The sequence below is a fragment of the Pimephales promelas genome, chromosome 10, assembly GCF_988280905.1.
Source record: "Pimephales promelas chromosome 10, fPimPro1.hap1.1, whole genome shotgun sequence".
In the NCBI taxonomy this organism is placed as follows: Eukaryota; Metazoa; Chordata; class Actinopteri; order Cypriniformes; family Leuciscidae; genus Pimephales; species Pimephales promelas.
The window spans coordinates 31,983,647-32,052,319 of record NC_142778.1 but is presented as its reverse complement, the minus strand read 5'-3'; the positions used below and the strand labels follow the sequence as shown (position 1 = coordinate 32,052,319).

The 68,673-nt window shown below is 37.1% G+C and overlaps 1 protein-coding gene and 1 long non-coding RNA gene across 3 annotated transcripts; one reads left to right on the top strand and one right to left on the bottom strand.

Moving 5' to 3' along the window:
* Positions 1 to 18,449: 18,449 nt before the first annotated feature.
* Positions 18,450 to 25,446, bottom strand: nr2f2 (nuclear receptor subfamily 2, group F, member 2). Of its 2 annotated transcripts, none has more exons than XM_039669005.2 (3): positions 24,215 to 25,446; positions 22,668 to 23,213; positions 18,450 to 20,966 (listed from the first exon to the last, which is right to left on the bottom strand). In XM_039669005.2, exons 1-3 carry the CDS (start codon positions 24,666 to 24,668, stop codon positions 20,692 to 20,694), a joined length of 1,275 nt encoding a protein of 424 aa, XP_039524939.1. In that variant the 5' UTR covers positions 24,669 to 25,446; the 3' UTR covers positions 18,450 to 20,691. The 2 variants fall into 2 exon arrangements, with proteins under 2 accessions (XP_039524939.1, XP_039524940.1); XM_039669006.2 differs by having other exon boundaries at positions 22,668 to 23,195; positions 24,215 to 25,444.
* A 1,534-nt stretch (positions 25,447 to 26,980) lies between these two features.
* Positions 26,981 to 33,325, top strand: LOC120477419 (uncharacterized). The gene is made up of 2 exons (XR_005622394.2): positions 26,981 to 27,581; positions 32,857 to 33,325. It is a non-coding gene; the product is annotated as an uncharacterized LOC120477419 (long non-coding RNA).
* Positions 33,326 to 68,673: the final 35,348 nt, after the last annotated feature.

Here is a 68,673-nt window from a genome sequence, read left to right as displayed (position 1 = left end):
TTTGCGCCAATGTCGCTGATGAAATTGCTGTTAAAGGTCGTGCCCTGGTGAAACTGGTGAAAACTGTTAAACGAGTTTTTTATTATTTTTTTAAATGCTATAGGCCAGTTTTTGAACTAATTTCCTTTCCCTTCTTAGCTTTTGTATCCCAACATCCCGTTTTTTAAATGAGCAAGAGAAGCCATGAAGAACAGTGAGATGGAGAGTGCACTCAGTCATGCTGGCAGAGGTTGAGGGCAGTCTGAATTGTTGGCAGAGATAAGGGAAGCATTAGTGTTCCTCTCTTGTACTTAAAGGTGCTGTAAGTGTCCCTGAACAGCTGTTAGCCACAGTGTTACACCTGTGAAGTTTGCTCATGTGAAAGCTGCTGGAAGGAGGGCGGCAAGCAGCCTGAAGTCAGAACACTGACCCCTTCAAATTTTAATTAACTGCGAGCAGATGCACTGAAGACAAAGGTTCAATAAAGGACAAATTGGGAAGCATGAAGAAAGGAGAGAGGGAGGTAAAGAGGTGGGAAAACATACATGCAGCCAATCTGATCATTTTGCCCTTTAAACTTCGTCCGACGGCTTCACGAGCCACCCACAAATATAAATCATGTGTTTGGGCTTTAATTTGAGAGCTGGTTTTTAGAGAGACAGAATGCTTAAATTGCATATTTTAAAAGAAATGTTCACATAAATAACTAGAGAACCGATAAATCCTATGAAATTTGATGAGGGAAGGAGGAAAGGTCCCAATTGGAACCAAAAATAAATATCAATCAGACGTCATGAGAACATTTTTGAGTGTCTAGTGAACTTTTTAATTGTATTTTTCTCTATTTTTGTGTAGGGCCTTTTATTATTATTATTAATAATAATAATATAATAATTTAGAAAACTAGCCTATGTAGCCTATAGGCTAAAGAACCTGAAAAACGGATCCGATTAACTTTTTAATTCCCCAAAAAATCAATAGGCCAAAAATGTTCGAAAATATGTTCGAGTTTTCTTGAAGAAGATACAGATTTTTAAGGGCGTTGCATGGATGGGAAACGAAAGCTCGAATGCATGAAATCAAAACAATACATTTTAAACATCGACGATCATACAAGTATATTTTAGATCGAAAATGTAATGTAAATATCGGAGTGAATTCTTCTACAGGTAATGTGTCCCGTTTGGTCCACATACAGTGCCCTGTCAGAGGATATCCACCTGTCACTGTGCAAATGACCATTACGCTGCGATGATCAAGTGATGCACATGTGAAATAAACGCACGTTCAAGTCAAATGAATGATGCACTCATTCTGACTCTATGGAAATGGTAGAGTAAGATTTTGTTCGCTGAGGTAAAACATAATGTCTTACGGTATCAAACTGAGGGAGAAACAATAGGCTATAGGCTATTTCATCGTGTGTAATGGAATTTGTTTACTGCATGCCAATAATTGTAGTAGCAATGGTAAACAATAATTATTACCAAGGCTACATGTTAAAATGCATATTTATTTATATCCTATTATTTTGTATCACTCTAATCTGTTATTATTGTCATATAAGTGTAACTGAATTGTGTCCTTTTTACGAAGAAATATAGCACCGGTAAATGAAATGTGACTATAAATTATTGTGACTCAACAATTAGGCCTTTGGTAATGTGTCTGTAATTACTTCTCAAAACGGACTTTGACTATAACGTTCGGTGCCCCCTATTGACTTCGTTTTCATAATTGCGTTTGAAATGAATAATAAACAATACGCCATAGCCACTGTGAGCATAAAATATTCACCTGGGATATCTCATTTTTGATCGATATAAGAATGAGGAGTGATGGGCTTCTAAAATCGAGTTCCAGCTCATGTATAGGGGCCCCAACATCTCCCAATCTGCGCCTCAAGATTGTGATGATGGAAAGCCCTTGGACTTAGAGAACTGATTACATCAAAGAATCCCACGCTTATAGCTATCATTTGAAGTAATCTCCAGCCCTCTCCGGTCTCCCTCCTAAACATCCAGCGTTTCTCATTCCACTTGTCATTTTCCCAATGCTCCTGTCTCTCGTCTTCTCGTCATAGCCTGTAATAAACTGCCCTTTTTGTACGGAGTTAAAGTCCAAAGGGCATCAGATTTATTTCCAAATGACAGAAGAGGGGACAAGGGACAACCTCATATCAGTCCTTCTCTTTCTCCCTTCTTCCATTTCTCCTCACAGACAAAATCCTCACACATTGCCTTTGCTTCCACATTAGAAGCGGTTAACAATATTTGCTATAGGCCTACATAAAATAATAATCTGTACAGATGCATAATTTTACTTTTCAAAAAGAGCTTATGCCCTAACCTGTAGTTTTATTGGCTTACATTAGTTTTACGATTATCATCCTCTTCACATATTGCCCATGTCTTTCAAAGATGTGTGTGTACTGTGTGAATTATTTTTTATATAAAAATACACACATGTGCATGTATATATTTAAGATTTTTTTTTACATATTTCATATACTATAAATTATGTATATATATATATATATATATATATATATATATATATATATATATATATATATATATTTAAATGCAGTATATACATGCAAATATTTCTTAAATATATACATTTATTTGTGTACTTATATTTTAAAAAATAATTATACACAGTAAACACAAACACACTTTATGTAAACATGCGATTATTCGCGATTACTCGTTGCCCGGTATACTAATATAGCCTACATTATTTACTAACGTTCTGGTTAGAAATAGAAGAATAAGCTTGATCCTATAGGCTTCAAACAATCATTGGCACTTCTCGCACCTAATCCTTTTTCTTACCCCAGCACACACACACGTTTTGATATGTCTGTATCACAACGCTGTAAAACATCTGTGCATGTGTTTCTGCGTGGGCAGGACTTCCACCCACCGACCGTCCATGACCTGCAGTGATTCCTCCTGGACCCGCGCCACACAGAGGCTGTAAAACATGGGCCCTGGCTTCTTCAATCGGCTGCTCTGTGTTCTTTTCCTTGACTCTGCCATTCCAATACAACCACATCTCCTTTAGATCGAACCTCCCCCCCACTGCACTTGACCACTACACAGGCAAAGTACTGTCGAGACACAAGCTGTGACACAAATCCAGATCAACGTGTTTGCTACAGTGCTTTTCCTCGGTAGCATTTCCTCTTATCCCACTGCAATGTAAAACCAAAATATTGCTTGTCGTCGTTAAAGAGGGTCAAGATGATGGTGAGTACAATAACTCAGGTTGTGTCCCCTAATTAAGTATTTATGTGGCGGCAACTGGAGAAAGAGATATACTTTTACAACACCAACCGCTCAGCCGGTCTTTTCTTCCCTTCCCCCTCCACGTATTGCTCTGCTTTTCCCAACGGCAGTGAGGCCATCATTTCGTGCACTTCCAGCAATGATATCAAAAGGTTTTTTGGTCAAGCCAAAGAGAGGTCATTCTAATAATACCCAAGGTCATTGGTGGGAGCCAATGAGTCTCCCAGTCATTTTTCATTTGTTCGTAGAGTTAACGACAGTTGCAGGGGGACGGGAACTTGGAGCCAGTAGCCATGTGATGTCACCGACACATGCCAGGGGATTATAAGGGCAGGCAGGGGACAAGGCCTGTGGATTTAAACAAGCAAATATAGGCTTTTTTAATTCTTCTTACCATATAAATAAATCAATCAAAATAACAATGTGATTCACTATTAAAAAGGCAGACAGTTGAAAATAAGAACTTTTTCAAAGTGTTACAGTATCTTGCACCATTTTCGTAAAAGTTTCTGTTCATTTAACTGGAAGCAGGATTTTTACAAAATGAAATACAAAATGCATTTACTAACCTTAGTTCATCTCTTCTGTGAAGACTGGGTTATTGAAAACACAACAGCTATTTGAAGTGAAAGAAACACCAACCTTGAAATGTGCCGGACCTTGAAAGGTTTTCCTTTTCATGTGAAACTTAATATCTTGGCTGATACAATACTTATGTGTAGGTTTGGTTTGGATGTCAGGCGCACCTTGAAATGTATTAAAACTAATGCTGCCTTCACCTGCTATCGGATTTATCATAAGTGTCCTTGTTAAAATTGGACATAAATGCCCTTTCAATTCGTATTGAGGATCAGTTCCTGTGTGGGGCGGGCCACAAACTTGCCATTTACATTTGAAGCGTATTATATGTTTTATACACAGCGAAAATAGTTTTTGTTTGACCGAAATTCCAGAATTGTCAGCAAGGTGAATGTTGTCAACGAATGGGATGCTGAATATCATTTTGGCTGATTTTCCCAATAATCAGGCAAGAATAAACCTGGTGTCCTCAATGACTCCAGTTCCTTCCAAGCTTTCGACGTAATCGCAACTTCCGATTACATGTGAAGGAAGCATAAAGCAAACTGGTGAAATGATCTCTGTTAGCTCGAAAAGAAATGTAAAGACATACACTAATAAACACACAAGCCTCTCAAGAACAAACTTGAAAACAGATTTCCATTCTTCACTTTTACTTTTGGCCGTCAGTTAATGTTTGTTGGAGTTGCGGTTGAAGTCCATGTTATCCTGGTGTTCAAGACGGTCTGTCAGTTCCTTTCGCTGCCACTGTAATGACAGCATTGACCTAATTGTTAGCAACCCCGGCCCATCAGTCACGGCCCTTGTGCATAACTTCAGCTCGTGGTAATGATAAGGAAAGGAACATTTTGTCAAATTTCTTCTGAGGAATGATCTGCACTCCGCTCCATTGGTCTGCATGTAGATAGCTCTGTTCCTCTAGCACAAGGTCATAGAGTGTAAATATGAATTGCATTTTGCATTACTTTCAGATGAGTGAAGCTGTCGGACAAATAATACCAGCTTTCAGTCTTGCATTCTGCCACTTCTCCCCCATTTTTTGGCCAGAGGTCACAGGCAAATTGAAAGTGGCAGCTCGGCCAGCATGTTTGACAGACTAATATTGTTAGAGTACCCTGTCATAGCCCAGATCAGAGCTCCGCAACACATACTGTCTGCAAGGGGTCTCCGTGTTTGGGCTGATGGAGCCACTCCAGGCAGTCCCGAGAAAGGCCGAGGCGTCTCATTCCAGTACAGAGTAAATCCCTAATTAAATGGTTGCAAAGTTCTTTCTATACAATTTCATCCTGCAAGTTACTTTTCTGAATGTATCAGTCTATATATATATATATATATATATATATATATATATATATTGTTGCATTGTTTCATTAGACCTTAAAGAGATAAAAAAAAATGAAAATTCTGACTTGTTAGAATGTAAAAAAAGATACTTTGCAGAATGTTTCAACTGTTTGTATATGTTTTTGGTCCAATAATACATTGAACCCCTTCAAGTTTCATTGTATGGATAAGGAAAAACAGATTTTTTAAAGAAAATATATTTTGTGTTCACAGGATAAAGAAAGTCATAAGTAACTTTAGTGTGTTATATAGTGCTCAATCATTGCGAATGGCATATGAATTGGCAGTCTTTCGGATTTAATTTCTTATTTTTTTAAGTATTCTTCTAGTTGATTATCACAGTGAGGAGCACATGATAAAGGGATAGTTCCCCCAAAAATGAAAATATTGTCATCATTTATTCACCCTCTTGTTGTTCCAAACCTTTGTGAGTTTCTTTCTTCCATTGAACACAAAAGAAGATGTTTTGAAGAATGTTGGTAACCAGACAGTTGACGTGCCATTGACTTCCATACTACTATGAAAGTCAATGGTTACCAACATTATTCAAAATAAATATTTTTGGTGTTCAACAGAAGAAAGGAATGAATTTTGGGTGAACTATCCCTTAAAAGATTTAAAATGAAAATTGTTACTAAATGACAGTATTTTAAATATGTATTTAGCATTTACAATATGTCTATTAGCAACGTTTTGATAGAATTTGATGTTAACATAATTTAAGGACATCCCCAGACAACATGTTTTTTTTTTTTATGTTTGCCTAATGTCATTTTGTCACATCTTACTCCATACCAGCTATCTGTCAATTTCAGCTGCTGTCCACCTGCTTTGCTTATAAATAATGTCTCCAGGTAACTATTATTTTATAAAAGCAAGAAAAAGTATAGCCATGAAAAACAATAACTTATACTTTAGTCTTTTCTTCTTGTCAAGGGCCCTTGATAAAAAAAAAAGTGAAGCAGTAAGCATGAATATGTGGATGTCCAAAGACCATAATGATTATAAATATGTGGGGATTTACATGTTCCACGCCTCCAACCAGCCACAGGACAGATAAAAAAAATGCAAAACATAAAAATAATGGCACCTGTCACTGGTTTAATAAGAGATATGCTGCTTGAGGCTGAAAAGGGGGAGGTTATGTGGGAAAATGAAAAGAAAGAAATTCCAACTCGGGAGTGAATATTCATATCAGTATTGTCATCTACAATAACAAGAGGTGTCCATTTCACATCATTCAAAGTATCTGATGTGTGTTAGAAGTGATCTGGACGACATCTTAAAGAACACTGGAACATAGCCACCCATTCAACATGGGCACAAAAGATGTAGACATGCTCAGGCTGGCCCTGCAGAAGCCTCTCTGATGTTATCAAAATATCAAAAGTAAGTCGTGCACAAGAGCTTTGACAGGGGTCAAGGTCTATGTCTACATCTTCACATGTGTCAGTATAGGTCTGGGTAGGAGACCTATGGTGTAAATGGGCTTCTACGCCTGTCATCCCCTTAATAGACTTGTCAACCAATGGCACAGCCCGAGGAGCAAAGCTAGTGGCATGTTGTGCAACGAACATATGCGAGAAGGTGTCACGAAGTCATTGAGGACTTAACGTTGTCCATAAAAAAATAAGAGCATGGCGTCAACGGATCCTTTTTTCGTTCTTACCCTGTTTATCATGTAGGCTTTTCACACGGGAGAAAGAAAAACATTTTCTAAAATCAATGTTAAAGGATAAAACCAACGAACTGCATGCGTTAAAAGTTGAATTCACAGCACACTCTAAAAATCGCTGGGTTGTTTAACCCAACTTTGGGTCAAATATGGACAAACCGTTGGGTTAAAAATTGTAATAAAAAGTAAACCCAATGACTGGTTTTGTCCATATTTGACCCAAAGTTGGGTTAAAACAACCCAGCGATTTTTAGAGTGTACTCGGCTAAAAATGACACTTGCGCAAGTTGCTATTTTCCCCGCACTTTTTAGAAATATTTAATATCTAACAATTTCAGGTGTTTTTATTGGTTTTGCGAAATAAATCAGGCAATTTAAATCAATAAATTAATTATTATTAATCATATTATTTTTATATTTATCAAGTCCACCATACTTTCAATTTGATTTTCTTTTTTTTGTTGTCTCTCTCTCTCTCTCTCTCTCTCTCTCTCTCTCTCTCTCTCTCTCTCTGCAGATTGCAAAATGGCTTATATACAAGCAGAAGAGGTTCATAAATCAAACCTTGGGGGTTAATTCGTTTCTTTGGCTTTCTTGGTCTGAATTTTCACTTACTATATGAGCGATATAGAGTTATAAATGGCAGCTCTGCTCTGCTCTGTTCCTTCGGTGCTATGTAATTCCGGTATAATGATAGTCAAAATATACCTCCATGTAATCTGTAAGCCAGTTATCAATCATAACCAGACTATATTTGATTTCCATGTAAATTACGGCTCAAATTACAGCACATCTTTTTTTCTTCTTTTTTTTTTCTTTTTGACGGCTGCCCTTTATTTGATTGTCCTATTGGGCAAACAATAACTGATCCAGATTTATATATTAAAAAAAAAAAAAAACATCAGGCAAGTATGCACTTTTTGGAAGGGGTGTGCACAAATTCACTGTCCAGTGTTGCGTATAAGTGCATGTGATAAATCATTTCGTCATTTTAGTTAATTAGATAGCATTCAGAGCTTATTTTTGTGCTCTATACTTTTTCACACTCTTCAAACACCCACACAGACTCACTGAGGCTCAGCATAATTAACCAGCTCTCCTTTAATTGTGTTATAGGCACATTGCTTGTAATATTAAAAATGATCATCTCTGTTCTCTACTGAGCAAAACACAGATTCTCTCTCGTCTCCCAGAATGTCTCTTTCCAGACCAATCCTCTGTTCATCATGAATTCTTTAGCGGATATCTGTCTTATTCTCTCACTCTGCCTCTCTCTCTCTCCCCCTCTCTTTTTCTCTCCTTTATTTCACTGATCTGAGCTTGAAATGCGAAGGCAGCACAGCACTAAGCCTTCAAACGTGTGATTTTTTCAAAGGATCTCTGGAAGCAATCTCAGCTCGACTGACCCCTGACAGCTGCACATCTCTTTATTTCTCTCTCTGCCGCCACTTCATTTGGTAGAAAAGCTCTAAGATTCACACCTCTGTTGGTCAGCACAAGCGTTTAAATGTGCATACACAGAAAATACCATATAGAGATCTAAATTATAATTATTTACGATCAAACTAATAATAATTACTTCTTGCTTTGTTTTCAATACCGAATGAAGAAATTAGGTTGAGTTCAAGTAAATACGTAACTTTAAAAAAAAAAGTCCACTGAGCATTGTCGTCTAAGCAGTATTGCGTAATATAGTAAATTAAGTGGAATTAAAAAGGTTTCTCTTAAAAAAGAAAAAAAAAAAAAAGAGCTGATGAACAAAGTGGACAAAGGTGCTGATGTATTTTGATTATTGCCAAACAAAGTTGGAGAAATTTAGCATTAGAACGATCCTTCCAAGGTCTGAGTTCCAAAACAGAATTATCTTAAAGGCACACTTTGATAAATGCAGCTAAATAAATACAATAAACGTAGGCTTAAAATATTACGGTCTCACAAAAAAGTGATAAAGTTTCATTTTAAATAAATACAAATTGACAAGCCAACATGAACGCCTCCGACCGTTTCTTGTCTTTTTCGTCCAATGGCAAATTCAAATCTGCCAGTCACATATTGCATGTTGCATAAAAAAGAAGAAAAGTAGCTATTTTACAATGCTTAGACCTCAACCCATGGTCCACAAATGCAACAATTGTTTGGAGAAGCCTACACTCTAAAAATGCTGTTTTTTTAACCCAATTTTAGGTTAATATGGACAAACTCAAACATTGGGTTAAAAATGTAACACAGTGGCTGGCTTTGTCCATATTTGACCCAAAATTGGGTTAAAACAATCCAGCATTTTTTAGAGTGTAGTCATTAGTGAGGATTCGCATGCAGAAGTCCTTATAATAATCTACACTGCATCAACTTTTACAACTTTTAACTTTGGCTATTTTCATTCATCAATTCATAATTAGTCTATTTTTTTTTATTACAATTAGTCTTTGGCGTCTCGACTTTCATCAGCAAGAGAAGTATTTCCAGGTATGTCCGTGTTGGTAAGAAGAAATGCTAACGAAACTTAGTTCAGCACCCTTGGGTCTGACAGCTCCCATAATGACACGTCACTTCTGCTTCATGACGTATTTCTGAGACAGGAGCTTCCTATTTTCATGATAACCCAACGCAAATAGGTCATGTTAGAATTGTGGTTTCGTTGATGTTGTCTCGGAAGTGCTGAAAGGGAAACTTTATTTTTTAGATTTTGCTATGTAGGCTAGTGGTACTTTTAATTTGACAGTAAAATATTATAAGATTTAAGACTTTTGCAACTGACAGTAAGCAATTTGCCAGCCTTCTGTTTTTTTGTTTTGTTTTTGGTGTGTTAAATGTTTTGTGTTTCTGTTAAATAATTTCAAATAATATGTTTTTCGTTTATTCTATTGTTGCCATATAATGAAACCGTTTCATTTCTACGTTCATATAAACGAGGTATACACAATGACTTGAGTATTGCTGTTAGTTTGTAGTATACCTTTAGTTATCCTCCCTGTTTTTAAGTGTGAATATGTTGTGGGACCCTCCCTCTTTTGAAATGAGACTGTAGTCCCTATCATTAGATCGGATGGCAAGTCTTTATACAAAGTGTTTTGCATAATTATATACCAAAGCCAGAATAGCCACCCTCAAATTTTATGGGTCACATAGCATCCACAATTGCCACATTATTGTCCTCCGAAGTCTGGCCCAACGAGTGACAAGGACTGAAAAAAAAAATCTCATCTGCCTAATCTAAGCTTGTGAGATTGAATTTTCATTCTTATAAAAAAAGTAAAGAAGATTATTTCCAAACTGACAACTTGTTTACATTTAGTGATAAAGTTCAGAGAACTGGCCAAGACATGGGACGTGATTGAAGACTGCACATTCAGGACACAATTCGCAAGACAGACCCAGATCCTCTGGCTCAACTATTGTGTTATTGTGTGTAATGGCAGCATAATAAAGCTGGTCTGATATAGGCTATGGGTGTACAATACAAAAAAAAAATGTTCTTAAGTTATTCCATAGGCTAATACTTTCTGAAATAATTAATTTCTGAAGTAACACCCGGTATAGGCTTTAATTTTGTACAACACTAAAAAAGGACGACATATTTTTAAAATGGCTCAGTTAGCCCTCATTAATATAGGCTAATACTGCTAATAATAATTATTGTTATTATTATATTTCAACTCCGGAAACATTTTAGGATTGTTATCGACAATGACAATTAAAATAGGCCTATATATATTAACAATTAAAATGGGCCTATATAAGTTGCTAATAAAAAAAAGTATAATAAAAATTCGCTAATAAAAATGCATTCGTTTTTGCATTCTTTCTCAAATTTGATGAGAATTGGATGTTGCCAGTGGACATGAATGGAGAATAGAAGGCAGCTAGAGGAGAAAAAAAAAAGTTCAGTGGGTCGATAGTAGAGGTTAATCATATTTAGAAATCTGCTTTTCTTGTACCTAAAACAAACCGCGCGGACGAGATGTGGGTATTCAGGAAATAAACTGAAATTGACTTGGGATTTATTTTACTTATAAATTTACATTACTGAATTTATAGACAAGGAAAAACAAAACAAAAATGCGAAACGTAGGCTATTAGAAAAGCTTGGAAATTAAAATACTGAAACCATTTTTTTTAAACTTATAACAAAGTATTACCAGATATACCATACAAATACTACTACTACTACTACTACTATTAATCATAATAAAACATTTATTATAGAGCATTATTATAGGGAATCAACCGTACATTTATAACACTTTCAATTTATGTATCAAAACGTTATATTTATTTATTCGTCAGTCTTTTTTTATTATTATCTAGTGTAAGAAATGCTTCTACCAGGGAAAAAAAATGTTTTTTGTTTTTTTTTACCAAATTCCCAATAAAATCGGAGTAATCCAATTGTCACTTATGACTCTGGTTGTTATATCACTATAATAAACAACATGCATTTCATCTCCTAAATCCCACAAATCATTGTATTTTTAAAAAGCAAAAAGATTATTTTGATTATTTTAAGTTATTTGAATTTCCGAACACGGGAAACTGCAAGAAGCATAACGAACAACGTCAAGAAAAATATAATTCGCATTTGTAGTAAACTAAAAAAATAAATAAAAGTAGCCATGAAGTGGAAAGGGAGGAGTATGAACGAAGCATGTTTACAGCATTTCATACTTTTACATACAGTGCATTTTTATATCTAAAATTAAATAATCAGATAACACATTACAGAATATCTAAAAAAATACAGTTTTTTTTAATTTATGGAACACATGATCTTAGTTTTCAAACTCAAAGTTAAACGAATGCTCACAAAAAGGACAACAAGGAAAACTACAAAAATAAAAAGAATAGGCCTAATTCATGAAATTTTACTTGATATTAAGAAACAGTTTGATAACGTTTTGATAAATTGTGTAATATATCAACACAAACCAATTAAAAAGACAACGTCTGATAACTTCGACATGTCTGAAGAAGCATGGGCAGCCTATCATCTGACAGATGAACAAAATAGCGCCATCTTGCTTTTAAATGTAAAACTGCAGCCTCAGTGGGGAAAAAAAGATTTCGAAATAAATGAGAGATGTCTGTTGCTTGTGCTATACAATTTTCAAACGCAGTTCTAATGCCACTTTTCCTATTTTGCTCTCTAAATGAATACATATTAGTATTTGCTTATTTTTCCTTATGTGCACTTATATTTCCCTACACTATAATAGAGCTGTGTTTTCTTTCTTACAGCATCCCCATTCTGAAGTCGACAACATGCTTACCTCTCTCAGCATGACTGGCAGCAGTGCTTGAGAATTTAATGCACCCGTGTCTTATTGTTCAATCCATGCAAGGATTGTAGCTGGAGGGGGCCGCTAATGATCTTGAAAAAAGAAACAGGGAGCATGTGTCTCCAGAACTGACATCGCCCGCTATCATGAAAGCGATGGCGCGGGTGTCTTTCTAAGTAGGCTATCAGTGTGCACTCAGTGTTCAGATGTTTAGGTGTACATCTCAAACTCATGCCGCACACAAATCCACATATACAGGGGAATGTTTGTCTGGCCTACATGTAATGCATGTGTATCAACTATTCAAAGGTGAGTTCACAATCACGGCAAATGTCTTGAATGAAAAATGTCTTAAAAATAAGTAAATAATAATAACAATCAAGTGATAATAACCAACTTTTCGGGCTGACTGTAGAGTGTGTTTAATTTTCAAACTGTACTTATTTTAGAAAAAGAGTGTCATTTTTTTTCGTGACGGAGAGATCGAAAAGAAAGAATACCAGGCAGGAGTCGAGGACAAAGATATCCAAGGCCTTCGTCGCTCGGTGTGTTTACACTGCTGCGTTGGGAGGATTTGATATTTGCAAGGCGTTAGAACACGTATTTTAGAAATTAATTTGAACGGTTGCGTTACCGTGTGTTACTCATATCTATAAGATTTTTTTCAAAAATAAATAAACACGCTTTGTCTGATCACAAACGCCTTTCATTTTTTTTAAAGAGAAAATTTGTTGTCAGAAACTAGGGGAGAAATATTTTTTGTAACAGACTGGTGTTAGTTCAGTGGATGCAAAGATCTTATAGCCTATTATAGGCGACAATTATTTACACTTGTTATTCGTGTGTTCAGAGGGTTAATAATACTGAAATCATTTACATCAAAAGTAACATACTCTGAAATATAATAAAACAATTCCCATAACATCAAACACACCACCACCAATAATAATAATTTGTATTATTCGCTATTATTAGGCTATCATTATTAGCTATTACTATTGTCATTGCTGTTTTGTTACCCTTCAAACGCTTTAAAAACCATAGCCCTAATGACTATGTTAAGACAGTTCTTATAAACTGACCCTATTCAAAGATTTCATAAATCATAAAACAATTATCGAACGCTCCAACAAAAGCAAATGAGATTTTTCAGAAGGTGTGGTTAAACATAGAAAATACGAAATGCGTTTATCAATTAGCGTTCAAAAACAATACATTTGACTAACTACAAAACGTAATTCCTTAAAATTATTAATATCAATTATATACGCACTTTTTTGCGTATAATACACACGAACTCCCCACCCCCCTCCCCCCTAAACCTAACCCAGGGTTTTTTAGTGCGTACCATATACACGAAAAAAACACTTTTGGCGTATAAATGCCACGAGAAATGACACTCGTGGTATAGATACGCATCTTCATGAGACTGTGTTGCGTATTCTCAGGTTTTGCGCTTTTTTACTCACTCTCTCTCTCTCTCTCTCTCTCTCTCTCTCTCTCTCTCTCTCTCTCTCTCTCTCTCTCTCTCTCTCTCTCTCTCTCTCTCTCTCTCTCTCTCTCTCTCTCTTCCTATTGGTTCCTATCACTCGCTCAGAGTTCACAGACTGAGACTGACTGAGTTCACCAGCGTTTAACTCCAGCAGACACGTCTAGTACTAGAAGGCCGCTTTACACAGGTATCAACCTTTCTTGACGTTGATCGCTAATGTTTCCTTTTTATCCTAATTTCTAAGTCTTGAAATTCAGGCATTTCATAGTCAGAAAAAAAAAACAAAAGGATGTCATCGACTTGCTTTGACTCGTTGCTTAATATGGGCGCTTTAAACAAAGGATAGCCTAAATCTTGCCACTGGATTCTAAATGAAAGGAGCCATTCGTTTCAAGATGCCAGTCAAGTTATAGGCCCGTATTAGGGAATTAATATAGCCTAAATTGTAACAAAAAACATATTTTATATATATTAATATATAAAATATATAAATTAAAGCGGGGGAACTAAAATATAGGCTATATGTCCATATACGACGTGCATTGGTGCAGTTATTACTTTTTTTAAACTTTAATGTTAATATTTGTTGTCTCTTTCGAGGGCCTATTTCACTTGCGAGGATGCTTCTGAGGTTCAAACCAACAAACACACTGTTCATCTAAGAACACTGAACGCTCAGGATCCGTGTGTTTCTTCAAGAAACAGTGAATGAAAGTCATTGTAAACACGTGTGGTATAGACAGATGTCTGAGAGGAACCCGTGCACTGGGAATGCTATGACTTAAACTAGAATTAACCCGTCCATTTGAAACTGCGCAAAAGATCAGTATGTGCCCTGCTCCTCTGCTCCCAACAAACTTATAGAAAGAAGAGAAGAAGAAAAAAACCCATAATACCACAGACTTTTTTTTTATTAATTAAAAAAGGTCTATGTCTGATAAAACGGAAATAGTTTAAACGCCATTAGTGACACTAACAGTTAATTGTATCCGCGTTATTGTGTTGATGTTTATACTTTTAATGTCTTCTGCTTTTGTTCATTAGTTTATATTGTGATCTAACTTGGAAATTAGTCAAGCGTTCTTAACCCTGAAGGATATGACTTAATACTGTATAAATGTAGCAGAAATTTTCGTGCAAAAAATAAATAAAATTTCAAATAAAAATGATCCGCTAACTTTGGTACATTGCAAGTTATTTCAAAATAATTGATCAAACATCAATCCTGTAATGTTATTGATTTAATGCTTGTTTTAACTCGAGTGAACAGACTACACTTCGAAGCATCTCACCAACCCCCTCAGTCTCTCCCTTTGTGTTAAAGTTGGCTCGAGGTCTCGGGAGGTCCTGGAAGTGACAGTTCTGTGAATAGCGGGTAGATGGCACAATTTTCTAACATTTAGAGAGAAACCCACCGAGCCGAGAGCAGCAAGTCAATTTTAAAGCACTTTATTCAACATTACAGACAGACTGAGATCCAAAAAAAAAAAAAAAAAAAAACGAAATGGAAATATAGATATGGCAATCGAGCCTTACCTTTTGAGTAATATTTTATAGCTCCATTTTAGCTTAAACAAATAAAATAAAGACAAGACATAGGCCTAGGCCTACTGACCCAATTGTGCATATGGCGGTTTAGTTAAAATAAAAAAAGGTTATTAATGTGAAGAGATTACAAGCGATTAGTTGGGGGGGGAAACGAAATAAGATCGCTTCTATGCCAGACTAGGCCACATTCGATTATTGTTAGATATATTTTAATAGCCCCATTACGGAACATTCCGGGCAATTTGCAGCAAAAAAATTAAATAAAATAAAATATATATATATATATATATATATATATATATATATATATATATATATATATGACGTCAAACAAAAGTTCTCTTAAGTACCTCATTATTTGAAAATCCAAAACGCTAAGGATTTTTCCTCATATTTAAATAAATCTGAGAGCTAAAATTATGAACTATATTCACGACCAAATCTTCGGAGGGTCAATAAAAATAATGAAACAGAAATATGTTGATACTCGAGTGAGGTGAAAGAACAACAGACAGTTAAATTGTCTTTTTTTTTTCTCGAAGGGAGTGGGGGTCTATGCTTTGCTTATTATCGCTGCTCTTTGGGGGTCGCTATGGAAACCAATTGCTGGCTCTTCCTTCGTCGAGCTCATCATAAGAACAACACAAGCGAGCATATGATAGCCTATCTCAAAGCTATGATGACTTTTGCTAAGGAGTCTAACAGATCGTCAAAACTACATATACTTAGCTTGAAGTCATAGTAAGGCTTAGGCGAGGTCTGAGAGGTCATCGTTAACTTGATTTTAAAATTAAATTGAAAACCTCCAAGACAAACAACGTTGTTAGCTATCGTACCACTGTTAAGCCAGATAATTATGTGCTAGCTTTTAAAATGAGTTTATATTTAATTATTTTAGAAATGCAGACGATAATGGATGACGGTAACCGACGATTTCAATTCATCATGGCCGGGTTGAGGTGGTAACGATTCCTCAGAGCCTACATCATCAAACAATAATCACTTTATGAAACAATAAAGACGTTTCCGTTTTTCTTTTGTCAAATCAACTTAAATAATTAATGTGGTTCAGATAGCATAATACTTTGAGTTTCTGTTGATTAAAAAAATGTCCTTTATTGTGTTAACTCATTTTTTTTTATTTCAATGAACTCAAAATGAAGGCAACCAGGTAACTTACTTTTTTAAAAGTTAAACCAACAAAATATAAAATAATTTAATTTTATTTTAGTTTTTTACAGTGAATGTCGAAATGTTTTACTCTTTTAGTTTAAATGTCTGTTTATAGACACAATAGAAATGTTATAGAATCAACGGAGAAACGGTTAGGAATTTTTGTTGTTGGCTCGGTTGGCCAGCCATATCCCATAGTACTTTTTTCCATGAAGAAATAAATAAAAGTGACATTGTACTGAGGGAGACCTCATTAGTTCGTTGTCCGACGCTAATAAAAGAACAGAAGTGCAAATTATAGAGTTCAGCCTCAACACACGCTCTGTCAACTAAAATCAAGCCTGTGAAGCCATGATCCAAATTACTACTAACCTGCTCTGGTAAGCCTATCAAAGCAAAACGAGCATTTAAAGCGAAAAAACTGTCAATTCCTCTTTGACAAAATATACAACACAAGATCTAATGTACGGTGGAATTTGTTGCACAGACTTACATTCTGGAATTAGTTTTTTTAAAGCATGTAATGCCAACTACTAATAGTATCTGGAGTAGTTAATAGGTCTCATCACTGTGTCATAATTGCAAGCCTTCCTCTGCTACATGCATTAGCGCTCTCATCAAACACACATCCTGGACCACGTTTAAAACAATAACAAACACCCATCAATCATTTCCGGTCATCTAAACAGGCCTTTACCAATAGCCCCGCAACAAACAAACTTTCCAGGACTACGCTAGCTATAACTTTTGCCCTCCCAAGTCAAAATCTTTACTGATAAAGTAGCTCAATAAATAAATAAATAAATAGAATTTACATAGAATATAAATAGCGTTAAATAATTTTAAACTACGCTGTTATTGTTCATTTTATCATCGATGATATTTTTGTTTTTATTATTATTACGCAGTTGGGGGTTGGTCTGATTTCCGTTAGCTATTTCTTAGCCATTACTTTAGCCTATCCTCAGTTTGTCTGATCTATTATTAAAAACTAGGTATATATATGGGTCGGGATGTTACTTATTATTTCCTTAAAGCTATACCCAATAAATATGATTTGTAAAACGAAGCCTGCAAATTCATTGTATTTTAGGGAGAAACTAACGAGTTCGCGATGGTCTTGTTAAATTGGGCTAAAAAAGAAAAGTACGTTTTAATTACACTGGCAATGAAATAAAGTAGTTGGGGCTATATCTCTGAATTTTAGGACTCTTGGACCCCTGACAAAAACTTTAAGACGGTTGCTGTCTAGCTTTTTTTGGGCCCTTGGTGTCGATTGAGGGGCCTTTTCTCCCAGCAATGTGGTTTCAATTACAAGACATCGCTTTGCTCCGGGGAGCCGTACTATAGCTTGCGTTGGATTGCAAGACGCCATATTGCCTCAACTAATAGGACACCAAGTTGAAGGCGCAGTTTACAGGATAGCTTCACACGCTTGGTGTCCTCTAACAGATAGCCCTAAATGTGACATATAAAACACTGCTTTCGAGGTAGAACAAACAGTGGGCTGAGTTTTGTCATTTGTCACGTTTACAACAAGATGGCATTTCATTTGACATGTATTGAACGTCCAATGTTGCATTTCATCGCGACTTCAGTTCCGACGTGCCAGTACCTGCTCTGAGAAGATTTGATGTATTTAGATTGAAAGTGATACCCAACAAGGCAATGAGCAAGAACATCTGCGCATATACACAAAATCTATACCTGGTAAGTAGGGATGACATGATTCTTGAAATATCCGTATTGTTTTTTATCAAAGATGGATGAATGGTGATTTGTAAAAAGTTAAATGTTAGAGGGCAAATCAAAGCGATATTTCACACTTGAAGCTGCAGCACTTTGCACGTGTATTTACATAGCCAAATGTAGACGTAACCTGGACAATTTCCCATGCCAAACCTCGGAGTTATACCCTCGCACCCCAACCCTCTCTCTCTCTCACACACACACACACACACACACACACACACACACACACTGAAACACACACCCGTAAACCCAAGCAGTTTGAGACAGAGCATGATTTCACTGTCCGATAGAACAGACACATTTGTCCGCTAGTCATGAATAACACAACAATGAAAGCCTTTTGATTTCAAATTCATAAATTATAATTTAATACCAAGAACAAATTTACAGCAGAATGCTTGTTTACAATAAGCTAACACAAACAAACAAGAATTGTTTTCAACTATAAACTTCCACACACACTCACGTATATCACTTGCAATTAATAATAATCAATAATAATAAAAAAGTATCTATACGTTATCAATACCCTGCAGTAATATATTTTATATATTTATATAAAAACGTGGGTCAGTTTAAACTGTTCATAATTACAATCATGTATCATTCACTGGTCCATATGTGGCAGAGAACAGCCCAAATAACTGTTCAATCAACTACACAATATGATCCCTTTTTTATCCAATCACAACATGGTGTCTTGTGTGTTGAAGAAAAGCCTCAAAACAGGGACGAAATTGCAAGCTTTCACACATACACACACAAGGCATCTGTTACAGACCGAAAAGGAGCAGAACACCAAGTCAAAATAGCCACCCCTTTCCAAACCAGCTCACCCTGTTAAGTGTCAACCTATCGTCGAACGTTTTTTTTTTTTGTCTTTTTAAATACAAGGGCTAGTGTACTGAATGCACAGATTATATCTATACAGTCAAAAACATTTACATTTATATATATATATATATCAAAGATAAAATAGGTTAGCGACCTGTGGCCATGCATTCACAGTCTAAATACATGAAAAAAGAAAGGAAGAAAAAAAAAACATTTGTCTTAATATGTATGTACATTACAACCAGAACTTTCAGTGCTACTAGCTAAGTCTGTCACTCATTTGAAGACATTTGTATTACCGAAAAAATTGGCAACCACAGTTTTATTCTTAATAATCACATATACGTTGTATAAAGAAAAAGTCCTTGAAATTAATTGACCTATATTTACAAGAATACTGCCTCTACTTGTGTTTTTTTCCCTCAAGTGAAATGAACAATTATAAGACTTTGTAAATTCTAAGCGTGTTCCCCATGGTGTATAGACTTCAGTAACCGTTAATAACACATTTGCGCTGTACAGGCACTTTAATGCTTTTTAGTGTTGAGGGACATTTATGGGGCGTCTTATTAATACTGCTGCTTTATCATTAAAAGAATGATGAGCCATCATCTCCCCCCCCCCACACGTTCAAAATACAGTTTACTGTTGCAAAACGCGTGAGCGAGAATTCGCGTGTACGCAACTTAATACATTTGAAAATATTAAGTGGGGGTCTCCTTAACTGTAAAATCAAACACTTTGTTCGACTATTTGCATTGCAGGCTGTCGACCATCCCCGAATCCAAATATTTGAGAGAAAAAAATTTGGAGACAGGTCAAAACTTTCAACAATAAAAATAACCGGTGACATTTTGCAAACACTTTTATGGCGCATATAACTGAATGATATAGTTTTGCTCCTGCATCCATTTCGGGAAATTATGATTTGGGGGGGTTCTATATCTCAGGCAGAAGAGTGGTATGAAATGATGCATTACTAGTGTTCTGGTATTTTGTGGATATAAGTTTGAGTTGATTATGAAAATAATCCCTATTCTTGTTCATTGAGGGACATCAATAGAGTAAGTGCGGTTGCAGCATTAAGCATAGCCTATATTGCTGTGGATTTAGTTTTAATTCTCGAAGAACGTCTTTACATTCCGAACTGTTTTAAAAGAAGCCATGGTTATTAGAAAAACAGCAAAAAAAAAATAAAAAAAAATAAAAAAAAAACAACAACTGCATACTACAGAATCACATAGGCCGGTTTGGAACCAGAAAGGAGAAGCAAAAAAAAAAAAAAAATTACAAAAACAGCTATAGATACATGGACACAGGACAATATAGCAATATTGGAACTTGTTTTTCTTCTTCCTCCTTAATCTTTCCAAATTGTCGCTTAAATGCACTTTTTAAGTTTTGCTGTCCAGAAAGGATTATGAAAATCCTTGACTTATTTTCTTTAGTCTTTTTTCCTTTTGTATTAATTTTAGTGGGTTATTTATTTCTTCATTTTTGTATTTTTTATTTATTTATTACAAAAACAACAAACAAACAAACAAAAAAACATTAGAACCAACTGTTCAGAATGACACAGGGAGCAATCTCTGGATTTCGAGGCTTCACTGAATGTCTCAATTTTAAAATTCACAGTCATTGTATGAAAGTCTTTCTTCGTGAAAGTAAACTCGTGTAACAGCCGTTTCCTTCTACAAAAGAAGCGCTAACTATTGTAGTCACAGCCCCTTTGATCACTCCTTCTGCCTACTGAATCGACATGTAAGGCCAGTTAAAACTGCTCCCCGACAGCAACATATCCCTGATGAGGGTTTCAATTGGGGTTTTACCTACCAATCGGACGAAAAATAATTGCTCTATGACCGAAGACGAGACTGTACGGAGAGAGGGCAAGCGCAGTAATAACTTCCCAAATCGAGTTGGCTGGTTGGGATACTGGCTCCGAACGTACTCCTCCAGAGCGCACTGGGACTTCTCCTGCAAACTTTCCACATGGGCCACATCTGACAGGCCACAAGCATCTATAAGGAATGGAGAGATAATCAAATGCTTATTACATTAACAGCACACCTGGACAGTTCATTTACAAAACGGCAAGTTGTACAATAACACATACTATTTCATTTAAGTACGCTATTACGTAGCTACATCATAAAACAAAAGCAATGAACAAAAATCACGTGCCATTCAAACTTAAGTTTACTAGAGAAGAGATAACTCTGGAGCTGTGCTGTTCTGTTTTTTTTTTTAAATAAAAATAAACCTAATTGAGTGTGAATTCCATTGTACGAGTATTACAACCTTTTGAATCTTGATGCATGTAATCCCCACAAAAAGGACAATTTAGCAGCATGTGGGTTATGGCAAAAAAAATTAACACAAAAGGGCAATGTAAAAAATAAAATAATGTTAAGAAATTACAAGACTAAGTGCTAGCGATAATACTACATCACCCTTATTTTAGAACATTTAAAGACGCTGCGTAACTTTTAGACGACACTGAACGTCAACAAACTCAACAAACTATCCACAAGAGGTGGTAGAAGACTGTAAATCAATAAAGCGATTGCAATTGCCCTACATGACATTGACTTTTAAAAATAGCATGTTAGGAACTGTTCCGTTGATATTTTTTTCTTTAGGTTTGGATTCTTTTATATTTTATTGTTGTGGGGAACATTTTCTGTAAAGAAATCAAAACAGCGCATACTGTGGTAATAGCCTATTTATTGAGCAACTGGTACTAAAGCTTTCCCAGTAATAAATTTCCGAGATGATATATTCGCCATTAAATCTGTAAAACTTTTTCGCTTTAGCTCTCTGATACACAAATAAAGAAAGGAAGTCGGGGTCATGACCCAGTTCTGGAACGAGTCCAGCATGTGTCTTGGATCCCTAGATCATCCTAACAAAACAAGGAAGAACTGTGAGCTTTTAACAACGCACAAAAATGTCTTGTCGTCCCTCCACAATACAGGACGATTAAACAAAACTTTGGTGTTTATCGCAACGTGAATATATCTATCAATTTAAACGATCGGCTCCAATGTGAAGCTGGGCTGTGATGTGTGTAAACGGAGCATTAGGCCTTTCTTCCCTTTCCTACAGCCTCACCCCCTCCCTTCGAGATGACATCCTTAATATCTGTCATTGCAAATAAATAGAAATAATTAATTGCCCTTCAATATCATATTATGTTGATGTATTGTGAAACTACAACAAATTATGATTAAAGCTACAATTTAGACTTTAGAAGTCGATAGTGCTCATTTTCTGACATTATTTGTTTTTATCAAAACTACGTAATAGGGGCTATGGTGGAAAGTATGCTATCTTCTATTATTTTTAACGGGAATAAATATATTTTTGAATGTATATTTTAAAATAATATTAATATGAATATTTTGGCTGTCACAAAATATTAATCCTGTCGACATTTAATTCTTAAAAATAAGTGTTAAATAAAACTGCAGTGTTCTATTGAGGATACGTCGATGCTTTTAAAACATTTTAGTCAGATTAATTAATTTTACTTGTTACCTGAATTTTTTATCAGAGCTCTGTAAAATATTTACACTTACGTATCTATTATGACGTGCACGTTTTAATACTTAATGCTATCAGATAAATAGGCTAGCACGTGTTAATTAAAATACTCCATTATCTTTACTGCACATTCAAATGGAGGATTAAAAACAGATGTTTTGAAAATGAAAACTTACCTGAAGTGAATAAAACGATGGCCTTTAAACAACTGTATTCAGCAGAGTCAACGTGCAAAGCTTTGAGCTTTTCTACTTGTTCTTGGAAGATCCTAATGTGGTCCATAAAGGCGACCACTCTGTCCGCAGACATGGGGGAGGCATGGAGACCAGCCGCCGCCAGAAGTGGAGCCACATGGAGCGGCATGGAGCATTGAGCAGCGTTGAGCACAAACAACTCACTCCAGGTCAACCTCAAAAGGGCAACCTGGTCGGTAATCTGGAGGTCTGGGAAGAAGGGAATATTCCTGGCCCACTCTACCGCACTAAACAGCATCCTGGCTGCCAGTTCACAAATGTTCTCGATGCCCATGATGTTGTTGGGCTGCATGCATTGACTGCCATACCGAGAAGTTGGGTAGGGCTCCGCTCGTAGTAGTAGAGAGATATATCCGGATAAGTAGGAATGGCAGTGCAGTGGGTCCCCATTTGTCAAGGCGAACTGACCATGGTGTGGCTGTGTGGGTGGCATCCGTCCCCTTTGCACGGCTGCAGTAAAAAGAGAAACTGTAGATATTGATGCTTGAATTCTACAACAACAACATACAGCTTGACCTTGTTTTTTAGTTCACTTGTGGTGTGTTGTTACCACACAATTTGTTTAGGAAACTACACCAATAGCAATAATGTGATCAATTGGACTAGTATGTCACTTGACACGTGCAGAACTTTTAAACTATTAAAGTGGCCTTCATGATTTTACTGTTTAAGTGAAACTATTTAAAGACTAGACTCTTGATACGCTTACAATAACGTTCTGCACCGTCCACTATACACAAAATAATTATAGTCAAACCCTATGTCTAAGTTAATCGAAAAATATCTATTGGCAAATGTTTCATTTTGGTGTACTTGTACATAAATTTGTGTTTACATTTCACAACACGAGCCCAGCGAATACATGCACAAAGAAAGGCACGAATGCTAACCCTTAACCTATTTAGCTAGCGTCATAGTCAGTTCTGCTGTCTATTGAGAATCTGTGAGCGAACTGGATGCTTGGAGGAACGATTATTCGAATAAATACTATAAAAGCGCAATGGTAATTATTATTTACTTTTCTCCTGGAGATGAGCAATGTCGATTGTGGTCTATCTAGAGACCCTAGCCTAATGTGTGCGTGTGGTGTGTGTGCGTGCGTGAGTGTGTGTGTGATTTTGACGCTGCCTCTCCATTCTCCCTCGCCATAACTGCACGGCATATCTGCAGTGATATTATTAAAAAATCAACACGAATGACCATATTTTCGTCGGCGAATAAAAGTGATAATCAATTTAACGTTGCGAACATGTAAAATGCGAAATAGAGTCTGTTCATTATTCGAGCATTAAGGGCGCCGTGATAACGCTCAGTCTCGAGCGCTATAGGCGGTTCCTTCGCGTGCTGTGGTCGGGCAGACTGAGAGAGAGGAGTCGGGGACAAAATACAAGGGGGACGTAGATTGCATGCATTTCTACAGCTAAATACAAAAGACAAAGACAGCAGTAAAACAACAAAAATCCCAATACCTTCCCGTCTCATGCCAACTTTGAGGCATTTTTTGAGGCGGCAGTACTGACACTGATTGCGATGGTGCTGGTCAATGGGACAATTCCTGTTGGCACGGCATGTGTAAGTGAGGTTCCTTCGTACGCTCCGTTTGAAAAAGCTTTTACACCCCTCGCAAGTGAACTGGCCATAGTGTTTGCCGCTGGATTTGTCCCCGCAAACCACGCACTCTATGTGCTGTGGCTGCTGCTTTTCCGACTGCGTCGTCTGGTTCGTCGGGGTGGACTGTGTGTTGTTGTTCGGGGGTCCTTGAACGGGTGTCTGAGGGGTCGGAGGGGCAACCTGAGAGGCCGTTAGACCCAGCTGGCCTGGTTGAGGGGTCGGAAGGGATAGTCCTCCTTGGGCTTGCGATGAGAGGGTGCCCTGGGTCTCGGCCACATCGTCCTGGGAGCCTCTCCACACTACCATTGCCATATCTATCAGTCAACGTTAACAAAAACTTTTTGTTCCCCGTTTTTGGTTTCGGAATGCTTTGTTTTAAAAAAAAAACAAGAACAACACCAGTAACGAAGCACGGTGCCTTTATCACTTAGCAAGATAAAATAAATAATTCAGGATCGGCGCGGTCGGTTAGAGTCTGAATGTCCGTTCAAAGTTGCGTACCGACGGCAAACAGCAGTCTATTTCTCGACTGAAATAGCGTTACCTGACATGTGGTTAAAACTGAAGCAAAGACGAGCCGAGCCTTGCTCTTAGAGGCCAAGTCCAGGGGCACTTGCAGTCATCCATCCAGTAAACCCATCAAGGATAAAATGGAAAATAAACACGGCGGAAGAAGATATGAACAGAGCAGGACAGATAACTTCACGCGTGTGGCGACGTTCGCACGCACAGAAACACGCAGCTTTCAACGATACTTGCGAAGCGCGAGAAGTTCCAGCGTGAAGTCTTGAAGAAAAACCAACAACTGGCCAAAAAATAGCGCTGCTTCTTCCTTTTCTTCAGATGAGGTAGCGCTAGCAGCCGCGCGCAGTTGCAGCCAATGCTCGAGTCAAATATGAAGTCAACTCTCCGGCAAGCAGGACTGATAATATAACAAAAAGATCACAACCTATAGAACCTCCTTCATGCGCGTAAAAATAATAAGAGAGAGAACAGAGAATCAAAGTGATCAAATATGTTAAAAAGGGGGAGGTTAGGAAGTGACTGCGATTTGTAGGCGCTGGGCTGGCAGAATGCTTTCTCTCTGATCAGCTCACTGAGCTCTCTATATAGTGAACTTTGACACGACTGCTGCAACTTAGCACACGTTACCATGGTGATGAGTTGCCATATATGGAAAGTGACTGTGTTTGACTGGTCAGAGCTCACGGACCTCCCCCTGAACCCCATTGGCTAGTCGGCACTTGTGCTACTTGGTTCTTTGCCAAAGCCAGAAATAAGGGTCGAGGAGCCGCTTGGTCCTAAAGAGAGTAGGACACAGTTCGATGCAAAATCATCATCGCAATACATGCGTTCAATATTTAGATTTATTTAAAATAAAATCCACAATTGGAATATATATTAAAGCCACTTGCCATACCACAAGGGGTCCAAGGCTTTACAAAAGCAATATTGTGGCTAATTCAAAATTAATAGGCTACTATTTTTTTTAAAATAATATGATCCTCTTATGGCCACCGAATTATATTAAATATCTCCGGGATGATAATACTTCTGTTATGATATTTCACATTTTCAATGTGCGTTACATGCATTTGTGTTACATTTATTGTATAAACTGGCCGCATTTGGTCAGATCCCATTTATCCGCATTAACGCCTCGTTATAAATCATGAAACTGCCTGTAATTTATCAAGTCAATAATGCACTAACAAATACATTTAAAACAGAGACAGTCCACGAGGGAACAAGCAAAGTATACGCGAGATGTAAGTTCGCACAGATAGGCTATGCGAAACACTATAGTTTGTAAGAAACACAAACACAGAGACAGAAAAAAAATATTAAATGAATTAACAGTCAACAATTAGTGCAAGCTGTATTTCTGTGAATATTCTGTTTGCTTAATTTTATCTGAATATGCAGATATGGAGACCTCACATATTTAGCTACATTGCGTTTATTTTATATATGCTATCAATCCATTAATTAGCCTATTGTCCAAAAGACTAATAGTACTATTGGCGTAATACTTGGGCTGTTATATTATCATGAAGTCGTATATGCAAGTCGACTGACTTTACGTGGAAAAATTAAAAAAACGAGAAAAAAAGATTATGATTATTGACGTTTATATTGTTATCTTCACAACAGTGCACTTACGGAAACTAGCATTAATTGTATCATACCCAGTATGTATTCTCATCATGACTAGCTAGCAATAAAGCAGCCTAATGAATATTAGCCGTAACTTATCATTATAATGCAATGATGTAGCTATAGCCTATGTGTATCACGGCTCTCAATAGCAAAGTTATTTATGCATAAATGCAGCATTCAATGTTGACTATTCTCATACAACAAAAGAAAATGTTAGGATCACGGTGCTTTTAGGGCCTTGACTGATAGGCAGATATCTTAGTGGAGTTAATAAATATCACATAGCTTCCTCTAATTGATAACTGTGTTTAAAAAAACAATCAAAACGTTAAAAAAGCATGCAAACATAAGATAAGAATGCTGCTCGTTGAGAAAGCAGAAGCCCAGAAGTCTTATGTTAATTGCCATAGATGTTCGCAGGGAGCCTCGGGTGGTCAGATGAGGGGTCTCCCTTTTCGCTCCTCGGGTTAGAAGTCAGAGTACTTTTTTAAAAGCTCGCTTGTTGAAGCCTACTTTCTCTATCATCATGGGTTGTCAGAGTTGGGTCCACTGAAAAACGTACAGTGCTAAATCGGGTTGCTAATGTATTGAGCAGTGCTGAATATGGTGCCTCGGAGGAAAAAATGCCGAAGACTGGACGTACAGCAGTATATGGGCGCCCCCTAGCGTTTGGATTATTTCTGCCTGAATCGCTCTTTAAGGTGGAAGAGCCATCTTAAATGGAAACTACATCGGTCGCTCGCCACTCACATACACCAGAGTAACATGCGCCTATTTTAATCTGATTAATGCTTTTGAGATTTCCTTCTAATTGACTTGGACGTTGCAGAGCTGCGTTTGTAAGTCTCTACCGCACATTTTCTCCACAGTGTTGTTCACGCACGGGAGTATCGCAGCGTTTCGGGTAATTTTGTCCAGTTTATTGAAACGATCAAAAGTGAGCACCGTGCCTCATCTCCGACCATTCAAAAGCCAGTATGTGAACAAGACAGCCGAAAGCAATAGGCTACCGCAGAAGCAAATCATAGCGTACCGATGCAAAGTGGATTTTATCCCAAGATCAAGGTGAGTGTTCATATTTTCACACTTTATCTTGCGGACGTCTCGTAATTGCTTATCATTTTCTTTTTCAAAGCAAGAATATGACTAGAAAAGACGCACAGACAGACATGCATGCAATAGTAGGCTACATCAGCACCACTTCTTAAATAGCAGCAAAATTGTAAACAAAGACCAAAAAGACAGAATAATATTAATATGTACAAACTTGCTAAGATTAACCTGTATAGGTAAGAAATGGAGACAGAATTCCGCTCAAGGGTGCGTTTGCTGTAGACACATTTGAAAATAATTTTAATGAATATTGCGAATTAATTCACAACACAAGAAGCAGCAGGTTCACTTTAACATATTTCAGTTGATATGTACATGCGGAGTGAGATTTGATTCCCAACAATCAACATACCAAATGCATATGATGTTGATTCTTCTTCCGCGTGATGCATCCTCTCCTAAATGAAAGATATAGGCTTCTCTTTCTGTGCGAATCAACGCTCCACTGACGGATTTATACAGAAAAAAAAAACCCGGCTCTGTTTATTTGGATGATTACTAAAACTTTATGGAGGGAAAAAAAAAGACAAACCGACAAGAAAAATGAAACTTTTTTGCGGCGATTGAATCACATGTCAGTATTTAATACATATCCTAATAGAGTCGTGTTGATGACTTTGAAGATATAGATTTTTTTGAAAAAAAAAAAAAAAAGACAGAATATGCTCTTGTGCGTCTTTTTCTTTTCCACGGGAGGTAAAAAGCCTCCTTAGTGCAGCTGCTTTGTGTGGGCTGTGTGATAGAGAGAGGGAGGGGGTGAAGTCAGGAGAGACACCTGTCTGTTTATGTGCAAACTAGTAACAGTGATATGCCTTTGTCGTCTTTTCAATGGTTAAGTCCAACGTGAGGACTTTATTTGTTCAATAAATTTCGATAATCGACGCAATAAACTTTTTTTCCTTATGTAAATATTGTTTTAATATGGCATTAAGTTCATGAATAGACATAATTATTAGTCTACAAGAATGCACATAAAAACATCATGTCAATATGGGTTTGATGCTTATACTTAGGCTATGTCTGAATAAAAAGCAGCACTTCAGAAAACACTGTGCAGTCGTCAGACATCTTATAAACTGCATTCATGAGTGACGTCAAAATGCTATAGAGTAGACAATTATGGTTCAAGTAAATAAATCCAGTCCTTGTCTGATCGGTTTTAAGAGTGCGCTTTAATGGTCTTTTCTGCTAAGTCAACTATAACTATACACAATGGAGAGTCAAGGTTCAGGACTGAATAGCAGCTAATAAATAGAATGCCATACACCTATTGAATGGATAATCGATAGATAGATAGATAGATAGATAGATAGATAGATAGATAGATAGATAGATAGATAGATAGATAGATAGATAGATAGATAGATAGATAGATAGATAGATGAAAAATGAATTAATTAATTAATAAATGAATGAATGATGAATGAATGAATGAATGAATGAATGCTCATCTCAGCGATTTAAAGCTTATATAGCCTATACCAGCATTTGCTATATATATATATAACGCATATTTGCATATAACGCGGTAAAGACACATTGAAATATATTATAGGCTACTATACAGTTTTAATACGGAGGACTTACATTTGACATCTTATAGCTATCTAATTAAATGACGTACCGTATTAAAATACGCAAAACAAAGTTTTATCCTCTAGTCCTTTTTGTTCCGCCTTTGAAAAAACACAAAATAAAAGCAAAAAGCCACTAGCAGCCGAGTAACCTATAAATGCATCACTTTACGCATCAAAACTTCAACCGTTTGCAAGCAACTTGATGTTGATGACTAAAGTGCAACCAAAGTCGTCCTGGCACATTTATCATTGTAAAACGCACTGCAGAAGAAAGAGTCCTCACACACAGAGCTCAGCAAGTGTCCACACACACAATAGCGCTCCCCCATCGGGACCTCCATCGATTAGGACGAGACACTACACTAAATATTTACTGATCACACACAAATAGCAGGATCTTTAACGATTTTCCATGGCTGGGACGCGAAGAAAGGGGCAAATCACTTTATTATTGTTTGTAAAGTAAAGTACGCACGCTGGGACAGGAGAGTGTAAGATGTGTCTGCTGGAAGAGGAGTTATACGCGATTAAATCGATAGACATTGAATAAGCAAAGCCACATACAAACCGCAGCAAATCTCTTTTGCACTAGCCTACATATTACACCTTAAAATAAACATGTATTTGATTTTATTAAAAAAAAAAAAAAAAAAAAAACATATAAAATGTTATACCGAACAAGCTACATTTTTCAACTTTTTTCCCCCCAGTTTTTATTTAACACACAGTGAGCCACATTTTGCTCATATTAAGTCACGGACACGACACGGTAAATCTCCAAAGCGTTGGGAGCGCAGGTTTAGGCGCAGGTGTCTATTGCGCTTTGATGGTTTAGAAGAGGAAAGTTCACCCTAATCTTATCGCTCCCTCCAGCGTATCCTTCAAGCATGAGATAGAGGGAATCTGACCCTCGGGTCACTGAGATCCCGGCCTGATTAACCCTTGCGGACCCAGTACGGAGCAAAGGTTAACCAGGCTAATCAACGTGAGGAGACTGATTAAGGTGTATGATCAGAAGTCAGATATGCATAAATATAACGTACCTTCTGAAATAGCTAATTATTACGGAAAACGTAACATAAAGTATAATCGCATCTCACAAATTCATAGGTAATTGGATGCATCATGCCAATGTCTACAACATTACAGCAAGTCTTAATAATTTAGTTTTATTATGTTTAATTATTATTAGCTAATATCCTCGCTATTCCGAACACACTTTGCATGCTTGTGTTTGGGTTGTTCTGCATGGGAACCCATTGCACTGCATATTTTGTACGTCTCACTTATGGAGGATTGAAAACCACCGGATCAGAGGCTGCGGTTTAAAACGTGTCCAAACGAGCAAGTAATAGACCTGTCAGCTGGTGTGGTTGCAGTCTATGGCACATCTGTTGTGACGGTGAAGCGTTTTCTGATATTTCGCAGTAATTAGCAATCACAATTCTTTTGGCAAATAGGCCTATGTTAGCGATTGCAAATTAGCCGGATTTATTTATTTTATTAGATGTAAAGAAAGCATTATCCACTTATTTTTAGACTGATTGCACTTGTACAATGTGTGCATATCTACATTTCATGCTCTGAAATTTGTAATAATATTTATAATTATATTAAGCTATTAGTAGGCTAATTTAAACAAGAGGGTAATCAAAAAAATATTCTGAACATTTTATTTGTTCTATTTTATTGTAAACAATTTTAGTAGAAGCAACATAGAAAGCTCTTTTAATACACCAAGACAGTAACAGAAAAATACTTTTTTACAAATATGTTTCTAATGTATGGAAGTGGTCTGATATATACAGATTATTCCTGCAGGCACAAGTTTTCTCAGTTCCACCTGTAATTTTACTATTAAAAAGGGAGAAACACGGTCAAATCTGATTACTCTCAATACATTAATCCAAAATAATACAGTAAACTTTTGAAGTATTTTCTCACGCAATCCTGCCATTTTTATTGTTTGTCATTTAAAAAGATCTAAAAAAAAAAAAAAAAAAAAAAACTCCCCTTGACATATTCTTCCAACTCATTGAAGAAAATCTCATATCGGTTACGGGCAAATTGAATAGGATTATGGTTTTATTCTCTACAGAAGCCTGGCTCTGTGCCCAAATATGGTGTAATTTGTTCAGCATTACCTTTAGTCTTAAAACAACACCATTGCCCTGGGAATTCAGAGGACTTAATGCTTCTTCACAGGACAACAAGTTCCCCCTATGTATTTCACTCTTTAAGACCAGAATATGGACCAATTGTTGCCAGAGTCCATGAAAAAAGATATTATGGAAGCATACCTTATACGCCCATATAGCCTCTTCAAAATGTAACTCTGTGAAATCGTTCAATGTCCTTGTGTTATTTCTTATTGTATAGTACCAGACTGCAGCAGATACTCATATGACTCCGAGTCAGAGATTCCACAGGTACAGTAGCAATATAAAAGAGCCATAAATGTAACCATATAGGTAAAGAGTCATACTTTTAGTGTAAACTAAGTTTTGCTCTCATTAATCTGATATAATGCACTCGCAGTGTGACATGGGATTATGCAGATTGTTTGCTATATACAGCCAATCTCCAAAAGGCAGTATGATTATGAATGAAGATTTTGAAGTGATTATTGCTATGTGTATTCCATTGGGTGGGTTGTTGTATGCATATGGCAATGTGTATTAACACAAACGTTTAATTGTTGTCACTATGCACGTTATTCGTCTGCTGAGAAATATATATATATATATATAAATATTTCTCAGAGAGTCTTTGGTTTTACAAATACTAAATGTCAATATTAAGGCATTATTGGAAGATTCACAGATCTATTATGACAATTAAAAAAAAGAAACCATAAAAAGTGTTAATCTCATGGTTAAATTTGACAAATTTTATGAAAAAAATGCTTAATTTAGTGTGGATATATACATTTAATCATATTATTGACAATTCAATTCTTATCAAAAACACCTTGTAATTTGTGTGTGTGTGTGTGATTGATTCATTCAATAGGTGCAGGTTACCTTCTCCCTGTCTATTTCTGTTTGCCCTAAGGGCCAATCCAAGAAGCCAGCAGATTCATGATAGAGCGCAGAGTTCGATTCTCCAATGATGGATTACAGTGTCAATTTAAACAGCGAACGCTTAATTCGTTTCAATAATCTCTTCTTAGACTGAATGCCAAACTTCCATTTTCCACATCAAATCAAAGTAAAAAAAAACCTGCGTAAAAAAAAAAAAAAAAAGTGATGCACATTTATATACTGTACAAAATATATTGTTGGTTTAACTTAAAAAAATGAAGTAACCTGGTTGCCTTAACATTTTAAGTTCATTGAGTTAATACAATGCAGGAGATTGATTTAATCACCAGAAACTCAAAATATTATGTTATCCGAACTACATAAATGATTTAAGTTGATTTGACAAAAGAAAAAATGTTGTGATTACAAATCATTACAGTAAAGCATGTTATTACTATTGTTTATTTTTACATTTCAATTAAATAGTTCCTATGTTACACTTTACAGTCACTTTACCAACCAAAAATGAACACAACGAGAGGTGTAGGAATACAAGTATGTGCTCACTGAAATACAAGAAAATGTTGATACAATAATATTGATGACTTATGATCAACTATCCCATAGGTAGAATACGGCGTTCTGGTAGACTAGCTGTGCATTGTCTCAGGCCTCCGCAGGGCCAGAGGACACGGCCACTGTGAACCGAAGAAACCGAAGAATGCCGAGTGGTGACATCAACACCAAGTGCATGATGGGAGGAGGAAATTCACGCAAAGATCCCACAATGACAAAGCAGGGAAGGTAGGCCTTAATGAATGTGTTCGAGCAACTGGTGCAACTAACCTCTATTCTTTTCTAGGCAAAAGGATCATTGGTCAGCTGACAAACCAACTGCTCCAAATCAACTGTACGTATCGTAATTCTGCACATACTGTTATGATGTATGATTAAATAATGCAACCGAACAAGAAGCAGCATTGTGTTCCTTTAAAGAATGATGCAATGAAAAAAACATTGATGACATTAGTAAAAATGTTTAATTATCAACTGTATCAACAAAAGCTCAAGAAAATAAACATGGGCCCTGTATGCATGTTGTTTGTTATTATTAAATAAGAATCTAGCACCCATAATCTTCATACGGGTATGTTTTAAGCTACGAGAGATACGTTTCTTATGAATTTGAAAATAACAGTACAGCTCTAAATCTTCATTAAACGCGGAGCTGCATTTGACATTTTTATTGCAGAAATTACCAAGTTTCCATTTCTTAGCTGTTGTGAATAATTATAGATAGATATTATTTTCCACATGCACTTTTCTGCATTTACTATACCAGTCTGGATTTAATCACTGGCCACTAGACTAAACCCAAGTTATTAGGGAATATAAATGTTTTTAAAAGTAATCAAAGAAGAAAAGAGATGGAAAAGACAGAAGGAGGGAGAGAGAAAGAGATTCAGAGTGTCTGTAATTGAAAGCAGCTTGTTTTCTAATGTGGACTACTGAGACACGGGGAAAGGGTTTAAGTTTGCCTTTGCACTTATATCATGAGAAGTTTCTGTCTTTATATGAAAGGTGGAGTAAACTTAGATTTTTTTAAAGACTATTGAAGCCTGAAGTCTTCACATGGAAGTGTTTGAGAGAAAGCGTGTGCACAGCCTTACATTTAGGCATCTTTTGCCAAAACGGAGCCTCACACTTTCATTATTTGACCATTAGAGTAAATAATGTGTGCAATGGCAGAGTGAACTGCTAGTGCCACTTTCACAATACAAGGAGACGTTAAAAACAAAAACTGCACAAATAATGTTATTGACATCACATATGATCATGCCACTCATCTGAGATCATGAAAATAATTTAGTCTTCAAGGTTAAAGAAACAACAGCAGAACACGGATCATTCACACTTTTCAACATAAAGTCAAGAAATATTTTTCAATTTGGGTAATTTATCCACACACACACACCAATATGGAATATGGTACACAAGAATCCCATTTATATCTATAGTGATAAATGAGTTTAGTCAAAAGTAATCAAAAACTAGTCAGAATACAATACCTAAAATGAGTAATCTATGACACTACTAACTATAGTTAGTAATGTATACTACTATTACTATTCATCATGTAATCAACGACAGTGTAAATGTAAAGCGACAGGATTTGGATTGAGTTAGTCAGTGTTTGATATTTAGCATAGATGAATTATTGGCCATTTTTGTCAGCATTTTCTTTAAATATTTCTTAAATAAATAGCATTAGTTTGTGTGTGTGTTTGTGTGTAAACAAAGAAAAAGAAAACATTTCAATTCTTTATCATCAATAACATGAAAAGCATTACTGCAGGGGGATTATAAAAAGCTAATGATTGTTCCCCTATCAATGTGACATGCAAACATGTTGCTTTAATGATTGAAAAAAAATAAGTTTAAATCACAGGGGGAAATATTTAAGTGTAAGTAAATATTTGAGGTCAAAAAAGGAAACACTGGATTATATGAACGAACAATAATAAACATGATGAGTTTTCCAGGTTTGAAATGTTATTGTTCAGACTTTTGTCTCGATCAATAATTAGTGAAGGTCACTGGATACGATGAAGACAGTGTTTCACAGCAATATATCAGCAGTGTTTATGAAGTGGCATAATTAATAATCTCATACATGGTGTAAGTGGAGAGGTAATTTTGTCTGCAAATTTAGAAGCAAATTTATTTACATGATTTACATGACCATTCTATATTGTGACTATAGTCAAAGTGAATATTTTTAGAAAAGAAACTAAAAGAGTAAAATAAAAATAATTCAGTAAATTCAATCAATAAATTATGAATAATTGACTTCTATTGTGTGGATAATATGCAATCATGCAAGTCATTAAAAAGTACCCCGCTTATGAGCATTTGAAAATATAATCTAATCTAATTATAAGTACTACATTTTTGGAATCGGATACGCAATCCAGATTACATGTAATCAGTTGCTACCCAGCACTGTATATATTGTTAGTTCATAGAAATATAACTGTTGATTGTTACTACATTATCTCAAGTCAATCAAGTACAAATAACAGATACAACTTTTGTATTTTAATAATGTAGTGGTAAATACTGACATTAATGCTCCAGAAGTGTTTTTTTTTTCATTTTGTTTCATGCTAACTAATGTATTTGATCAATGTTAACATATGAAAACTTATTGTAAAGTGTTACTAAACACAAAAACACACACATATATATATATACACTGTAAAAAAAATCATGATTTGCCATAACGTTTTTTTTCTGTTGTCAAATCAATTTAGATAATTTATGTGGTTCAGATAACATAATATTTTGAGTTTCTGATCACTAAATCAAAATCCTTCATTGTATTAACTCAATTTTTCAATTTCAATTAACTTAAAGTTAAGGCAACCAGGTTACTTATTTTTTTTAAGTTAAACCAACAATATTTTTTTTACAATGTACGTACACACACACACACACACAAATATATATATGTAAATAATACACACACACACACACACACACATACATACATATATATATATATATATATATATATATACATATATACGCATGTGTGTGTGGTGGTGGAGGGTGGTGTTATATGTATTTGGTAACACTTTAATTAATTTCAAATATATATGAAACATTATATTACAACTCTAAAAAACACATAAGGGAGACAGCGAATGGAGCGAGTGCGAAAAATGAACTAAACCACACACACACACACACACTGGCAGTTGTAAGGCAGAGAACACTCAACACAAGATTTAATGAGTGCTGAGTTGTTGTGGTATTTGCAACACGGCCAAAAAAGCTCAGCAATGTTCAGGAAGCATGTGAAGTGTCTGCAGTGAAAAAACGTTGTCAAACAAGATTTGGGATCAATTACCCAGACAGAGAGTGTAATGTTTATGCGAGGCCCCTGAAAGAAGCGGTGTCCGGGTAAACTTCAGCTGCGGGCCCTGAAGTACTCATGTAACTAGCTCTTGAAGTTTTCTCTGAGGACGTTTGTTTTGTCACCTCCATTAAGGGCTGTTTAGTCCCAACAACCAAGAGCAACTTCGCTTCCCTTTGCCCTGAAGAAACAGGCGTAAAACACAGCACACAAAGCAAAACACAACGTTAATTTTGAGGTTTAATGACAGAAGTCAGATTAATGAGCTGTGAACCGATTGCGTTTTCATTTTAAGGGGAAATATTTGTGATATGGCGTACTTTTCTTTTAATAAGTTAAGTGTCTTTAAGGAAAAATAAGGCTAACTTATCACAATAGCTAATTATTAAATAGCATCTTACAGAGTACAGAGCTCAGTTCTAGTTCCTCATGACCGAATTTAACACTTTAGTATCAGTGTTTTTACTCTGTGCAGTGGTTAGAGTTTCAACATGAACAAACTTGTTAATGTCACTAGGGAGGGTGATATCCTTATAGAATGGTCCAGGAAATACATTTATTCTGGTGTTTTTAGATGCCTTTTTAGATATTCTTAATGCATAAGTGCTTAATGATATCAACCACAGCCTTTGACCTTAGTTTAAAAGGTCCAGGAATATGTACACACACATGCACACCTTTCATGATGTTTAAACAAATGGTAAGTGCCTGAATCAGGGTGAGGAGAAGTGCAATAAACAATCTAAATATATGTTTTCTGCCAGATGTTATACCTTTTGAGGTTTTTATACGTTGATTACATATAAACGTTTCACCTCATCTGAGGAAGTCTTTTCGACAGACCTTAAGAAAAAGAGTTGCGGCTCCGCATATGGTAAGTTGCGAACAAAAGCATCTGCATTCCATTCAGCAAGAGTAAGAGGTGTGAATGTCAGAGAGACAGGGCACTGGGTCAATGATTACAACATGTCAAGGAAACCCTGTTGTGTTACTGGTTAAAATACTGCACAGAAAAACAAACCTGCTTTTCTGCTGTTTTTCACAGCTTGAAAACAAACTAAGCACTCTGCTATTGTTCAGCTAAAACGCTTGACAGTAAGCATTATAGCATTTATCCAGTCGTAATGTAACTAAAGTTACGCCTGTGGCATTATAGTTATAAACGCACAGGAATATCAACCATGATTTCCGCGAGATACAATGCACCGTGTCAGTCCACAGACAGCGAGAGCGAGCGGTAAATCTTTACAAGGATAAATGATAGCTCTCCAGGCAACAGTTGAATGTTGTAGCACATAATTTAATATATTTCACTTTGGTTTCAGAAAATTAAATCTGTGGTTTACCTCAAAGGGCTCTGCAGTGTGGACTTCCTGCACAAAGAGTAACTTTTATGGTTTCATGGGATGTCTTTTAAATGCCTCAATATACTAGGGAACTCCGGGATATAAAAAGTTAGTTGCTGATAAAAGGCTTTCTAGGCTAGTGAGTTCGACAAATGAACTTAAGAACATAATCTTTAACATAACAAAAGGGCATAATGAAACTAGGGGATCATTTGAAATAACATATTACAATATACTGTGCACTAAAGGAGTAGTTCACTTTAAAAAAAAAAAAAAAAAAACTTTTGCTGATAATTTACTCAACCCCATGTCATCCAAGATATCCATGTCATTCTTTTTGATGAAAACATTCCAGGAATTTTCTACATATAATGGACTTCAATGGGAACCAAAAGGTTCAAGGTCCGAATGAGAGTTTCAGTGCAGCTTCAAAGGGCTTTAAACGATTTCAGACAATGAATAACGGTCATATCTTATCAAGCGAAACGATCGCTCATTTAAAAAAAACAACAAAAAAAAAACAAAGTTTAAGTTTTATAAGCTCCTGTTCAAACTCATTTATCAAAATGAACGAATCTTTTCCCGAGTCAACTCATTGAATAAACGATTTAGAGTTAAATGATTTCCTTTGTTGAATGAACCAAATGACACAAATAAAGATTCGTTCATTTTGTTATATTGTTTTTAAAATGAGCGACCGTTTTGCTAGATAAGACCCTATATATATATATATATATATATATATATATTAGGGTTGTTCAAAAATGAATTGCGATTAATCGCATCCAAAATAAAAGTCTGTGTTTACATAATATATTTGTGTGTGCTGTGTATAATTATTTTGTATATATAAATACATATGCATGCATGTATATATTTAAGAATTATTTGCGCTTAAATTCTGTGTATATATATATATATATATATATATATATATACAAAATCTATATTATATAAATATAAATATTTTATATATGAATAACACATTTTCTTAAATTTATACATGCATGTGTGTGTATTTATATATACAAAATAATTATATAAAGCACACACAAATATATTATGTTAACAAAGACTTTTATTTTGGATAAGATTAATCACAATTAATTTTTGCACAGCCCTAATATATATATATATATATATGCAAATATATATATATATATCAGTGTCAGAATTAAAAGCATAAAAAAATTAACTAGGCCTGTATTAAAAAAAATTATTTTTTAACAATTTAGTTGAATAATTGAATAACCAATGACAGACGAAGCACAATCCCAGTAAAAGAGATTTATCTCGAAGGTAAAATAATTCTGTGACTTATATAAGCATATGAATATTTACATATTTAGTTGCTCAACTTTGATTTGAATATATGTCATAATAGCAACACAATGAATACAAATTGAATGATTTCACTCAATTCTTTGACTAAAAGTCAAAAGTGTTGAGATGAGATATCGCGTCATCTATGGTTAGGAGGGATGTCATTTTACCCAGAATTACCCCAAGTCAGAGCTCTGTACGTTGTTTATGTTCATTATTATTGTAATGTTATGTGCTTTGAGACATGAATTTAACGACGTCTCTCATCTCGTGACACTTTGCAGACTCTGTGTGTGGCTTTGGAGAAGCTCTGAAGGGAAGGAGATCTCGAGCTTTCAAAGCTAGCCCCTCCAAAATCCCCTAACCTACCTTTAAGTGAGTTTGAGGGAATTGAATCTCTTCTTGAACACCAGTAAATTGTCACAGAGCTGTCCCATCAAAGACTCAAACAGATCTAACCCCCAAAACAGGGTCCAAGCTTACAAGGAAGATGCCTAAAAAAAAGACCCATAACACTGTTTAGCAACATTTCAAAATACGACGTGACCTTAATCTGCGTGGTGCAGCTAGCGCACTGAATCAGCTGGACCATTACATCAAAGTCACCAAAGCTCATTAGACTGGAATGATCAGTTTAGACACTGCAGTCTGACCCAAAACACTCACTGATCGGCGGCACTCATTACTGCTCTTGGAAGTCCTAACACATCAGGTCATGCACCGGCTAATCTGTCCCTCAGCAAGCCTGACACTTCTACCTGGATCCGTGGACTCCAGGGGACGCGCGCGGAGGGCCCGATTACATACCTTTTGTGTAAATTGTGCAGACACAAAAAAATTATAATCCCTTATGTAACTTATGTCTGAAGCTTTTCCTGTTTCATTCTTTTTTTGAGAGAGAGAGAGCATTGGATAATTGAGTATAGGGTGTCCATTTGGCCTAGGTCAGTCTAGACTTTTCTTTATGAATGAAACATAAGCAGTGGAAACACTGCTGACATGGGTGCGGCTGCTACACCATGTTTCTCTTCATCTTTTTTTTTTTCCTCTTTCCCATGTGTGGCATCATGCTACCAAAGTGCTCAGATTCGTACCATTCCTATATACCCATGTCAGACAATTGCTGAACTCGCCGACCCCCCTAACTACACATAAGCCCTGACTTGAATTGCAGGTAGGATTGACACTAATGAAATTTCACTCTACATAATGAACACCTTGGACGTCAGCAACATCTCCTAAGGTAAACAGTGAAATGACCTTATTAGCTGGGTGTGTTTGCATTTTGCATGAATCAGGTCTGTTTATACTTTGTCAGCTTCCTCGAATAATGAACTCGGGTGTCAGCGAAGTATAAAAGTTAAATATTGGCTAGTGGGTTGATATTGCACAGATGGCTTACAATCAAGTATCATTATATTTTAATATGATACAGGAAGACTACTTAAAATATTTACACTTGTATATCAAAATCCATAAATATGTGATAAAATACAGGTTATTTCCCCCCTCTCATGTCTTACATGCAGACTCACACTTCAAAAATGTGATAAAACAAGAGGCTGGTGCTAGCATATCTACGACAGTATGTAACTTTGGGCATTGACCTGCAAATGGAAAACATTGTATTGCATTCCATCACAGTGACTCTCTCACATGTAATTACTTCCACATTAGATCCTTCTCTCTCACTCCCTTTCATGAAAGCAGATCCCCTCTGACATCTCTAGGAATACAGCCATGTGTTAGCAATGCACTTATGTTACACTCACATTGCCACAGAATTCCGCTTCACTGCACGTCTCCTCAAAACAATTGTGCGCTGCACTGCCCCTTCCTTATGCCTGTGGAATCGATTTGAGACACGGGAGCCAAACCTTCCAGTGACGATCAGTTCTCATCTTACCTCTGTTTATAGGGGCCCGGGGTGTTCCAGAGGAAAATGAGGTGGCCACATTACCAACGATTTATGACATAAAGGGATAGTTCACTTTGAAATGAATGTTTGATATGTTTTAGCTTACCTCAAGGGCATCCAAGATTTAGGTGTCTTTGTTTCCGCAGTATTTTCAATTTTGATATGTTTAGGTCAAACCGTTCTTGTCTGTTAGTCATATAATGGAGGTCTATGGTCACCACCTAAAAGAGCATGCACAGAGAAGTCCAAATTAAACATGATTTAAAACTAACCCCAACACTACCCTAGACCTAAACCTACCCATAACCAAAGCGTGTTATATTGACGCTAAAGGGTGCCATGTGCGTTGGATGTATACGCATTGGCAAAAGCGTCAGTATCTGACGCCTTGGGATGAGAATGCATTGAAAAGACACACACTAGGAGCAGTGGGCAGCCATTTTGCTGTGGCATTCCTATCGGTATTGAGAATCGAACCCACAACCTTTAGATTAGTCTGACTCTCTAACCATTAGGCTATGACTGCAACCCGGTCTCATCCCAAGACGTCATATAACTGACGTTTTGGGACGTCTTTTGACCATACGTCAATATTCGCCTTTTTAGGGCCCCCTTAAACGTCGGTAGATGAGGTTATGGGATCCTAACTCTACCCCATACCTAAACCTAACCCGTCACCTAACTGACGTTAAAGGTAAAGCGTCAGTTGACGGCCCGGGATCGCCATCTACCGACGTTTAAGGGGGCCCTAAAAAGGCGGATATTGACGTATGGTCAAAATACGCCCCAAGACGTCAGTTATATGACTTTTTGGGATGAGACTGTGTTAATGACTGCCCGTGAATGCCTACGACTGTAGGTCATCATGGCGGATGTAGTACGTCTGGATTATATGCACACTATATAGGACATACTTTTTTTGCGGTCGCAACATTATATGCACACTATATAGGACATACTTTTTTTTTTGCGGTCGCAACATAATTACTCATTTAAAGTACCTACTAGCACAAGTAGTCCGAATCCCAAATTAATATCTTTATCAATAGCTTTCAGGTTGACTAACAAACAAACGTCTCTAATGAGGCGTTTAGTGAATTAAAAGCATAAAGCGCATTATGTATTTTGTCAGTAGTAACCTATTTTAATAATATTGATTAATCAAATACTGTATGTTACCTTTTCTTTTGTTGTATATATTAGTACAATAGTTATAGACTGCATATATACAGCCTAAAAGTGTAAACACCTTTTATAAGAACTGTTGGTAACGCTTCCTTTTACAGTACAGTACTTACAGTGTAACCTAGAAAGTATTGGCTAATATAAGGTAAGTACATGGAACAGGGGTAGGTTTAGGGTTAGTACTAGTTATTACCCACTAATTGTAGTTAGTAAAATAAGTACGTAGTATTTACATGGGTAACTGGACTGTAAAAGGAAGCGTTACCGAACTGTTTTCATTTTATTTGTCAGTTAAATATCGTACTGTACAATTTAGCAATGGAATTGCCAGTGTCTTTTTTCCCCCAAATATTTTATAATGAAACATTAAATTTGTTAAGAAGAGACAGAACTGGAGTTGTTTCTCTTCATATGAGTCTAAACTGCTTGATAAAGTGTGGTTTTATTTTGCAGATGTCAGCACATTTCAGGCGAAGGCTTAGTGAAATGAGCACAAGTTACAGATGGCAGTTCATTATTTAGGCCAAAACCAAATAAGGCTCTCAAACACTTTAGATTGCTCCAAATGCAAACAAGTGGAGACAGGTGTGAAGACGCATGAAAAAAAAAAATGAAAAAAAATCCCATTGCCATATAAAAACAGATCATAACTTTTAATGTCTCTCTGCCTTGCATGAGAAAGCAGAAGAAATTGAGGCAGGTGAGACTCCTGCTGTGGGTAGGTACAGTGCCAAGACTCCAAGCTCACTTCACCATTATTTCTATGAGGCATATAAAAGTTCTTTATCATGCTGGCAACAAGCTTGCTAAGCTCACTCCCGCACCTTCATCACTTACGAGAGCCTGCTTTGTTTCTCGTGTCACCTCGCCTTGCAGCGTATCTGCGGTTCTGGGCTCTCCAGGGGTCCAGGTTTGTGGTGTTATACAAGACAATGCTTTGTGTACACCACAACGCACGCCTCCTCCTGTTCGACTCAAGGTGAAAATAACAGTACAAGCAGTCAGCCCCATTATTATAATATCAGTTTACATATCCAGGGCACAAAACAGTGAGGGCCATTTCATCAAGCTAATTGCCTGTGTGTAAGAGGGAGCAAACTTTTTCTCTATCTCTCAGTTATGAAGCCTTTTTTCTTAATCACAAATAGAGCCCCTGTATCCCAGAGGGACTTGCATTATAATTTACAATTGAACCACAGAGCAAAGCTATCAATCTTTCCCAGACAGTTTTTTCGTCTCCCCCATCCCCAGCTTTTTTTTTTCCTTCTTCTTCTCCTCTATATAACTACGTTGAAAGCGTTAATGGATCGAGAAACAAGAGTTTTTCCACAGAGCCACACTCTGCAATGCCGTGTTTGACAGAGGCAAACCACAAGAGTCAAGGCCTTGGCACTGTTAGCTATGAGCAAAGGCCAAACACCCTGGCCTTCATAAGCTCCTGGCAGCAAAAAAGCCCTCGAGTGAAGGACCTCTGGAGCTTAAGAGATCATTCTCTGAACTTGCATGTCATCCAGACTAACATTTTCTCCAGATGGGGCAAGCGGTGGTAGTTAGCAACTGCGAGTCCGTGTTTAAGTTTCATTTATTCAGCATTGGCTTGTGCACTACAAAAAAAAAAAAAAAAAAAAAAAGAATCCCAGCCCATCCCTCAATCACCAACGCTCATATCAAAGACGGAGAGAGGATTGGACTGAACCCACATTCCTCCGTGCCAAGTGTCACCCACTCAGAGACACACCCTGTCCCTCCCTCTTTCTCGACTTGATCCCTGTAATGATGAGTCTTGTCGTTAATGAGTTAATGCGAAAACTCTCAATGTCATCGGCAAAGATAAGAAGGAAGAAAGCCGTGCATTGTGCGCGTAATGACAGACTCTCCGACTGCCCCCAAGATGTCACGGGTCAGCCATGTTAAGAATGTGTGCGTCCAATCATCCACTGATTCTTATCTGGCTGGCCTGCAGCTAACCAAGACATGGGCCCGATCAGGGGCGCTGATGAATGAACAATGGGGCCCGTGGATTGTTCTGCCATCCACATGACAGCTTCTATACCAACACATGATGACATAACCAATCAATATATCAATTATCCGACCACTTATTGGGCCAGATGTATGAAAACACACATTATGAAGCATATTTGGTGCTAAGGCTTGTGGGAACTACATCTAGTGTTTGAAAAGAAAAGGGATAGGAGGAGCATGACCTTACAATGAACTGTATGAACTGTTGTTACCTCTGTGGCCCGCAGTCATCAGGTCACTGTTAGTGTTGGTATGCAGACCACTGGCGCACGCGACATCCCATTCTAAAACAATTAGTTATGGTTAGATTTGCCTTGTAATGAACTCTACAATAACAATCGACACATATGGATGCTTTTAAATGCTAAATCTGCTATACTTTTACTAATATATTAAATACTTTTTATGAATAAGCATGAATGTTTTTCTTTAATTTAAGATTTTTTTTAAAAAATAAAAAAAATATTTGATTGGAATATATATATATATATATATATATATATATATATATATATATATATATACAGACAAACCGATTCATTCCACAAAATTGATTCAATTCATTGCTAATACTCACTGGTGTTTCATTTCTTTTTGGATGGTTGCTTTCACTTCTTGCTTTCACTTCACTTCTTTCACTTGGATATTACAAAAGACTAGATGGAAAATATAGTTGGAGACATGGGTAAAAACATATACATTTATTACAATTGTTTTGTTTTATTAAAAATAATCATAATAAAGAAAGGAAAAATTAGGAAACATCTAATATATTTCTGAATAAATGGTCAGTTTTTTTCCAATTACACTGTAAAAAAATATTGTTGGTTTAACTTAAAATTTTAAGTTCATTGAACTTGAAAAATTGAGTTAATACAATGAAGGAGATTGATTTAAGCACCAGAAACTCAAAATATTATGTTATCTGAACTACATAAATTATTTAATTTAAGTTGATTTGACAAAAGAAAAAATGTTTTGATTACAAATCATTAAAATATTTTTTACAGTGTAGACATTGAACAAATGACAACCTGCATGCAAACTAAAAATGTGATGTTTATAAAAAAACAAAAAAACAATTGTAATATTTATATCAAATATAATCATTTAATTCCATCCAATAAAAATCACAGAAAGATGAAAACAAGAAAAGGCAAAATAAAGAGAAAAGTATTATTGAAGACAGGGCTAAATTAGTCAAAAACAATGTTACAGTTTACATCAACCGTGGTGTATCACTCAACTCAATAGAAATGCATAAGATGTCATTACTTTAGGGGCGGGGCAGGGTGGAGCAATGCATCATGTGAGGCAACAATTTTTGTTTATGTGCATCTTAGCATAATGCCACACGCTAACTAGACCATGAATATTTCACATTTTACCACTAAAGGGACTTTGACTTAGCAAATAATGTGATGCTAGGTGACAAATTATGGCTTTGCATGGCATAAAGCAGACAACCTGAAAAGGTTAAGGGGATGAATTCCAGCTGTCAGTGTCATCATAAAACCTGACAAATTGTATTATAACAGTCAGTGAAATCCACACCACCGAGGCGTTCTTTTTCTGCGGTCCCCAGCGCAGTCTTGTCTCAGATTCAGGTCTCTGGCTCAGCCTGCCAACTTGGACAATAGGGGCCCTGCCAAATCCAGTGGCATTTTGTCTGGTTCTACATTATCTGAAATCAAACGCTCTATTCGGCTCCCACCACTACACATGGAACAATCAGCACTGATGTGGGAATGCCTGTAATTCGCACAATAGGACGTTGACATTTACACCCAGCGGAAGGGGGGCAAAAAAGGAAATATAAAAGACTGGAGTCCATTTGTGCATGGCACACAAGACAGAGGGGTGGAGGAGATAATGACACTTTAATACAGGGCTGTTAGGAAAGGTAGCTCTTTATAATGGGAGGTGGAGAGTCATTCACAACGGACACCTGTTTGCCAAGCAACTCAGCGTGTGGACAAATAGAGGACTAGGCGTAGTGGGACTAATAGATTAAATGCGAGCTGTTGGACGTTTTCGACGGGCTAAATCAAGTTGGTTTGATCACTCATTTTCTACTCGCTATAGATAATTGTACCTTAATGTACTGTATGCGCTGGATGTGTTTGTTGTACAGAGAAATGCAGATGGATTTGCACCTGTTTACAGAAACATATCCTGCCAGATGTGTATTCCCCATTAATTGTACAAAAAAACTACTATAAAAATACTTAAATACTTCCTGTTGTTCTTTCTCTGCTTTAACAATAAAGCATACTGACACATGCACAATAACTGCTCACTATTGCCAGTCATCCAAGCACCCGCGTTAGATCACTTCTGTCTTTTATAAATCCTAATACAAGATAAGACCCTTTTGACCTCACAGAAGAGATTAAAGACATTAGCTAATATCCTGCTGTTACCGTAATGCTATGTGTAGCGCACACATTGGTTTAAATTAAAGTGCACGCTTAGTTAAACTGTAGAAACGAAAGGAGTAGTTCACTTTTGAAAAAAACTTTTGCTGATAATTTACTCACCCCCATGTCAACCAAGATATCCATGTCTTTCTTTCTTCAGTCAAAAAGAAATTTTTGATGAAAACATTCCAGGATTTTCTCCATATAATGCACTTCAGTGGGCACCAAACGGTTCAACTTATTTATTATTAAATAACTTATTTAAACTTATTTAATTATTAAATGAGCGACCGTTTCGTTTGATAAGACCCTTGTTCGACGTCTGGAATTGTTTAAAGCCCTTTGAACAGTTTGCATTTTGCACTGAAAGTGTCTTTTGGACCTTGAACCGTTTGGTTCCCATTGAAGTCCATTATATGGAGAAAATCCTGGAATGTTTTCATCAAAACCTTAATTTCTTTTCGACTGAAGAAAGAAAGACATGGACATCTTGGATGACATGGGGGTGAGTAAATCATCAGCAAAAGTTTTTTGAAAACTCCTTTAAATAGCATGCACTGACTTTAAAATGTGATGGTATGATAGTTCAACTCGATCTCAAGGTAATTTGTACGTATTTTATGAGGTGGCTAATTTGTACTGCCTCACTCGTACGATTTTCGCTAAATCGCACATATTTTACGAGTTGCCCAATTTGTATGAATTCGTACGAATGACCTAACCCTGAACCTGCCCATCAGAGTGAGGTCGTAAGAATTCGTATTCGTCGTGAGATAGCGTTGGATAGTTTGATAGTCTTGGAAGTTTACAAAGCACCCTGTTGCTCATAATCTTCTTTTAGCTGATAATGAACAACATTTATCATTTTAAAACTTCACCCATATTTTAAACGAAACTACTGTCAAAATGTCTGCAAAGTGCACTTTGCAAGACATATATAGACATATTTATAATGCTCTAAAAATGTAGGAAAACCCCATTAAACGAGGCCTTTGGTGATAAAAGTCTTGAATAACTAACACCACTGCTATGCTACTTTATATCCCCGGCTCAGTATTCTGTATGTAGGGGAGTTTCCTGTAGTCTGCAGGACACTTCAGGTCAATGTGTACAGATTGGTCCTTGTCAGTAAGAGATGACAGGCTCTTTGTTGGGAGTTTTCCTTGGTTGGCAGTGTGGAGTTGGGTTAATTCAGTTGACCCGCGTTTGTTTTCTTTCAGGCTAATGTTCCTAAGAGCTTCAAGCTCCCATCCTGTGATAGCTCTGCAATGCTTTGTGCCTGCAGCCACAGTGGTGTAAGATTTTACCCCCTTGAAATTGATGGAAACCCAACACTAAAACAAGACAAGCCTATCAAGATTGTAGTGTCTGTCTTGCTTTACTGACTTTCCAGAAAACTCTTGGTCTTGCGCCAGCACATGGGAACATTGTTCTGTTGTGCATGAGGGTGTTACACTTCAATTCAAAATGCTATGTTTTAAATTCGAGTTTATGTCTCTACACTGTTTTATCACATTATAAAATGTGTCTAAAATAAATTATGCATTAAACATCTACTATTAAATGAATACAGGTACAACTTAGTGGTGTGTGCTGTTCCCTGTTATGCGTAATTCAACTTTTGCAAAAGCCTTTGAGCATATATTTAACACACCATTACTTTGTCAGTGCACGCCTGTGACAGCTTAAATACAGCCCAACAGCCATTCTGGACATTGGCTGGAAGAAAATGAGAAGTTTTCATGGAGCAAGACCATAACATGAAAACACATCAACATGAGAACAGCAGGTGACAAGTCATAAAAGTCAGTGAACTGGCTCAAACTTATCACTCAAACGGTTCATATAATCTGTCCCTCTTTTTTTTTTTACCTCTTCAAATGTATGCAAAAAATAACAGAGCATATACTATGACATATAAGCTACTTCACCAGTCAAAAGTTTGTACACTTAAACTAATCTATTGAAACATTTTGAGCTTACGAATTAATTTGTTTACAAACACAACACAAAAAAGGAAAAAAAGAAAGCACACACACACACACACATATATATACAAATATTTCATTAATCAAAGTATCCAAAAAAAAAAAAAAACTGGTTTCCTGAAAAATATAAATAAGTGAATATGAATATATTGAGAATAATAATGAAAAAAAAATCTTGAGCACCAAATCATCATATTAGATTGATTTCTGAAGGATCATGTGACAGACACTGAAGACTGGAGTAATGATCTGAAAATTCAGCTTTGCATCACATAAATAAATAAATTATATTTCAAAACATTACTGTTTTACTGTATTTTAGGTAAATAAATAAAAAATCCAAAGTAGAACCTTATTCAAGATGAAGCATGCTATCTACGAAGTTGGCTACTTTGTTTTGATTTATTATTTTATAGTTTTGAAGACTTTAATTTAATCCTAAAAAGTGTGTTCAACCTTTTGATTGCTAATATGATTCTCATCAAATCTCAAAATCATTAAGGTTTCTAAATTTATATTAAATATAAAAACTTAAGAGCGGGTCATCCATTGCTATATCTCTTCATGAGCCCCTTTGAACGACCTCCTCTAAATACAACTATAATTCGATTGAAATGAAAGTGCGCACGAGCAGCGGCAGCATCAACAGGCATCTCGCCGCTCCAGATGTGAAGAGCGTTTTATTAGCAGAGAAAAAGAAGCCGATAGCTGCAGGTGCTAGGGCTGACATAGCAGGGCTGGCTTTGCTCCGTCTTGGCAGAGAACGGGAGGGGGTTGAAGGGGGATATCCATTGCCTGTGTTTAATCAGGGCCAGTCGGATGGGATGGGATTCATTGCTCTTTGATGGAGAGCACTGTTATGAAGACGGACAGTCACTTTGCTCTCTAAGCGAAACCATCGTTTAGCCTCAAATTCGGAGAGAAAAGGCCCATTTGTTATCCACAGGGGAGTGAAGCAGCCAGGGCTTGGCGATGTTGGGTGAGAGCGGCATGCATTTGCCAAACAATTACAACACTCAGGCATATATTTGGGTGCGGGATAGAAGCGAATAATATAAGAGCTTTACTGCTGAGAGCGAGGTGCGTGCGTGTGTACTGAAACAGTGAGCATTTATGGCTGTGACTGTTACGAAAGTTCAATTCACCTTATAACTTAGCTGATTTCATCTTTACAAATCATTTAATTTTGTAATATTCCAACACAATCAAATACCTAAAAAAAAAGCCTTTAGTTGAACTTAATTCCGTTTGGACAGTGGTTCAAAATAATGGAATACTTTATGTAGAATCAATGAACTAAACTGAATTAAGTAAACAACTATATTTGGACATGTAAAAATAACCAACTGAATCAAGTTATTTTGAATTGAACTGTTAACTGCTAACATTAACTTACTGTTTACATCCATCACACTCCCATAGTAGTAGTTCTTCGGGATTAACACGGACTAAACTCCACAGCATCTAGCGTCAGACATTATTGAGGCTCTTGAGTCAAGGGAAGTGAGGTTTACCTGCACAGGTCTTTACTAGCTGGCCTCCGTTACACTCACCGACCTAAATCTCACTCCCATCCGGGTCACGGCACCAGTGTAGCTGGTCCAAATCAAACCCGCTCCGATCAGGATTCCAACCAGTGTTATCCGCATGGAAGGCAGGCACACTAAAAAGGGCGGTAAAGAACCAAAACTAGTTCATTACATCAAGCAAACTGTTGGCAGAGAGTGTAGCTATTGTGTAATTAAAGGAGTAGATCACTTTAAAAAAAAAAAAACAAAAAAAACTTTTGCTGATAATTTACTCACCCCCATGTCATCCAAGATGTCCATGTCATTCTTTCTTCAGTCAAAAAGAAATTAAGGTTTTTGATGAAAACATTCCAGGATTCTCTCCATATAATGGACTTCATTGGGAACCAAACGGTTCAAGGTCCAAATGAGAGTTTCAGTGCAAACTGTTCAAAGGGCTTTAAACGACACCAGACGATGAATAAGGGTCTTATCTAGCGAAACAAACGGTCATTTAAAAAATAAATAAAAAAAGTTTACGTTTTATAAGCACAAATGCTCACCTTGCTCTGTTCTGTGATGAGCGTTCGTGACTCTCCTGTTCAAACTCGATCATCAAAATGAACAAATCTTTTTTCGAGTCATGACTTGAAGGGTCCTAGATAAGACCCTTATTCATTGTCTGGTGTCGTTTAAAGCCCTTTAAAGCTACACTGAAACTCTTATTTGGACCTTGAACCGTTTGGTTCCCAATGAAGTCCACTATATTATATAAACCTTAATTTCTTTTCGACTGAAGAAAGAAAGACATGGAGGCAAGTAAATTATCGGCAAAATTTTTTTTTTAAAGTGAACTACTCCTTTAATTACACAATAGCACTTCTATTGTGCACAAATAGCATTCGTGCTTTAAATCTCTTGACAAACTAAAAGACATGAATTACATCTGTATGCATTCTAAATAAAAGATTGTACTGACTGTCAGCTTGCTTATTTTGCTCAAGAAAATGATTTATTAAATCCACGTCATGCAAACAAGAAACTATAACCACAGCTCGAGAGATGTCGTCCCAACCACACAACCTTGTGATGCTGCTTGCAAATGTTCATTGGAACGATGGTTTCGGGACTTGTTGAACTATGCTGATAACGACAGAACTTGCGACCATAGTTGGATAACAATGCTTTCGGGGATGCGGGAAAATTCACATAATGCACGGTCTACATTATGAGATTACGTTTTTGAACATTCAAGCAAGACATCCTATTCTAGTAGACCCCAAAACCAAAATCAGGACTTTGTAAAAAGGGCATAACATAGCTTATTTAAGTAAATGAAACGAGCCACAAAACTCATTCAATTGGTAGTCAATGTAATAATTCGATATGACAAGCAATAATCGGGGGAGACTCCGGTCCAATGGTCAGGTGAGAAAGCAACCTAATTAGAAAGTGTTTATTTTGGGGTTTACTGGCCTTTTAACTCTGAGCTATTGAAATGTCACTCGGGGTGACCCTACGACAGGGTGAGAATGTCATTTGTAAACACACAGAGACTATGAGACCCCCAGCTAGGTTATTAGTAATGACAGCTGATTGACAGGACCGAGGGAATACTGCAGCTCTGAATTAACACCAGCTATGTCTCGCTTAAAATGGGATTATAGGCTTCTAAAGACATCGGTTTTTTTAATGGTTTCACTTGGTATGGCCCACATCATCGTCATTTCTAATTTAGCGAGATAATGCTATCAACTTATTAATGCATTCTTTAGACTATGCTTGCCCGTACTCAGCCAACTAACATCATTCTAATCCTGATGGTTGTTCTTCACTAGTACGACAGATTTATTATGAGACTGCATGACTTACTGCTAAAGAATGGGCTTTGCCACTAAGTCAAGCGGTGTGTGAGGAAGACAAGTGTATCTGAAGTCCTAATTCTTAACTCAATCATCTGCTAGCGATGTGAATTGCATTATGGATCATTCTGACAAGACAGCCCGCCCCAGTCTCGGACATGAATTTCGACAGGGATTCCAATATGCTAAGCAGGAGCATGTCAGAGAGGTTAATATACATGAGAAGGAGAGGAAAAAAAAAGCTCCTTAAAGTTCCTATCTGTCTTGCCTGCCTGAAAGTCTAGATATTCTAATGACCATTGCTAATAAAAATGCAAAGGAATCAATTAGTTTAATTAAATCTGGCAACACACACTGACTTCCAATGTTTAAGGTCACGGAGTAATTCTCAATCAGACACATGAACGTACATGCATACACAATGCATGATAATGCGTCAACTCTAAAATTAATGTGAATAATATCCCAATATGTATGCATGTATAAACTAGGGCTGTGCAAAGATTAATTGCGATTAATCGCATCCAAAATAAAAGTTTGTGTTTACATAATATATGTGTGTGTGCCGTGTATAATTATTTTGTCTATATAAAAACATATGCATGTACTGTATATATTTAAGAATTATTTGCACATAAATACTATATATATATATAATCTATAAAATATATAAATATTTTATATTTAAGAAAATGTGTAATTAATATATCAAATATTTATATATTATTTAGATGTGTGTAAATTATGTGCAAATAATTCTTAAATATATACATGCATGTGTGTATATATATACAAAATAATTATACAAAGCACGCACAGATACATTATGTAAACACAAACTTTTATTTTGGATGCGATTAATCGCAATTAATCTTTGCACAGCCCTAATATAAACCAATCCAAGTACTTATAAATCAATCATATATCTCACTGCTGTTAAACTTATTTAACTGCCAGTTCTGCATTTATTTGGTGTGCCTTTTGTCTGTATTGTCCATATTTACTGTTGGCTTTGAGTCTAAAGCGCCACAAGATAAACAGAAATGATTTTTACAGAAATGATGTTGCATAAAATAATAAGATAACAGCTGAGAACTAATTAAAAGGCTCATAAACACGAGCCTATTTTTAGATTAAATAGATTTAAGATTTAAATGGGTGCGTCGTCCAGAGAATCCTCAAGAAATATTTTGAGGCAGCGATTCTCCTGAGACCGATAAGACTCTAAGGCTGGTCGGGTGTTTTGCCCAAACTGACATTTGTTCCCGACTGCCTCGATGGGACCACTTTCATGTTTTGTTTTGAAATTCCTTTTTTTGGTTGCTGACTAACACAGCTTGACAGGACAGAGGTGAACCTATATTAAGGAGTGTGGTTTGTCTTCAGCCACATGTATAGCACTTAGCACAGCTTTCCCCCTCTGCTTCTGGTTTGTCTTTCTACCCTGTGGCAGCTATCAGGTCTGTGTTGTGTTTAATGGTATCTCAAGCATTGGACCACTGATACCAGCCCGAGCGGTCAGAGTGTTAGCACTCCTCCAATATCTATTACAATTAGTTTTTGATTAAGGGGCCCGACTTGGCCGTTTGAAGCCTTTAATGTTGTGTCAACTGGCCGATGATGGAGAGAGAAGCATGGACGCCTCCCAGAAACAAAGAGGCTGGTAAAAAGCTCCAAGTGAACCATTTTATCTTTCTAATGGAAACCAGATGACCCTTCATTTCTCTCCGTTTTTTTAAGCAGCCATTTTTTTTTCCCGGGGTTAGATAGACAGCTCTCCCACTCCCAGTTATTTATGCAAGGGTTTCTGGCATTTATATTTCCTTACTTCAGCCGAAGTATGTTTTTAGTATCGCTTTAAGGGAGGTTTCTATTAGAATATGCCACTTGAGGGATGATGACCAGTGAAATCCTCTCATTTCTTAATTAGCACGACCGGAGTTGCTGCGGTTACCCCTGACCTTTGGAATTAGCACAGCGATAGATACCAAATAGCAGAGATTTACTTAAAGCGCTCTTGAGAAAACCCGGCTTTGACAGAAATTGTGGTGACAGTACATTATAGGAGGCCAATTAAAAGCAATAAATGACCTCCAGAAAGGAGTGGGGGTAAACAAACAATTAAATTCCACCCCTTTATAGAAACATTTTGAATTAAGCTCTTGAGGATTTCGTAGTGCACTTTTCGCAATGTTAAAAGCTCTAGTTTAAATGGCAGTGTTACAAGCTGTTACTTTGATAATGTCTGGAATTTCAGCACGTCCACAACTCACACCCACATCTCAAAGTAATTGATGGAAAAAGGTCAAACGACTTTTTTCGGAGGGGGTGTGTTTACAGGGAGGATTCGAGAGTAAACACCAACGCAAGAACTCAACATATTTGAACTGTTTATTTATTAATATGGAAACATATTTTCATGATGCTTATGATTAGACCACCAAAAATATAATTAGACGAAATTCTTGGTGTGAAAGAAAAAGTATTGTATGTGTCCTGCCACTGAGCGAAAAGCCTTGAAGTAGCCTTGAATATCCGCTTTCATTAAGTTGAAGATTTTGTTCATTAAGATAACACTATACACTGGAAATGTTTGACCAGCTCATAAAATTTGATGAATTCAACCAAACCAAGATAACAATTTATTTCAAAACTATAAAGTGAATATTTGTTTACTTCACGGTCACGATTTTAAGATTTATTCCAAACAGAGAGGTTCAAAGAGTGTACTATCATTTTTTTTTATTTTTTTTTTAAATCTCCATGACAGTAGTGAGGATTTTTTTTTTTTTTTTTGGTTTTGTTTTTTTCAAGTCAAACTCTTTGAGATTTCTGTGAATAGCATGAATCATGAGAAAGTTTCTGATTATAGTTTTTGAGCGGAGGAAGATACAAGTACTTGAACCAAAAGCGATCATCTTCTTCTGTTTTGTTTTGTGAAATGCGCGCGCACACACACACACACACACAGAGGAGAAAGCTCTGGCATGCAGGCAGGCTGATAAGTTGCAGCTTGTGCAGTTTCGCTCAGTTTACTTTATCCCTGGGCTGGAAATGACCTTGTGAACTTGAGCGTTTTTTTTTTCCTTTCCTTTTCTTTCTTTCGTTCTCTATATCTCTCTCACCCCCTCCCCCCACCTCCTCCTTTCTCTCTCTCGCTCTAACCTGCGCTGTACAGTCAACAAGCCACCCACAGTACAGTACCTGCATGAATGTGCTAATGGCTGTTGACAAGTGTGTTTTTTACTGCTCTCACAGGTGTGTGTGTGTGTCTCTCGATGCTCTAATACATCACAGCTCAAAGGCTGTTGTCCTATAACGATTAATATTTGTGTTTTATCACCAACGCAGACCTGCAATCGCCCAGCATGCTTTTGTGCACACATGGCCTGTAACCCAGCAAGCTGTGGCTTAATCATTACCCTGACCTGCTTATCTGTTCGTCAAGCAGGTAACCATTAATAGGTGTTTACTTTCCGATGACCTCTGCAAATGTGCGCAGGCCCTTTGCCCCATGAATGTCAACACAGGCCTGATTTCTTTCTTACTTTTTTCTACTTCATGACCCAGCTGTGGTCTTGACCTAGCAAGTATTTTTATTTATTTTTTTTTTTTTGCAGAGAAAAGACATGAGAAGACAGCACAAAACGTATTTTTAAATTCAAGCTGAGCGTCAACTGCTGAATAGGAAAAAAATTCTGCACAAATGTAAATACCATGACTGATGGCTTCGCACAGGAAAGAAGAAAAAAACTCATCTCATCTCATTAAAAACATGGTAACGCCGATGTCATAAGAATTTGAATTTGAAATGATCAAATGCAAAACTTGAAAGCAATAAAATGCATAAATGTAAACGTTTGACAGATTTTTCTCCTAAAAAAAAAAAAAATCTCAAAAGTATTTGACTGAGATTTCAATATGAAAAAAAAAAAAAAATTAAAAACATTTCAGTAGTATACATATTCATTTTATAGCTTTCTGTATGTCAACAGAAAAGTATTTGTATTGCATTTGCAGTTGCATTTGTTTCTTTTTCATACTATGGTTGAAAAAGTTTGGTAAGTAGGTAAGTGTTTTTAGGCCCCGTTTACATGAAGGGAAAACGCAGATATTTCCCTGCGGATTGGCCTCTTGTTTACACGAAAACCCCGTTTTTATCACAGAAAACGATTATTTCTAAAAACTCCGGTCAAAGTGGCAAAACGCCGGTTATGTGTTGTCTAGTGTTTTAGATTCTCTCTTGTCGATTCTGAGGATTCTGATTGGCTTGCATGGCTCTATCCTTAACCCCTACACTGCCGCCAATAGGTTTGGCATAGTTATGATGGCGCTCGACGGCGTATTTATACACTTTATTTTTGAAAACGGAGAGGGGGAAAATATTCGTTTTGCTAAATACCCGGTCTCGTGTAAACGTGGCCTTATATTTACCTTAAGCATATCGAGGCTGCATTTATTTGATCAGAAATACAGTAAAAACTACAATATTGTGAAATGTTATGGTCAATGGTAAATGGACTGCATTTATATAGCGCTTTCATAGACCTAATGGCCACCAAAGCGCTTTACATATTGCCTCACATTCACCCATTCACACACACATTCATACACTGACGGCGGTGTATCATGTAAATGTAATTTATTCTTGTGATGGCAAAGCTGAATTCTCACCCTCATTACCCGTGTTTAGAAACTATTCTAATATGCAAATTTACTGGCAATCTTGAAAACATTAGTGCAGCTTAATATTTTTGGGTTAACACTTTTTTTTCAGGATTCTTTGACTATTCATTTTACATGTTTGTTTGAAACAATGTGGAATTGACTGAAAAAAACTTTTGAAACTTTTGAAATCTACTTTTGCATCTATTATTAATAATTTAATTATTATGCATATGTATAAACAAAAAAGTTTGTTTTATAACATTTAAAAAAAATAGCAGAAAATGCAATACAAAATTTTTGCAATACATTAATTTGAACAACTTGACTGACACCTTTCTAAAAATACATTGTTCAAAATGTTCCCAATGTAACATTTGAGTTTGATTTAGCGCACCGACCCCTCTTATAAAAGCACCGCCCCCAGACCCCAGCCCTGAAAACCCCACCTTGCTGTCCAGATGTGTCTACCTCCCTCTCTTTAGCTGCTGCCCAAATGATAACTCGCCCTTTGTCTCTCTCACTGAGCTGGATAATATATAGCTGTGAGGCGTCCTGACATAGTTATATTTGCTGGTGTCCTAGAAAAGACAAGGAGACTCAATTACAATGGCAGCAGAGCGAGTGCCTTTACGAATGTCAACTCTTCGCCCAGACGCAGCGTGATGAATCACACCTGACCTCACACCAGGCGTCCATTTCTCAGCAGCCTGCGCACAAGCGTGGACTGGTAAATGAGAAAGCGGGGTGGGGTGGTGCACGAGATGTAGGGGGGCTCTGTTTTCACGTGTGTGTGTGGGGCCAGAGGCCACGAAGATGAGACAAACAGTGGAGAGCCCGCATACGTCCTTGCTCGCACTGCCTGTTGAGAGTGGAGAAGCGTAGACGCTTTGGAATTGTAAGCAGTTGTTTAAAGCTTTCAGGCGAAGGGGGGTTTGGTTTGGGACCGTTCCGTTGGGAGGCTCGACGGCCCTGCTGCAGCTCGTGTGATGCTCTCATGCAGCTCTGTCAGGAGGAGAACTAACCTGCATCTCCACACACACACACACACACACACAGCGCTGCCTGCCTGCCAGCAGCCTCCTCTTACTCCAGGCAGAGCGTAATCCTTGTTGACAGAGAGCGAGTGTGGTTATTAGGTCACTTGTGTTTTCATGCTGTACTGTAAAGCACTTAGCGGCTGCAGTGGCTCGCAGACTCACACCGGCGCTGTGGCAGTTCATGGCCGCTCTCCTCCGGGAGAACGGACCTCTTATCCCGCCACTGCCTCGTCTGACCCTGGCAGGACGGCGGGTGAGGAGCGGTGTGTGGCGGGGTCAGCGACGGCTGTAACGCTGCCCCGGGCCGACTCCGAGAGCAGGCAGGGGAGTCCCTGGCCTCCTGGGAGTGGGAGGGAGGGTGGAATGAGCAACAGGCAGACACAAGGGCAAAGGCAGATGTGTGCAAGGATAGATGAGGAGATAAATCACAGGCTGTCAGAGCCAGAGGCATTTGCATTCCTGAAATGGAGCTTGCACTGGCGGTGGGGTACGGAGACCTCTACGCAGAGTCCAGACGTGGATGCCATTCACACGCAGATCCAGAGGGGTTGGCGCATTTGTTCATTACGTAACCCGAATTTCACCGAAAACGCGGAGGTGCTGTCATTTTCAAGGCATATTTTAAATGTTAAAGAAGTTCCTAAATAAAGTCATTTAATAAATAACACACCCAATGGAGTAAAACCGAATTTGCTGCACTGAAATGGACCACATTTCTCAGAGCCTTTCAGGGTATTACAACGGGTGACAAAATGTGGCGGATGAAATTTACAGGACTTATCTGGCGCTTACAAAAACAGCCCACACTTTAAACTGATTGTCAAAGTTCAGAGGACACGCAACACAATATTGGAGGTGGGGGTGGATTGGGTCGTGTGATCTTAGTTTATAGTTGACAGGCCATCTGTGATGTATCGTACCTATGTCCTGGACTCGTTCAATGTCATATGGAAGGACAGGATACCCTTTCGGGAGTTGAGTGGTGTCATCAGATTGTTTCGTTGATACCTTGACTTCAGGAAGAAGAAGAAACATTTTGCAGTTGTGCACTGCTAAACATACCAAGATTACCCCTTCATATAATAGAAACACATGTGATTTATGATTTATTACAAAAAGTATGCAATATATATTGAGAGACGTCTATGTTTAAGGTTTAAACAGGTACAAATTATTCATTAGAACAGTGGATTAAACGAGCAGAATGTGTGATTAAGGGCAAGATCAAGATGCAGCATTGCAGATTCAATACTGTTTGGGATTTGTACATATTCTCTGTCACAGAATCTTATTAAAAATATTTTTAGTGATTATAGCAATTAGAATCAAATCAAATCAAAAGGGTATTTAGATGTGCTGTATAAACTACAAAAACAAACAAACATATTTTCGGTTAAAATTATGGCTGTCGAACGATTCATCGCGATTAATCGCATCCAAAATAAAAGTTTGTGTTTACATAATATATGTGGGTGCACTGTGTATAATTATTTTATATATCTAAATACACACACATGCTTGTATATATATTTAAGAAATATTTTCATGTATACTGTATATAGATTTATATAGAATCTATATTATATAATAATATCAATATTTTATATTTAAATATTATTTTTTTTTTCTTAAATATACATGCATGTGGCAGTGCACCCACATATATTATATAAACACAGACTTTTATTTTGGATGTGATTAATCGCGATTAATCGTTTGACAGCCCTAGTTAAAATATCTACTTCTTGAAACAGGATTTATTTACTGCAAGACGGAGATTAAAAAATATATATTTAATATGATATTTTGACTTGGCAGGTTTTAAAGTAAAGTAAACAAGTGGAAAAAACAAGTAAGTGAATACACAATATACAATCTTTAAGTATTTTATAAAACAATATCTTATACAGTGCTGCTTTCCTGGAAAGCAAAAGGGGAAAAAAAATATTTTCATTGGCCTGCATGCTAAAATTGAAGCATCATGATTTGAAAAGCATATTTACCCAAATGAATGCTAAATACATAATGAGCTAAAATAGCCAACATAATTTTGCCGTGTCCAACCATTCAGTGCACATTCTTCCTTTCATGGAGCATGGAAAAGTAAAGCCGTTCTGCTCCTCACTGTGTGCAAATCATATAGTTGGTATCCAAAGTGTCAGCGAAACAGTTAAGCAACATCAAATGATGACATTGGCTTTGCAGACCTCTTTCCATGATGTCAAGAGCATAGTGAAGCTTAAAGGGGATTACAGTCTAATTCTATCGTTAAGGCTCCCAACCAAATTGACTTGGCTGCGTGCATATGGTGGACCAAAGCAAACTTCAATTTCTGTCGTGTGATTGGCCGTTGGGGGTGCAGGGGACAGAAAGTCAGAGTCAAACAGAGAGAGAGAGAGGAGAAATCAAGACTAAGAGAATGGTAGTAGGTCCGCTGGAGGGCAGGCGGGTGGGAAAACTGTCATCAGGAAACCCTTGTCGGCCTGGAATGAGGAGTGTTGAGTAACTAATGAGAATGTTTTACACAAGAAATGTATCACGGCTGAGGAGACACATCTGGGTATGCAACTCACACAAAGAGTCATCTAGCTCAAAAGACTTTTTTTATTGCTCTAAGTGCAATCCTCCCATTTGAAACCCAGCCAGAAAGCGAGAGGGAGAGCGAGAAAGAGACAGAGGACAGTGGGAAACAGCTGGGTTTCCTAAGCAGAATGGCTAGTAAGGCTGAAGGGAGAGAGAGAGAGAGAGAGATATGACTTTCTTTGGAGAATATGGAGGAGGAATATAAACTCCAAGAGAAGTTGCTGGGATGAAAGCCATGAAACCAGTGAGTTAAAAAAAACTCATAGGAAAACCAAGGAGGACAAGATCAAGATCAGGGCCAAAGAGAAGAGATTATGAAGAACTAATAATGAAACATCGCAAGAGTGAGAAGGGAGGGGGGGAGTGTCGGCGGTTTAGGAAAACAAGCGAAAAAGAGATAGTGGCCAAAATCAGCGGAAATGTAATGCGAGAGAGGCAGGAAAAGGGATGCATGGGTCTGATTTGTGAGATGAGATGAACTGAAACGGGATGGAGGCAAATTCCAGGAAGACGTCCGAAAGCCAGAAAATGAAGTCACCTGTGCAAATACAACTCATATTTACTCATTGTGGAATAATCTTATGACAGTTCCCCGTTTTATCTGTCTTGGTCAGGGCTTTCAGGAAGAGGCCTGGGTCCAGGAAAACAAACACAACCGCTAAACCAAAACGACCACGTGCGGTTGACTTTCCGACTTTCCACTACCCCAATAATGAGCCGATAAAATACGAGCGACTGAAAAATATAAAAATTAATTATAGCCGTAGACTCATTCAGAACGTTCCTTTGGATTCATGAATCGAGACTTTTTCTTCCAGCAGTTGTCAAAAGAAATGAAATACGCTGACCGCAAAAAAAACAAAACTAACCCATGCAAACCTCAACATCATGGGATGCGAACACATGTTCCCAACTAGTCTGCCAATTACTCTACCTCAGATTTACTGTTGTTCTCAATTAAAGAGCCGTTTGGCAACAAACAATAACATGTGTTGTGATGCTGCGGTTGAGCCAAGTTAATGTTTCATATTAGAGCTCCCACAACTACTCACCAGGCAAGAACCCATGCTGTTTAGTATATACTTCACTTAACAGGGTGCTTATAAGTCATTATACATGCCAAAGTTCTGCTGGGTCCTAATGAGCGAAACAAAGAAAAAAAAAAGTCCTGCGCAAAAGCGAGCTACGGACACAGACGGCAATCGCAGGAGCTCTTTCCAAATATTCCAACTCGTAAACCTTTCAAAAAGTATTAGAGGGCGCACAGGCTTTACAAATCTAGGGATTTTCATCGAGTACTGCCTTGGGACTTGATTTGGGGTTTTTAAAATGCATTTGATTCAAACAATGACGTTTTGAACGTTCCTATCGAAGTGTTTGAAAAGGTGATGAGCGCTAAAGAGGTTCATCTGTCAAAAAGATGAATTTTATTATCATCTCAACATTTCAGGATAATATTTTAGGCACTTAAGAACGGAAGTCACATATTTGTAATTGAATGTTTGAGCTCTCTTTTAAGCCACTTAATGTCTGCAATCCGATATAGTGTTTACTCATGACCTGTGCTCTCCTTTTCCTTAAGCCATTCAAGGCAGCCAGCAAAAGAAAAGTGCCTTTTAAGGCCCTGAGTATTGCCAGAGTCCTCCTTATATTACTGATGATATCTTTACTGAGGGCTTCGCTGACAAGAGCCCAGGGATCAAAACTGCCCATAAAGCAGATGGGAAATTACATCTCATCCTAGACCCTGCGCTGAAATGGCCTGTCTGTTGATGCAGCGGGCTTGTGGTGTCTTTAAACAGGGACTTAGCCTCCGACCCCAAACCCCCCAACCTTATACGCTTGCGACGAGGAAGCTACTGGAGGTAATCAAAGCGGGCCGAGTGCAACTGGACAACTGGAGATCCTGGGACTCTGACGGCTGGAATGAGATATCTAGGATTTTGTTCACACTATACAGGCCTGAAAAACATTAACGACGTCATTTTTTTTTTTTAAAGTGATATCTGGACTCTGTTGGGTTTGTGGACGAGTGCCTCGACAGCAATCTTTACAGCTCGAGACACGAAACACCTCGTTAATTGCAAAATAAAGCTTTGTGGGCGGTTCCAATATTTCACCCAGCCAAGTCTTAGTTTGACTAAATATCAGCCGGGATTGGAATGAGTGTGTGAGAGAAAATTCATTGTGCCGTAATCCCTTAAGCCCTTCAGGGATGGCCTCTGACCAGGGCATATGAGATCCACTACCCAGCGCTAATCTGTTCCCAACACTGATGAACCCAGAAAGTGGCTCTTGCGGTTAACAAACTGTCCACGGATGGATTATCCAGTTTGCTGCAATGCAAAGTTCAGAACACAGCAGCTGTAATCCCAGTGTCTCGATGACACACGTGCTGAGGCCTTGCACTCAATAAGCGCAAGCTTGACCCAAAGAATTGTGTTTATCCATTCATCCATGCTCATTCCTCCCCCTCTCTGTGACACAAGCGCTGATCACTTTATCCCTCTGTTCTAATGGCGGAGAGACAGAGCAAGCACGCTTCAGCCACGCATGCCACAAATCCCTACTGACCTGGCTTACCACTGGATGACCAGTGTCTAAAACACTGTTCGCAAGAAAAACACAAGAATTTCATACCTAAACAGCGCGTTTCTGTAGTTCTAATGAGACGGGAAAACTACAAATTTGACTTGCTTTACGTCAAGCGTTACCATAGTCGCTATTTTGGGTTTTTTCTGTCGCAATACATCACGTCTGTGGACATCGTTCATTCCAAAGCCAGTGTTGATAAACAAGGCTGCGGTAGGCTAGATTATTTACCACAGCGGTAATCGATAATTCTGCTTCCAACCTGTAGGGGGACCGCAGATGAAAAGTTACTTGGTGTTGCTTTAAGGAACATGTACTGTAATGCATTATATATTTGATTACATCATAGCATCTTTTCAAATAAGTAAAACACAATTTTTCATGCATGATGGGTATTGTAGTTCTAGAGTGTGAAACGTTAAATATACAAATATGTTGTGCTCCTATTACTTATAAATGGGAGAAACTGCAACGTGCAATATGGTGTAATAAGACCAGCCTTCTAAATCCAATCACAGATTGGTAAAACTATTTAGTCACAGCAGCTGCTGTTAGTATCTCCAGTTCTCATAGAAAACCGAGACTCATGTTTAGGACTGCACATGCGCATTGGCTAGCCTAGCCTGAAAAATAAGCTTTTTTGACAAAGAAACAACATTATGGTACAGTTCATGTCAGAACACAAAAATATCATTTTTTTTCTCCATACAAATAATACAATGTAACAATTTCTTACTTTTTACAAAATTGAACAATGTTATATGGTAACCAGATACTTTTACCTCTATTTCCACTACATCTAAGCAATAAGGTTGATGTAACCTACTTTGTCAATTTGATTAAAATTATGTGACTTGAATAAAACCATATAATTATATAAAGCACATTTTTAAAATGACCTATTTTGTGGTATATTTACACAACAACTCCTTTGCTTTTTTCCGCATACAAGCAAAAACATTGTTCACACTGACCCACAAAAACGGCCAAAAACACTTTAATCTGCTGCCAGGCCAGTAGTTGGCGATGTCACTTTGTAAAGAATCATTCAATGCACCTATAGACACTATAAAGTATAGTAATACGCATGTGCATGATGTCACTGTTTTCACAAATTCACGTTTTTGCAGTTTACATGGAGACAGAAGTGGTTCTGTTTGCAAAAAGTTCCACTTTAAAACCCGTTTTCAAAAGCTTGCATTTTCAGTCGCCTACAACACTGTTGTCGTGTAAATGAATGCTCAAAAACCTGTTAAAAAGTTTTCAGTTTCAATTGAAAATGGTGTTGTGCAAACGGCCCCTTAGGCTACGTTCACACTGTTCATAAGAACAATAAAAAGACATCATGGAAGTAAACCCGGAAGACATTAAAAGAAGCGATTACGCATTTATATATATAATGTGATATGTCGCCGAAGTCAGCGTATTTAAGCACAGGCAATATACAAAACAAAGACAAGGATATGAAAAAAAGAGAGCAGAGTTTTTAAACATTTATGATAAGAGCCCTCATGTTTTGTTTGTACAACTGTCACTGTAATATTCATGAGTTCCTTTCACTCACTACATATCGCAACTTCGAGTATACAAAATCTGACTCCCATGAGAGCAGAAGTGTGATGAAAGGTGATCAAGATAGAAGTAAGTGTCGCATGAAATCTAATTTGACTGTTCAGACTGTGGTCACACTGCAAAACATCTGACTTGTATTTAGTCCCACATTTTGAGGTGGCCCAAATCACATTCGAAAAGATCAGATTCAACGTGGTTTGTGCCGTTCAAACTGCAATGAGAAAAACAGATCTGAGTCCAATATGAGGGTCACAGTGATTTTGCCAAGTAAGACATGTTCCTGGATCCACATAATTTGTTGATCCTGGAATAATTTAGCACTATCCCTACCCCTAAACCTAACCCCACCCTTAACTTATCCCTAAAATTAGATGTGAAATGATAGGTGAAGTCTAAGTCTGGGCGCAAGTCTAATCTTGGCATAAACTGTAAACTTGTCCCGCAGATCTAATTGGTTGATTGGACTGTTGTTCCAGGATCAACAAAGGTATTGATTCAGGAACATGCACTTGGTGAAATCCCGTTCACCACCATTGCACAGCGGTGATGCTAAAAATATATTGGACCAAAGAATTGCTATTCTCTTATAAAGAGGCACAGGTCAGTGCCACTTCACTGTTGACAGAGCAATGTGGCATGAACCTTAGCCTATGATGACACTGCAGCGTGTACAGAGATGCCTGGAAATATGATAAGGCCAAGGTCATAGGAGAATGACTTGTTTGCCATGTTAATTTCCTGAAAGAAAACTCCACGAGATAAGACAGAGATAAATTGACCTTTGGCCTATACCACATTCAGCAGTTTTGGATTAAGATTAGAAACAAAAAAATACATTTTTGAGTAAATGAATAAATGATATGGGTTGCGTTTCCCAAAATCATCGTAAGCCTATAGGTAAACACAGATGGTCTCTCCGGTCTACTTGCGCAGCCCTGGACAGGCAGTGTGGATACATTCTGTGCTCATTTACGAGACATTTAAAGAACAAGCTCCCTCTCCAAGTTCTATGAAAACCAACCTTGAGAGGCAGGCACTTATTTCAAACAATGAGGTATTCATCAATGTGAGGTATCGCATTGTAAATGGATACATAATCCAGCAACTCAAATTAATCTCCGTTCTCCTTTGCTGAATGTGCCGTGCACCAATATTACATTCATCGACGAAGAAATGCAATTAATTATGAGAGTGGTCCCTGACATCCAACCAAATGGATGGGCAAAAGGGGGAGGTTCAGGGACTGTTCAATAGTTCTCATTCGAGGATGGAAAGGCCTTCAAAAAGCAAGGTTGCTCCGTGTTTTCAGAATGGGTCTCATCTTTTCATTGGAATGGAGTGAGCTGCACTCCAACGGTCTCACATTTTAAATAAAATAAATAAATATCCCACATCAGCTGTCCCATCATTTCAAGAACGGTGACCCGACACCTCGGAACCTTGAAAGCCCTAATAGGTCCAGATCCTATTCGCTCGATTCTTTTAAATTCACCACAACTCACACTCTCTCTCTCTCTCACTCAACGAGCACCTGTGCCAAGTTTTAAATCATAAATTCAGCTTGTCCTTTATCTAAAGCCATTCATTTAGCAATCCACTTAGTTTTTCGTTCCTTTGTGAAAGCAAAATTCCCAAATAGTAAATAATTATATACTGTAGACACAGAAAGCCGTTCTGTAAGTCTCCTAGTAAACCGGTAATAGCTACCTTTGTTGGTGGCCTCCTCTTTTTCTTTCTTATCTGCATTATACTGTATCACTTTATGATGTTACTACAGATACACAGAGTCCATTCACTTCTTGGGTCCTGGTCAGATCCAGCTTTTAGTTCATTCAGTTTTTGGCAATGTTCACTTCAGCCATTTTCTCCATAATTGTATGGAAAAAAAACAATTCTAATGGGTTGTTTATAAAGATAACAACTTTCTGAAGCAATAGGGTGGCACATAAATAGCATACAACTGTAATTTACCTTTTATGACTACATGCCTCAAGTGGGGCAACCAGTTATAGATGGAGCGATATTAGAGAATGCCACATTTTTTTATTATCTCAAACACAGATTTTGAGGTAACAAGATTTGCTACTCAATTCTCATTCTAAGTATCCCAATTCATGTCTTTCTAGCCTTCCGGTGTGTCTACACTGAAAAAATGAATATGCTTTATCTAATCAATAGAATTGTGGCAATAGATTACAAGCAATATTATTAGGCCCTAACTAAATTGAACAAATTAGAATCGAGTAATAATTAATCAAATTATTCCTTAAAAGTTAACCATTTAAAATGAGTTAAGTTTACACCAAAAAATGTAACAAAAACATCTCTAACAGACAGACGTCAAAGTTTAAGAACTCTTTATTTTATATTGCAAACATTAAAGACACCTGATGTTAACAAGTAGAATCACTAAAATAAACACTGATCACCATAATGGTGACTTCAATTTATGTTTTTTTTAATTAATTATTACTCAATTCTAATTTGTTCAATTTAATTAATAATATTGCTTGTAATCTGTTGCCACAATTTTTTTGTTTAGATTAAGCATATTAATTTTTTACAGTGTAGTGGAGGCTCTAGTTTTTGAAAAGCATCTTTGTTCTAACCGATACTTGGCACCCACAATGCATCGCAATGTAAATAAACATGAATGCACACACAGCTGATAATTAGAAGGCGCGACCCGAACAAAGGTACAGGATACAAAGGAAATGTTTATTATTAATATATGTGAGAATGAAAATCGCTTTGCCAAGTATCATGTTATTGATTTAAATATTACCGTGCGATTTGAATTGCATATTGTTTAAGAACAAAATACACAGTCCAGTAACATTCTCACTCGCTCGCATGTCTGTTCAGCCCAAATTCACACACTCAATTTACACAGGTTGGCTAGAAACCAGACCTTGCAAAGAGAAAAATCTCCCAGTTCACAGGCTTGATAGAGACCATTGAGTAGGGGACCCCACACAAAGACCAATAGCGATGGGAATCAGCTGAAAATATGTGACATAATCACATTAGTGTCTTAAAGGACACAAAGCGCTTAGTCAACTTCCCTTGATCAAGGCACATCTGGAGAAGCGGGGGGACTGGAGCGGTGGTCCTGGCTTTCCCCAGCTAAAATTAAAACAAGCTGTAGTGCCACGCTGCTGGGCCGCAATGGACCAAAAACCATGACACAATAATGGATTGCTCCGGCAGTGCTGTAGTAAATGCGATGCTTGTGAAAAAGGAAGAAGACAAAAAAAGGAGGATGAAAAAACAGTGGATGGATTTTAAAAAAGGCTTTGAGAATAACGCCCACAACTTTCCCAGAGAGAATGAACTCTGACCCAGAGAGGGGCGATGGAAATTTGTTGAATGTGTCCGCAGAAAACAGACCATATACTTTCAGGAAGTGAAGCATTGTACACGGTATTAAGGAGTGTCATCTGCATAATATGAACCAGAATATACTTGAAAGTATAGGCTACTTATGATACTTGATATGGTATGTCCATCACTGTTGGGTGTAAAGCATTACTCATTGAATTACTGTAATTTAATTACTTTTCCCTTGAAACAGTAAAGAGAGGGATTGCTCTTAATTTTTTCTGTAATTTAATTACAGTTGCTTCTGATTTAATCGCATTAAACACTTATAGACTTCTATAAACAATTCTATATACAACAATAGTGGATTTAACAACAAAATGTAACATCTAATTTTAAAATGTATGTAAATTGTCCATTTAAATTCTTTGGTCTGTTCAATAATAATTTTTGAAATTACATTAAATACAGATATGCTGTATGTTGTTGTCAATGTTTGCTGTTTCTTATGGGCTTTTTTGTTTTCCATAGTTAAAACTTGTATAGTTTAGTGTTTTGTTCTTCCCTCAAATCATGTTTGGAATGACCAAACTACATTTTTTATGAATTCATACGATTTTAATCATGCAAAATCTAATTTTTTTCATAAAGAACTCATTATGAAGGACCAGCCCAATCCCGTCCCTAAACCTACCCCTCACTGGAAACGTACGAAAAAGGGCCAAACTCATATGAATTAGCCATCAGTTCAGGAAAACGTACAATAGTTACAAATTGCCATGAGATTGTGTTGAAATTAAATTTTTTGGTGAAGTAACTAAACTATGTAATCAATGGAAAAGTAAAACAAAGCAAAAGTTTTACTGCGATGCCTCCGAAACATTTTAAAAGATTGCAATAATTTGAAATCAGTAGCAAACTACCATTACTATTAATAAAATTGCTTTGTAATAGTGTCACTTCTGAACATATTGTAGCCCCGTTTTTTCCCCACTTCACCCTGTCTAAGGAAAAAAAAAAAACCCAGACCTTTGTTTCAGCTTCACAGTAACTGTGAGAAATAGGACCTGCTCGTGGTATAAACACCCACCTCAACATGCTCCAGCACAGCGCTAGGAGCTAATTACAAACACTGCTTGTGCTAAAACCCCTCTTGTAGACAGCAAACAAAAAGAAA

Excerpts from the sequence above, each read along its gene's own strand:
- nr2f2 (XM_039669005.2), bottom strand. The coding sequence starts at position 24,668 with ATGGCAATGGTAGTGTGGAGAGGCTCCCAGGACGATGTGGCCGAGACC. Across the intron at positions 23,214-24,214 it reads AGTTGGCATGAGACGGGAAG|TTTCTCTTTTTACTGCAGCC; the intron begins GTATTGGGATTT and ends CAATATCTACAG. Across the intron at positions 20,967-22,667 it reads CATCGTTTTATTCACTTCAG|ATGCTTGTGGCCTGTCAGAT; the intron begins GTAAGTTTTCAT and ends CATTCCTTATAG.